Raw genomic sequence first — 72089 nt, 5'->3', positions numbered from 1 at the left:
ACTGAGCAGTTCCACCACTGTATTAATTAGGATTCTCCAGAGAAATAGAAGCAGCAGTAAATTACACACACGCACACGCACACACATGGGGAGGGGGAGGTGGGGGGGGGGAGAGGGAGACTATGAGAAATTGGCTCACACGATTATGGAATCTGAGAAGTCCCACAATCTGTTATCTGCAAGCTGGAGACCTAGGAAGGCCTGTGATGTAATTCTGCTCAGATCTGAAGGCCTGAAGGGTAGCCCCAGTCCAAGGGCTGGGGAAGGTAAGATGAGCTACCAAACTGAAGCAGGCAAGCAGGAAACAAAAAGGAACAAATAACTCCTTCCTCTGACTTCTGTTCTATTCAGGCCCTCAGTGCATTGGACAATGCCAGCCCAAATTGAAGAGGGCCATTTACTTTATTAAGTCCACCATTTCAAATGTTAATTCCATCTGAAAACACCTTCACAGACAAACCCAGAAATAACATTTAATCTGGGAATCCCATGGCCAGCCACACTGCCACACAAGGTTAACCATAAGAGCTATATTAAATATATATTCTCTTTTTAAAAACTCATTGTTGTTCAGTTACAGTTGTCCTGCCTTTTTTCCCCTTACTCACCCCAACTCTTTCCCCTCCCACTCCCACAATCAATCCCCCTGCATTGTCCATGCCCATGAGTCCTCTATTCATGTTCTTTTGCTTACCTGTTCCCCTTCTTTCCCCCATTATCCCCATACCGCCTCCCCTCTGGTCACTGTCAATTTGTTCTTTATTTCCAAGTCTCTGGTTCTATTTTGCTCATTCATTTGTTTTGTTGCTTAGGTTCTACTTATATGTGAGATCATATGGTATTTGTCTTTCACTGCCTGGCTTATTTCACTTAGCATTATGTTCTCCAGTTCCATCCATGCTGTCGCAAAGGGTAGGACTTCTTTCTCTCTTTCTACTGTGTAGTATTCCATTGTGTAAATGTGCCATAGTTTTCTGATCCACTCATTTACTGATGGGCACTTAAGGCTGCTTCCAGCACTTGGCATAAATAGTGCTGCTATTAACATTGGGGTGCTTAGGTTCTTTTGAATTGGTGACTCAAGATTCTCAGGGAATAATCCCAGCAGTGGGATCACTGGATTGAAAGGTAGTTTCATTTTTAGGGTTTTGAGGACATTCCATATTGTTTTCCATAGTGGCTGCACCAGGCTGCATTCCCACCAAGAGTGCACTAGGGTTCCCTTTTCTCCACTACGTTGTCAGCACTTGTTTATTGATTTATCAATGATGGCCATTCTTCTTCTTCTTTTTTAAATTCTGTAATGTCCAGCTGCTATGTTATGGTGTTGCTGAGGATGGTGGAACATGTTGGGTTCTGGAGCTAACAAGGGTCATTTTCTTCCTCCAACAGTATACGTATATTGAAACCCATCAACTATGTTAATAATGGCTTTTTTCCAAATAGATCATGAGCTCTCTGAAGAGACATAATAGTTAATAAAGCACTTCAGTAAACCAATTGAGAATGGATAGGGGTCTTATCTAAGGGTACTAACAGTGAGGGTAGAGGGTAGTTGACTGATAGAACACACATTATGGAGATAAAATCAATAAGACATAATTACAGACTGGATATGGGAGAAATAAAGATAATAGGATTCCTAAGTTTGGGCAGTCGGTTAAATGTTGGTGTCATTAATTGAACTAAAGAGGGGAAGCAGGAATAAGAACAAAAAAAAATACATATATGTATGTGTGTGGTAACTTACATAACCCCCTTAAATTTAAGGGACTCTGAAATATCTACACACAAAAGTCCACTGCCTGGATGAGTGAACTGCTCTGGGTGATGCTGTTTAGGATACTCCTTTGTTCTGAGAGATAAAAACCTTCTTCTGACAGGACTTAGCCTGAGACCCATGAGTCTTTAAAAACGTAGCCTAGCAGAAGTGCATGGGCTCCCTGACTTGCCAGCAGACAGATCAGTACTTCTAATTAAACAGTTTTCAAGGGAGCTGCGGCTAAGTCTCACTTGTTGAAGCTCCTTGGGTAATTAAGAGTCTACTTCTGTTAGCAACAGTTACTCCCTGGCTTCCCCGCAGCAGTCACTACAAAGAGCACCAGAGATGAGAGAGCATTTCCACCATGTGCGCTGACACCACAGGCACTGCCAGAGTCCACGAAGAGGAATTTCAGAAGCCAGCACAATGGCCCTAGTTGATGAGAAAATACCTTAATGCCAAAATAAATAAATAAATAGATAGATAGATAGATAGATAAATGTTCCTCTGGATTTTGGGGGATTTATTACAGGAATAAAAGGGTCCTGGGTAACAAAGCTTTCTTATGAGATCCAGGATCTCCCTTTTTTATTTTTTAACACCTTTAATGCATATTTTTAATGATGTGATACATTTAAAAGAACCTCCTTACTCTGCCACACTAAAAAGGTAAGTGTTGGTTTTATAGGAAACAAAGGTAATGAAGGGGATGTGCTCATTGAAGGACTGGTGTATTGGATGCCAAAGTGACAAATACAGCCCTGGATATAAGGAGGGAGCATTCTTATATTGCATGTATGAGGTCATAGAGTGTTTGTTTTTCTCTGACTTATCTCACTTGGCGTAAAGCCCTCAAGGTCCACCTTGTTGCCCAAAGCACAGAATTTTCACCTTTCTCTTGGGTATTAGCTCACTTATGATGGTAATCGTTTTGCAATATATTAGTATATCAGATCAACACATTGTTACACCTTAAATTTACACATTACACATTAATTATATCTCAACAGAGCTAATTTTTTTAAAAAAATTAGAAAAGGAAAGGGGGAAAACAATAAATAAGTTAATAACTTTTAAAAGAAAAAGAGCAGTTGACAGAGTGATGTCCATTAAAAATCTCCATTTAGATTTGAAAATTATCAATAACCTTATGAAAACCACATCTATAGTGAGATCATGAAGACTGAAACAGCTTACAGCATGAAATAAAAAATGGAGGAAGCTCATTTTTCCTCCTCTCTTCCTTTTCTCTCCCTGCATTAGTCTGCTAGTGCTGCCCAAATGAAATAGCACAACCTGTGTGGTTTAAACAACGAAAGTCTACTTCACACAGTTCAAGATGCTAGAAGTCCAAGGCCAAGGTGTTAGCAGGTTTGGTTTCTTGTGAGGCTTCTTTCCTTTGTAGGGGGCCAGCTTCTTACTGTGTCTGCACATGGCCCTTTTTCTATATATATGCATCCCATATGTCTATTCCTCTTATAATGTCACCAGCCCTATTGGACTAGGGCCCCACTCTATGACCTGATTTAACTTTATTTCCATACAAGCCCACAGTCCACATTCAATTGATGTGGAGGTTAGAGCTTCAACCTATGAATGCTGTGGGGGCACAATTAACTTTATAATACTTCTCTCTCTTTTCTTAACAAATTAATCTAAAAGTTTGTGTTGTGTCAGGGCTAAGCAAGGTAAGCATCGATCTACAGCTTTGGTGAGGGTAGACTGCAGTGGCCTGGAACAGCATGTCAGAGCCCATGTGGAATAAGGAAAGTGACAGAAAGGCAGCCATAGTGCAGGGTGTGGGGAACAGAGAGGGGCAGAGTATCAAAGCTCAACCGTGGAGAAAAGAACATCTATGCTAGTGGGTTAGAGAAGATGGCCATCATGGATTTTTGGTGCCCTGGCAAAGTAAAGCAGTACCCCACCCAGCAGAGAGGCCTGGCATAGGGTCAGAGCATAAGCAGAGTACAGAAAACATCCATGCAAAAGGGGTGACAGCATTCACTACAGAATAACAGAGCTCAAGTGGGGTCAGAAGAAGGACTATGCAGATGGAGGGGGTGCCTTGAGTGGGGGGTCAGAGCCCTAGTGGGGGAAGAGGGCATGGCAGTGGCAGTGAACACAGGTTGAGTGTGATTGGCATCAGGAGGATTTCCATGTGGGAAGAAGGATGAGTCATGAATGAGATTGGTTACATAGAGGAGAATTCATCAAATAAGCAAAACGGTTAAGAATAATGGAAGCTCATATCTCACTATCAGAGAAAGGAGTAACAAATAAGGAAAAGGAGAAAACGAGAATAGATCTTGTGGTGTCAGATAGGATTGAAAGTTAAGGTGTACAGTCCTGGTTTTCAATGTACAGAAATACAGAGAGATACAAGAGACACTGTGTGTGTGTGTACACCTGCATGTTCTTCCCCGTGCTGCCCTCTGAGGAAAACTGGAAGTTCTCAGACACTAATAGCTGTGAGCACAACCAGATCTTGCTTACTAAATTACATTTTCCTCCAAAAGGAATCAGGGTTCCTTGGAGATATGTTTGATTCCAGACCTGGGGCAGTAAAAGGCCAGTCTGGATCTTCTGTTATAGCAGAAAGTATTAAAGAATAATGAAGACGTCAAAAAGGCAAAGTCAGCCTAAAGGAGCTGTCACTGGACAAGCCTCTGCCAAATATAAGCATTAAAATAAATTATCATAGTAAAATATTTTAGTCCATTAACTAAATAGAAAACCCGAATTCATTCAGATATAAGGAAATATATAATATGAAAGTTTGATGAAGAATGGGATATTTACATTGACTCAAATTACCTCCTCACAAAATATTCATTAATTACAAAGGGAACCAGAATAATTTATAATGGAAGTTAGCACACTAATCCAGTGATCAATGTGAACATCATCAATAATGGGACATATTAATGCTGTGAGCCTCTGGTAGGATGCAATGAGAAGAACATAGAATCTCCTGTAATGACCCCAACATGCGTAACTTTCATCTCCTCATAAGGAAATGCCAGAATAAATTGAAAAACATGTTATAAAATAATTATCCTGTCCTTTTGAAAGATGGCAAAATATAGAAAGTCAAGGGAAGACTAAAGAACAGTTCCAGATTAACCGAGGCTAAAGAGACATATAACTAAATTCAAAGTATGATTCTGAACTGGATCCTTTTGCTATAATGAACATTTATGGGTAAAACTGTAATAGATCCAGAAAATTAGATGTTAGCAATGCTGTAATTCTAATATCCTAATTCTGATGGCTGCACTGCAATCCTGTTAGAAAATGCCTTTGTTAGAGGAAAAACACATTCAATTATTCATATTTGATGGGGCAAAAGGTTGGCAATTTAATTTCAAGTGGTTTTTCAGAAAGCAAAATAGTTTTTGTATTGTTCTAAAAATTGAAGGAAAAAGGACAGAAATGTATGATCTACCGTTAAAGAAAGCAGACTAGAGATTGTAGAGAAGGGCCGGGCAGAGATTTACTGAGGACGGGCATGAAGAAGCTTTCAGGGGTGGTGGAAATGTTCTACACCTTGAAAGGAGTGGTGGTTATTGGAGTGTATATATTAGGCAACACCTATCAAACTGTCTACTTAACATCTGTGCAGCTTGCTGCATCATACCTTAATGAAGTAATAGGTACAGGAAAAATAGGGACAATGAATTCAGACAATTCATTGAACTACTTGGTTGGGAAAAAGAGAAGAGAAAAGGGCTTAGCGAGAGGGGAATTTAGAATTAAAGAAATGAACTTTCCTTTTCTTTACTTATTTTTCCTCTCTGAATGTGGCTTGGGAACATGTGACTATACCATATGAATTATCTGAACATGGTAAAGAGGAAGACAATATAAAGAAAAAGGCTGGAACTGGAGCAGAGGTAGACCACAGGCCGAAAGGGGGCAGCTGCCCGAGCAGATTCCAGGAGGACAAGGGAGAAGAGGATATTGTCAGAAGTGCACCTCATTCCCGGGACCAAATGAAAGTGACTGCAGGGTGTGGGGATTAGGGAGCTGAGGTCCCTCTCACTGGATATCTGTTTTTTTTCCCCCTGTGAAATAATATCTGGAGTTTTCTTTTAAATATCAAGGCTTAAAATGGCTCAAAGGTTTTTAAAAGATGTCACCTTGAAATTAGAATATGGGGAGCAAGATAGGCATCTGAGTAGGCATTCTAATTATGTAATGAGTAAGTACTAGCTTTGTCCACTAATCCAGATTTCAGCTAGGAGAAAAGATAATGTCCTTAAACTTGTCCTAGTCTGATTATGCAGCCTCAGTCATCTTAATTCCTTAAATCTACTTTGCAGAATAGCAATCTTCTCAAATATAAAGGATCTGAAGTAAATAAAGCAATAGGCCTGAAAGAAATGCTTCGTATCCTGACCGGCAATCTGCTCGATGTTATGCAGTTAATCTCCCAGTGAACAGGATGATATTCATTTTTGTTCTCTTAGCCCAATAATGCGAGGAAGTGGGGGAATTTTGAAAAATTACTCCTGAAAGGGCTAAGGGAGAAATCTTTGATAACTGTTCATAGACTTTCTTGTATGTTTGTCTAGCTGGTGATAATTTCTGCTTTCAGAGGTTTGTTTGTTTGTCTGTTTGCTTTGAACAACTTTACCAGAAAGCTGTATATCACATACATTTTTATTGATAGCTTTACTGGCTTAATTAGGATTCATAGTTCAAAACTACTTCTTAAATAGCAAGTCAGAATGCCAACAGAGAAAATGAGATTTTTTTCCCCAAGACTATATAAGAAATGTAGCTAGGCAGCCCCAGGTTCAGCCCTTCTCTGAATGTTTCTCATCTCCTATGAGAAGAATGGTGCTGCTCGACTGGGACTCTGCTCTCCTCCCCAGGGTCTTCCATACAAGTAGTTTCCATCTTGTAAGAGCCTGAGTATCAGTTACATGGTGTAAGTACTCCCTTTCAACCAAAATTCAGACTATCATCAGCAGCTGGCATGGATTTATGGCAATTCTAAACAAAATTATCACTTCCTTTCTAAAACTAAGCTACTACATTATTTCCCTCATTCAAGCAATATTTTCCAATAGGAAAAAAAAATTGGTTAGTGCATTTAATTTTATTATTGTTACAGGAATTATGTAATCAGGATAATAAGAAAGGAGTGCTTTATTTCTGATACGTATTCAAGCAGACTACTCAATGATATCACTGGAAAAGATGTGTATTAAAGTTACATTAAGATCTAATTTAAGTAATGGGAATTGAGTCTTTTCCTTTAGGTACCAATTTCTTCATAGGTGCAATTTATGAAATTGTTTTATTTATGAGCTTTTTCATTTTTGTTTCATGATTTGGTTGAGTTGGAGAACATCAAGCAATCACTTTTATATAGCCATCTCAGAAACCAAACATTCTTGTTCTAATCTTTGAAAACACACAGAATTGAGAAAAACAGATTTTTTTTCAGTGTCATTGGATCCAGAATCTCACAGTGATATTCATCCTCCAGCCCTCGAACCATATGTGGCTCACAGAATATTGCATGCTGCTTTCTGCTAAATCACATTATGGAGCCAGACAACTTCCTTTTGATTGTGATATAACAGTTGACCTGGAAAATGGGAGATTTAAAACAGTCATCTCAACAGACACAGATGGACTCACACTGAGGTGAGTGGGAGGAATTCATGAAGCCAGCTGTCTAGAAATGAATGACAGACTCTCCTTGATTGATCTCTCCTTTAACCTAAAATACAACTCCATAACCTTTATTTAGCTGTTTCGGTAACCTTGCTTTTAAATTACACCATAAGAACTGTAAAGTGTACATTATAGTAATTAGGCTGAATTTTTCAATGACTTCTTAGGTTCCTTGGTAGTAGAACAGGGGAACGTGACCTTCAGATAGCTAGGAGAGCTGGAATGTTATAATAAGCAGAGCACAAGGTTCAGAGACGGACAAGGGTTCTTCTTTCAACTTGACATTTACAAACTCTATAATCTCAGTTTACTCATTTGTTCTCTAAGGCCAAATGTGCAGGATGCTGCTAAGAATCAGTCATGCAGTTCTGCAAAATAACAGGCATGGCAGCGGTACCCAATAACTGGAAGTTATTATTCATTTATAAGATGCCTGATTCATCCTGTTATAATTTGGCACCTATTGTTGTGCCTTATCTACTCAATAAATAAAAGAATAAATTGATTATTTTTAGTGAATACTTGTTAATCTACTATGAAAAGAGGATTTCATATAAAAATCATTTGAGAAGCAACTCCATCAGTTAAAGTCTTAATCTAGTTTACTCCCTCAAAAAACTGACAGAACTGAAACATTCTAAATAAAATGTTGTTGAACTGATACTTTGATCGCAATTCAAATCTTACTTAAATGAGTGGAAAGTTGTGGAAGGCAAACCTCTTTAAATCTTTCACTGGCTTTTATTTTGTTTAAGAAGAGGAATCATGGAATCATTGCATTGAGGAGCTGGAGATAGGCCATAGAGATCTCTAATCAACCCCTTCATTTTACAGATTACTAAACTAAGGCCCAGGGAGGCAAAGTCCTTGCACATGATTATTACAGCAGAGCCCAGATGAGAAATCAGGTTACAGAAATCTCAATGCAGTTTTTTTTATTCTATATTATACTACATTAATCAAACCTAAGATGTAATGCTATGCTTTGATGCTCTAAAAGAGAAAACTCTGTGGTGAGTTCTTACACAGCAAAAGACATTGAGGATGAATGTAACTCAAGGTGAGAGAGAAATGATCCCTCAGTCAACTTTTTTATGAGAAATACAAATTTGAGATATCCTGGTTTTAGCCCCTTGGCATAGCATCCATAAATTTTTCTAACATAAATACTAAGGACTTACAAAATTCTTGCTGTTAAAAGCATGTCAATCTTTCCAAAGTAATGGTAAATGGTTCTCTTGAAAAAGTTTGGAAAATCATCCTTCAAAATGAATTTTGCTCTTTGAGCATTGGTCATTTCTACAGAAATATTCAAGCACATTCTTCTTCAAAGGCAGGAAGGAGACTTACCTTCTGTACAGTTACTGGGTTTTCTTTGGAGGGTACCTAATGGAACTGTGCCTAAGCTTGTGCCTCTGTTTCTATTAGGATACTGATAATAGTTATATAGTTAGTGTAAGCATCAGTTAAGATAATACATGTAAAACATTTAGAATGATGGTGTAAAATTGAGGTCTCTCCGAACAAAAGTTCAGCCACTGTTAATATAATGAGAATGATTTCCATGGCATCAATATAACCTGGCAGCCAAGGAGAGTGTGAACTGGAATGTGCATATGTGAAAAATAATGACTTCACTGTACTAGTCAGTGACGGTAGTAGATGCCATCGAGTGAGCATGTGTACTGTGTAATTATTGCATTCAAAATCACTGAGCAAGTAGAGCAAAGAATCTGCATAAAATTTTACATTATACTTGAACATTCCTCCATTGAACATATTCACAGCTATGGGCAACTGGTGATTGGCAGCTTCATCACAACAATGAGCCCACTCTTGCATCACATCGCATGCAGAGCTTTTTGGTGAAACATCTGATCACCCAGGTGACTCAGCCCCCATATAGCCCAGATTTGGTGACCTGCGACTTCTGGCTTTTCCCAAAACTAAAATCACCATGAAAGGTAAGACATTTCAGACCATTGATGATATTCAGGAAAATATGAAGGAGCAGCTGATGGTGGTTGGGAGAACTGTCTGAGGTCTTAAGGACTACTTTGAAGGGGACTAAGGCATCATTGTCCTATGTACAATGTTTCTTGTATCTTGTATCTTCTTCAGTAAATGTCTCTTTTTCCTGTTACATGGCTGGATACCTTCTGAACAGACTTTGCATATTATATACTACTTTTAATTTTGTATACTCAGTTCATAGCCAACTCTACTTCTATGATAAAAGCTGAAAGCTGATTCTGTTGAAGAGGCATTGCCTAAATTAGATTGATAGACAAAAACATTTTTAAAAGACTAATGAAACTGGAAACTGTCAACACTAATACAATTAATCTGATATAAATTAGATTTAATTTGAGATAGATATAAATATATTTGATTCTGGGTAGAACAAAGCAAAATTTACAAATGTTTTGGGTGTAAAAACCAGAAAAAAAGCTATTTAAAAATAGACCTATAAAACAAGTTAAATAAAATTTACTTTAAAGAATAATATCTGTGAAACAATACTGAATTCCCTTATCCCCAATAAATAGGAGGAAAAAGTTTTCAGACTTCCCCTAAAAGAAAATTATAGAATTTTCACCAATTCAAAGTTACAAAATAAGTCTCTTGAATTATTGTTAAAAATGCTTAAAATGTACTGCTACCCAAAAAAATACTGTCTCTGATAAATTAAGATCATGTCTTCATTTTTCATTCACCTTAAGACATCTGCCTTCAGGCAATTTATTAATGAAGTTGAACTACAAAGAGAATTTATGTGGTTTTTCTCCTTGATCTCCAAACCCATGAGCCCAGGAAAGAGAAGAATCCAGGCTAATGGGTTGAAGGACACATTTCACACAAAACCAACCCATCTCCATGATTCTTTCCTTGTTTGGCCGCATCATTTACAGAGCAGTGTTGCAACTCCTTGTCATGACACTCGAGGCTTTCCCTGAGCAGAAGCCTCATCACATTCCTTCGTGTACATCAGGTAGTTCGCCATTCCAGAAACACACCACAGCACTTCATGCTTCTAAATCGTTGATCATCATATTCCTTCACCTTGAATGTTTTTTTAACCCTTTCTAGTTGATGCAGACACTGGCCTGCAGTGTCTGAGTCATTATGATGAAATGAGGCATTCACACAGACTACCGAGTCTGATGGAAGAAAAGGGACAGCATGGCTTTTCTCTCAAGGGGAGCAAAAAGCAGCAGCCTCCACCATCCCAAGCCTTTATTGTGTTTCTCCACCCATTATATGATTTCTTCTCATTTACTATGCACAGGTTCGCTGTAGCTGGTTACCTTATACAGAAAACAAAGGAGCCAAGGCTGCTAATCACAGCACAGAAGAGGGATATTTGCAAATGAAAAGGCCAAAGTGGTTGAACCAGTTACACTCATCCTTGGAAGGTTTAGCATGGATTTTAGGAAGTTACTTTGCAGTAAAGGTCCTCAATTCGGGGTGAGGGAGTTTGAACAAAAAGCAAGACTCATAGCAGCCTAGGTACATTGCAGGCCTGATTCCCCACAGGAGAACCTATCCATGGGTGTGGGTCCTGTGCATGTCTGAGTGGGAGCTAGGCCCACGCCACACAGAACAGTCTACTACACTAGTGCCCAAAAGTTTAGTAATACTTCAAACCCAGATAAAATGTTACTTTCTTATAAACTTTCTGGATATCACTGGACTGAATCTCTGTGATCTCACAGCACAATAGTTATGCTCTTCCTCATTAGGGTAGTCAAAAGTGAAATATGGTAGAGACTTGTACATCTGGATTGGAATCCTGCCTCTGACACTTCTTTAAAATCCTTAAAACTCTCAGAAAGTCTCTTGAGTCTCAGCAAAGGGGATATTTACTTTCACAGATCATTGTAAGGATTAGGGGTGGTGTATACGTCAAAGTTTCTAGGAGATAGTTGCATGTACACTAGAGAGTCAAAATATTTGTTTTCATATTACTGCATCCTTCAATCCCAAGGGTCGTTCTTAACTTTGAATTGTGCAAAGACACTCAGTTATAGCATATGTTCAAAATAGATATCTACTGAATTGAAATAATAAAGGGATACAGATGTAAGAAACTACTGTTGCTCTCATTCCTTGAAAAATTGCAAGGTTATTTTAGGATAGTCAGAAATTGCCTTCTAAGCAAAAATCAACATGCAAAGGAAGCCAACACCAGCCAAATGAAGGAGACATCTGTGATACATCATTCACTGTTACTATCAGGTTCCCGCTACCTGCATGGCCTCCTTGAGGTTTATTTTAATAACAACAATGGAATGATTTATAGTACTAACCCCGAATCCTCTGCAAACTCGGTGATTACATCTCTATAATACCCTGTGATCGCTGAGTAAATGAAAGAGAGTCGGTTTAGTATTAGAATATGAGAAGTCTCAAGGCCAAACATTGTTTGCCAATTAAATAACAAAAGAAAGTGGTCACCTTACTGTTACTATCAAACATCTCCCATAATAGGAAAGAGCATGTTTTTTAGGTAATTAAAAAATAAAAGGTAACATGATCAGAGTTGGATATTTAACCTCTAAATAAAACTATTCCTTGAACCTATAGCTATGTCTTGATTCTCAGAAAAATAACATGTTCTCTATCATGGAGCAGGGAGAGATATACTTAGTGTAAATAAGAGAGGGAAAAAGGTATGTTTGCTTTTTAAAGAGGCCAGTGTAAGGCACAGACTAAGTGAACACACAAAATAATCTTAACATTGACTCCTAAAAACGAACACATCACGGTCTTCAATAATTAAATTAAAATCAGATGAAATTTCTTATTTGGAAACTCATTAAGTAAGATGTAGATTTTTGGTCAGAGTGCCCTTGATGCACAAGCATTTACACATTTACACTGATTCTGGGAACACTGCTCTCTCTTCCCAAATACCCAGCCCAGAAGAACTGCTAGCCGGTGTTCACCTGTGAAATTGAGTGTGCACACAATTCAACCTCCTTTGACAGAATGAAACACTGTGAAAGATAAGAGAGTGATGTGAATTTGTAAGAAATACACGTAAGCTGTTGGAGTCTAATAGAATATTTAACCACTGGCCTGAATCCAATCTGCAGAGTAATTTAATAGACTATCACCCACAAATGCAATCCATAAGGCAAGTAAATGGGTACCAAACGCATTAGGTGATTTTCTTGGAATAGGATTGGTAGAATCAAACTAATCTATGTGAAAAAGGAAGCTGCCTAGCAGCATCATATAGTCAATATCTTAAAATAAGTAAGTGTAACCAATCATATCTTCATGACACATGGCTTTGAAAGAAATTTGATCAACACCATAGGACCTAAAAATTCTGAAAGACTGATTATTTTTGTCACCAAGAGTTCCTTTTTCCTAGCCTGTTTTATCTCCTTGAGTGTATAGCCATGTGCCACATAACAACCTTTGGTCAATGGTGAACTGCGTACACAATGGTGAACTCCATAACATCATAACAGAGCTAAAACATTTCCATTGCCTAGTGAAACTTTAGCCACTTGGTACCATTTTTATCTTTTATATGTATTTTCACTGTACATTTCCTATGTTTAATATGTTTAGATACACAAATACTTAATTAACATTGAATTACAACTGCGTAGAACATTTAGCATAGTAACGTGCTATACACGTTCATAGCCTAGGAGCAATAGGCTGCACCGCATGGCCTGTGTGTATCCCAGTCACCAAGTTACACGTGACTGTACAGGAATTCCATGGGAAAAGAATTTCAAACCAGTGTTTTCTAAGAATCAAGTGGGTATGCATATTTAAATGACAATTTTTCTTCTTTCAAAACAACTTAATGTAACTTGTATCATTAAGACACCATTTTAGAATTCTACTTTGGGGAATTATTTTCAGAGTCCCTTCAGGAGCCCTGAAAGGAAATGAATCCAATGACTTTATAATCATAATTCAGAGAAGATAAATTCAGAGGGTTGTGATTAGCTCCATTCCAGTTCTATTAAATACAAATATTTAGATTCGATATAAAAATATTTTATAAGAGAATACACAGAAAATAATTTCTAGAAGGAAACCACAATTTTTCTTTCAGGGAAGGACTTCAAAGGACTGCTTTGCCTAGACAGTCCAAAATTATCTAAAGCAACAAAAAGTTAACTAGATGGTCTGGATGTCCTTTGTAGCTGAAGATTGGGTTCTTTTGTATCGCATATGCATTATGTTATATACATTGCATATGACAAAAAGTATTGCCCACCAGATATACTAGTTTAATGCAGTCTCTGCCAAACATACGATGTTGTCCATATCAATGTTCATTATTAATATTCCCCTCTATGGATGGTCAGTTACAAATAAAAATAATAATACATATATAAAATATAAAATAAAATAACCAAGAGGTGTTGTTTATATAAGAAAGTTAATTCCTGTTAGCATAGGTAGCTAGTTCAGTATTAACAAAAGAGAAGGAAGCCAAACTAGCTGAACCTGGTTAACTAGGAAGCTATAGCTTCACAGACACCCCAGGGGATAACCACATCCTCCAAACCCCAGAAGATCTGGGAAAGGGGTTGGATAGTGAGTGGGAGGGCCCAGCACATCCCTGAGTTGGATAGTTTGAAAGACAGCCTGCTTGCTCCTGAAACCAAGAAAATATATGGAGGATTAGCAAGAACTATGAGGCAGTTGCCACTAGAGTCTTCCTCCTCTCCACATCCCCAAAAGCATATTATTTCTTTGCACCAATAAATCCTGCCACTACACTTAAAATTCTCCCATTTGTGTGTGCCCTTGAAATTCTTATATTGGAGCACTACAAGAGCCCATTTTTTTTCTAGCAACATTTCCATTAAAAATTAGATTGTTAAAAGGGCCAAAAAAATTGGAAGATAACTTGAAAAATCCAACACCATATTTTATTAATTTATGTAAGCAACAAACAGGTATTATAACTTAATATGTGGCATTCAGTGTTCTAAATATTGACATATGGAGGTTAATAAAAGAGACAATGGCCTCTAACCTCATAGAGTTTGCCTTCTTATATGGAAGAAAAACTTTAAACTGAGTTACACAAATAAATGTAAAATTAAATATTCTGATAAGGTGTATGATGAGAAAGTGAAGTTCTTTGACAGAGAAGAAGGGAAGATATAATTTAGATTAGAGAAGGAAACATTTAATCTAAGTTTTGCTAAAATCTTAGGATTTACCAGGTGGATATTTACTTCAGGCAGAGAAAGCAATGTGTAGAAAGGTCTGCAATGTAGGAAAGATCTTGACATTTTCAAGGGGTTGAAAGGTTGGCAGTGAGGCAAGAGCTTCATTAGTGATGGAGTAAGAGAGGTGGGGCTGAAGAAATGCGTGCAGCTCAACTTACGCAGGGCTTTGTAGGATATGTCAGTGATTTAGGCTCTTTTGTCCTAAATACAATGGGAAACCATGGAAGGGTTTTAAGAAAAGAAAGTTTATAGCCAAACTTTAACTCATAAAAGATTCTTCTCAGCACTAGAAGTGGTAAGGATGGATTAGAGAAACTACAATGGTTATGAGGCTATTGCACCTCTGACATACTGTGAGTAGGACACAGGCAGTGACAGTGGTGACTGAAGTAGCAGATAGCTCTGAAATATAACATGTGTGACATGAAAGTGCAAATTTAATGTCAGCAAATAAGCATCAATCACTTCTTCTTGACTCAAGAAAAAACTTTGGCAATTACTTTACAAAGAAAACTACTTTGAATGAAATAATTTATAGTTGTAGTGACAGTTTACAGAAAACGCAATAGGGAGGTTGAGTTTATAAAACTAATCACATGTTTACCTACCAGTGAGTTCTCTAATCCCTGGAATGCCATTTGATGAATACAGATTAGTGTCAAAGGTTTCCATTGTGATTAGGGCCCCACTAGGTGGAATTAACTTCGAACATACCAATTCTTTCTGAATTTACTTTTATGTGGTTATGGGAATCTGAAGGCTTAAGGGAATAGGAGAAAAGAGAATATGCTTAGTTGGATGAAAAGTATAACAAAAACTAATTATTTACTCATAAATAAATATACAAAAGTATAACCAAGAAAATCATTAAACAGGATTTCTAATGTGTTCTAAAGTACTTGTCCTTGAATGTGGCTAGGGATTTTGATACATCAAATTAAAAAGTTATGTGCAAATGCCCATATCAATAAAAGTTAAAAAGGTCTGAGCGATGTTAAACATTGTCCTTGGAGGTAAGCTAATTAGTAAACTAGAGAGTCTTAAAACTCTCAGTGCCATCTTTGAACTGAAGAAGACATCTACTAATGAAGTCCCTCGTGGGCTTAAAGTCTAGATCAGGCAGTATGTACAGTTCTGTAGCTGAATTTCAACTGTGTTAATGCTTAAAAGCAATGAGAGGTTACTCTATAAGGAAAAAAAGGAGGGTAAAACTTGTTATAGCACCATAAGCTGAAAGTATTTTATTTTAAATTTCTTGGTTATAGTTAAGTAATGCAAATTTTTAAAATATCAGATACAGTTGAAATTCCCAATAAACACATTGGAAAAGGGGGGAATTGTATAAATAGGACTTAGTTGATATTTGAGTAGAAATAAATGATCAATTAAACTCAACTCTGACTAATTTATGTATTACAAAAAAGAGAGGTAAATTTGACTCTCCTAATAAGTTTTGTAGAGTAAAATATCAGTCTTTGTGATCAAACATTCTATTATTTCAAAAAGAGTGTCTTACAGCCTCATAATCAGAGCACATTTAATTAGAAAATTTGTATAGATCGCTGAATTGTCTTAATTTTGACAAGAGAATGAGGACTGTTCTAGCAGCTGGCTAACTTCTTATTTACTTTATATTTACCAAAATATGATGTATTGTACTTCATAGGAAAGTAACTTGTTATAGGAGTTGTGTCTTCTAATAAGTATCCCAACTATGACATATTACTGAGTGCTTCCTCTCTTTCAGCAGGAGAGTCTAGAGAAACTGAGTAGGTTTCAGGGTACAGGAAACCATGCAAACATAATGGCCCAGCTTCTAGAACAGAGTCAAGGCACACAGGAGCCTGTCCGAGGGAGAAAGCTGAACACACAGACAGCATGCCTTCGTCATGCCCTGAGGACACAGGGAGATCCAATGCCTACACCTCAATAATGGGAAACACTACAAATAAACGAACAAGGGAGAGACATAATTTCTTTAAACAGTTTTCACGAACACCAAACAAACTTACACTAGAATGGCACTCACATCCTTGCTGACCCACACCCCATCCCAGTCAGGAGGACTTTCATGACCCTCTTTCAAACAGATTCAAACTGCATAATCAAAACCTGATTTTTTATATTTATCCATCCCCTCATTTTTTATATGTATCCTCCTAAAGGCAGGGTGGGGAAAGAAGGGAGGGAAGGGGTGAGGAAGGGAAGGTGAAAGGGAGTAAGCAACAACAAAACTCCTGTAGCCTGCTGGAGATCATCACAGTGCTTTGCTCATGAGGAAAACGACTCAGAGCTACGGAAGGAGAAAGCTGGGGGAGTGATGGCCAATCAGAGAGACATCTGAGAATACAGAGGTCATTAGATATGTTTGTCTCGTGCTCAATACACATGTATATTGCATACTTAGCTTACTTCTATCCTTACCTGTCTTTCTTTCGTTTATCCAAATGGCAATATCTTTGTAGATTTGTAAACTCTCTGAGGCATGACCATGAACATTGATTGGCATTCAACATTGTGTTGCTTTTTTGTTTGAGATTTCAGTATACATATTTTTCCTTATCAGTAGACAGGTGGTAAGTAGTATGACTCAGGAAAAATAAAAATTCCTTTCTATTTATTAATAACAAATATTTTCTTGTATAGTTATATCTTAAGCCTATCTGAACATCAGCAATTAGAGACTGGTATTGGTTCTGATTCCTTCTTTTAAGATGAAAATATTCCTAGGAACTTAAATTGAGCTATCCATCATTGACATGCCAATGTAGAGTTGCTAAACTCCTAACATTTTGCCTATGCCATTTAAACTCAAGGGGCTAGAGTTCATGGAAGGAGCCAGAGAGAGGGATGATTTGTAAGCAAGTGATGCAGACCAGACATGTATGGTGACTTCAGTAAACAAGAATCCTGAGGCATGAGGACTCTGGAGGCAGGAAATGGTAGAAGGGGAGAGAAATGATACACTTTACATGCTTTGCAGTTTTGCTTCCAACTGGTCCTGAGTCACTGTATTTATTATTAAAACTTTCTTTTAAATAGTCTTGTTCTCTGTCATGACAGATACTATTTAAAATCATAAGTTGGTTCTAACTGCACTTCTCTGATATTTTGTCAGTGCTTAGGGAGTTATTTAATCATGGGATAAAGTGCAAACATTGGTCAAAATAGTAGAATCATTATTTAAAAAGGAGTTTTCAAATAAAACTTTTTTGGGGGAAATGGTAGAATGAATAAAAATGTTGTCTAATGGTTCAAACACTGAGTGAAGATGAGGGGGAGAAAGTAAAATAATAGATGAGATTTAAAGGAAATAGCTGCTGAGGTTGTACTGATAAAAAATAAGATAGTAAAAATAGTACTGTTTTGTTCTTGGGTGATAAATGATACTTATTATAGTAAGGGTGTGGAGTTACAGTGGTTGGGGATACTAGTGTAGAGCCACAGAGCATGGAAACATACATATTAAAGAACAAAGATACTAGAGACAGAAAGAAAATTTCACGTATCTGTTTGCTTAAGTACAATAAGGCCTCGGGATGTTCTTGAGTAAAAATTACAGGTAGAAAAAGAAATAATATGACTATAAAGAGCATCTGCATCTTTTAAATGTGCCTTTAATTTCAAAAGTAATTAAAAATTATTAATTGAGCTTATTTTGAACTATTGCAGGTTTTACATTTGTTTGCACTTCCTTCGAACATTCCTCTGTGTCAGCTGCAACAATCAGATTCAGACACGGATGAAATCGTTATTGTTTGTAAAGGGCCAGCCCAATCTTTAATGAAAATTAAAAAAAAAAATCTCATTTTGCTCTAATGAGCAAAAAAAAAAGAGCCAGGCAATTTAAATATGTTTTGTTCTAGATAAAAGTATATTGCAGTTGACAAAATATGGAAAAAATATTTAAAAAGGCATAAGGAATGTAGTCAACAATTGTTACAGGCATACAGCGCAACATGAGAAAACTTTACTGCACCACCTTCACGCATTCACAAGGCAACATTCCTCGATCAGCCTCTGACACATTTTAAAAATTAAACAGTATCTTCTAAATGTATTCTGTTTCACTTATTATTTCTGGAGTCCAGCTCTCTTATATACTCTTTTTTTACTGGTTCATGATCTTTCCTTCTTTATCCTTCAAAATGTAGGCTGACTATTTTTTTTTCTCTATTCCTCTTTTCAGTTTTTTAGCTCTCTCTCAACATCTTTCTGGATGATTTTTTTCTTGAGAAGCATTCTATGCATGAGAGCCTGGTGCAGGAGTTGAGGGGAGGGCAGGCTGCATCTGTGGGGTTTTTTCCCCCACTTTTTCTCTTTTTTTGCTTGTTCTGAGTGGAGTAAATTGACTTCTTGTTTTGTTTTCAGCATTTAAATGTCAAGAATGCTTAATTTGATCCTCTTTACATATGTTAAGAAGGAAATTAGAAACTCTATTAAAGGCTGAATGCTAAGAGTTTTCATCAGTGATTTGAGTCTGTCTTGTTATCTTTTTTTGCGTGTTTACAAGTGGGTTTGACTTCAACCAGGAGGCTATCATTGTGCTGAGTGAGATATCACAAGTTTAAAGAGGTGATAAAGGCATTTAGAAAATGATTAAATGACTTGGAGTAAAAAAGTGCATGGAAACATGGAGCAAAATTTCTTAGTGGTAACTGAAGGAGGTAAGAAGGTAGAAACAGTATTGGAGGAGCTGAGCTAAAGGGAGGAGATGTGAGGGGAAGGACCAGTGAGTTTGAGATTTTTACTTGTAAGGATTAAGAAGGGCAAAGAAAGAAGGCAAGATTCGGACAGCTGCGTGATGTGCGGCATAAGGCCCTCTCCTGACGCCTCCTAAAATACAGCCTTCCTCTTCAACTGCTTTTAATGCTACAGCATGCTATGATTGTTCTTAAAATTGGGATAAAATGAAGACTTAATTTTATTCAAGTAACATTTCATGGAAGGACTCATGGAATTTTAGACATAAGGGGATTGCCCAGCTGCATCTCCAGTGAGCCAAGACTGCCCTTCCATTAGGAGAGTCATGTTGCCGAATCTGGGGGACAAACCAGAGCAGACACGGCCATGATTGCCTTGCTTCTATGCCACGGTTGGAGGCAAACTGTGAAATAACTCTGAAACTGGGAGAGTGCTGGAATTGTAACTTGATATATCAAATGCAATAGAGAGTCTTAGAACTGTGCGACATTCCCAGCGTGTAAAAATCTAAGAAACTCCCTCATGAGGTTACAGGATAAAAATTAGTAGTTAAGCCACATCTATAGACACAATTTATTGAAACATCTGAGTCTTTCATAGAAGAGGTCTGTGGCAGGTACAATTAAGTAGTTTTAGGGCCTTTTCTGGGCCTCACAGGCTAAGACCTGATTCACTGGCACTTGGAGACCTCAAAGGAATAAAAAATCCTCCCCTTAAGGAACTAGAGAAATGTTCAGAAATTGCATTCCAGGGCTGGGAAAGAGAATGTGCTACTGAAATACTACAGTAGTGGCAGGTCTTAGAGACTGGGAATCAAAAAAGATTAAGTGGAATATTATTAAGTCTTGCATTTAAAAATAGTTTGCAGGTTTAAAGTTGGAAACTTCCACTTCCACACCTGACTACCCAGTTGCCCCAAAAACAGTGCAGAGCAAGACAGGAAGTTGGTGGCACTGGTTTATAAAAGTACACCAGAGGAAAGGGAGATGTTTTCTGTATAGGGATGACATGCAAGTGACTCTGAGAGCAGACCACACTGCTGTGATAGAGCACAGTTTGGGAAGACACAACAGCTGCTCAAATCAGCACAAAAGTAACGTTAAGCCAAATGCTGTTGAACAGACTTTTCCCAGACTCCCAGGAAGTCACTTGCATTATCAATGTTAATGAATTTATTCAAGATGACAAAAAAGGAGGTACTGATGCAGTCCTCAGAGACAGGGCCAAATAGAGAATTTCAGGCTACAGGTTCCAGGATAATTATGGGGTGTCCAAAAACTTAATGTGTGAAGAGTGAAGTCTTAATTAAATACACAACATCTGTCCAGAAAAAGTCCAGCCATTGTTAATATAATGACAACGGTTTGCACAACATCGATATAACCTGGCAGATAAGGATTGTGGCCTGGAAAGTGCATAAATGAACAATGACAACTTCACCGTACAAGTCCGTGAAGGCAGTAGATGCCACTGAGTGAGCATGGGTACTGTGTAGCCATCATGTTCAAGATGACTGAGTAGGGCAACAAATCTTCATCAAATTTTGCTTTAAGCTTGAACGTTCCTGCGTGGAAACTATTCAGATGATTCAGCAGGCTGAAGCTATGGGTAACCAGTGACTGGCAGCTTCATCACGACAATGCACTCATTCATGTATCACATCTCAGGCAGAGTTTTTTGGCAAAATGTCAAATTACCCAGGTGACTCAGCCCCACTACAGCCCAGATTTGGTGCTCTGTGACTTTCAGCTTTTCCCAAAAACAAAATCACCTTTGAAAGGGAAGAGAATTCAGACCATTGGTGATATGACAGGGCAACTGATGGCAACTGGGAGAATTATGTGAGGTCCAAAGGTGCCTACATTGAAGGGGACTGAGACATTGTTGTCCTATGTTCAATGTTTCGTGTATCTTATATCTTCTCCAATAAATGTCTCTTTTATCATATTACATGGCTGGATACCTTCTGGACAGACCTTACATACCTCATGGGTATGGATAAAAACATATCTCTGCTCTCTATCAAGAGACCCTCAAAAATTGTCTTGGGGCAATTTTTGTATATTATGTCTCCAAATTTACCTTTTGTTGGTAAGAGTTGGTCAATTACAAACTATCTCTGGCCATGAAGCACTAATCTCCTAGAATGTATCAGAATCCCGATGTGCAGACAGATACTCTGACAGACTTATGTCAGCTAAGGATTTTGAGACACAGCAAGTCCCTGTATTTATTGCAGCTGTGGTAAAGTCAGGTCTTTGTTGTCAGATTATCTTCAGAAGAAAAGTAATCCATGAAAACACCAAACCTCCTTTCTGATTGATGGAAAACCCTTTGATGAGCACCATGAACTTGAATCAGAAATAACAAGAGCAAAAGCAAGAGACTAAGAAAGACATGACACTCAACTCAGTGAGGAGTGGAAGACAAAGGAGTGAGATTTGGATGGAAAGGGACATTGGATGCCAAACTACATATTATAGATTTTTGATAAAAGGTAAGTTACAGCACAGTAAAAAACTTTACTAAAATCAACATTACATCTTCTCCTTCACCCTGATATCTGAAGAGACCCCTTTAATTTTTCACTGAGCCATCCAGCTACAGACTCTTGACAAGACAGACTGAACTGTGGTAACAAAGACAGGACAGCAGTAGATAACACCAAGCTGAGCTACTAGAAAGGATGTGGCAATAACTAGAGAAACCATCTGGGAATACATGGAAAAGAGTAATTAGAGGTTTGAAGGGGAAGTAGAGTTATATGTTGAGGAGATTCATCATAGATTGATTCAAGGGGGATTACTTTGCATTTTATGTTATTTATTTTTTTAGGGAATCAGAGGAAATCATGATAGAATAAGAAAAAAAATTTCAGTTTCCATGAAGAACAGAAACTTGGGGATCCAGGTATGACTCCTTATCATCTTTCAAACCTCAGATGTCATCTATTTTCTGAGACCTTCCCTGTCCATTTTGTACAAAGGAGCTGTACACACCACACCTCCTTTCAGGTTCTCCAACTCTATCATTACCTATAAACTGCACAGCATTTGTTAGCACACTCTGTAATCAATCTTATTCCTCTATTTCCTTATTCCTTGTCTGTCTTTCCTACTAGAATTTAAGTTCACTGATGTCAGGATCATTTTCTGGCCTGTTTACACTGTTCATAGACCTACCACATCCTTGGTCTGCAGTAAATACCTAATAAATATTTTATGAATGAATGACAAGTTAAAAGATTGACAAAATAAAAGATTGAATGAATGAATAAATGAGTGAATATGAGTTTTCTTGAAAATCTTGCTCTGTTATGTACGGCATAAATTCCCAAGCCTTGTTTTGTTCTAATTACATTTGTGTAAACAAGACTTTTTAAAAAATATCATGCTTCTTCTACTTTGAAGACAAATCACCCACGTTTTAACAAAAGAATAGAGCAAAATAAAAAACCTCTTTATGTTGACAAGACTAAGAATAACATATAACTGCCATTTCACAGAACAAACAGATATGTACCCTTTGTTTGTATTTGACTTTTTCTGACTTTTTTCCTTGCTCATCTTAGCAGTCTGTGACTAGCAAACTTTCCCTTCTTCAGACACAGCACAAGAAGCATTCCTCAAAATCACGCTTAACCTATATCAGTAAAGCATGCAACTTTGTTCTCCATAAAGTCATGTAGTTAATTGATACTTTAATCATTTAAATTGAGTTATCACCCCTCAGTTCATGTAATGAATCAGAAAATTACACTCTAATCAACTCTTCCTTGTAAGCCACGTCTAAACTGTAAACCAAATGCACATTATTATTGTCCTTCTTTTACTTCTTATTTGTCAACTCGATTTCATAATCCAATTATGTAACCTGGTAACAAAGAACTTAAATGAGTCTTTAAAATAAATCCCCATTCCCTTGGATTTCCCAGGACAGGCGTCAGATGTATTTCCAGCCATCTCCAGGTCTCTGACTACTCTCTCCTTCAAGTCCTCAACAAGCAAAAACATCCAAAGGAATATTATGGCTCTCAAGCTTTGGATAATTTATTTTTTATTTTTTGCAAATTTAGCCCCTTTTTCAATTCCAGTGTTAGTAATCTAGGTCAAATATTTAAACTTATCAAGATGAATGGAACTTGAGACTAGCCAGCTTTCACCTTCAGTTCAGAAGTCCTCAAGCTCTGAACTAGATGCCCTGGAATGAAGGTCTCAAATATTTTGGATCAGTTACCTCTTAATAGAAAACATTTTTTTCTGAGCACTCACAAGATGTGTGTTTATTTATTTATAAATTATATGCTTGTTTTATAATTATTTTGCTAATGCACAATACGCATTATTAAACATACAAAAAGTATGTTTAGTAGATGAAGTAGAAATAAATAGAAGTTCTAATATTTCCTTCCAAAGCCTGGTGAATCATATCCTTCTGGCCAAGGGTGGTAATTAGATGACTTTCAAAAGCCTATAAATCCTTGTATGTTATATGTGTATATATAGCATCCAAGACACCTATGATCTCTTAGGTTAAGATCCAGTGCATGCATCACACAACTGCCCTCAGACTGATTTTACTTAAACACCGACCTTATCCTGACACTCTTCTTTCCAAAAAAGTCTGTGACAGTTTAAAAGATTACACCCTGTCTTCTTTGGTTAGAAAACAGTTCTACAATATCTGAGCCCAAACTTTGCAGCCAAGATCTCCTGACAGCCCTGCTGACTAACAGAAAACACCCTTTAGCACACTATACACTTGCCACACTTTTGTGGCATTTTCTATCTCTCTATGAATGAAACTACCACTCATATTTGAGCAGTATTTCTAGTAAGAGCTACCATTTATTAACCACTTACTTTGAGTTACACATGTTCATCATCTTATTCATTTTTCATAACACTACAGAATAGGTATTGTTATCCCAAGTTTATAGAAAGTAAACTGTGGATCAGAGAGTTATTTGTATTTTACCAAAGATCATATAGTTTAATTCAAAGCCAAGCCTGGGTAACTCAAAACTTGAACATGTTACTGCCACTCTGAACTGCTGCCACACCTCGAGTGTATTCTCAAATGTAAAGCTTGTCATGATGCCCCAGGCCCCACCCAATTCTTCTCCAGGCAGCCTGAGAAGCTCTCTGCCCAGTATTTTCTTAGCACTTTGTCCACACACCTAACACTTGCAGCCCTACATCTGAGTACTCCATGGACGTGTCTGTGTTCTTTCCCAACTCACTGTAAGCTACTAGAAAGTTAGAAACGTTCTAATTGTTATTTCTGCCTCATCCGCCATTTAACAAATGTCCACAGACACTATCAGAGTTATACAATAAAGAATTATTTGATTGTGAATTGTGATTGTATAAAGTGGTCAAATCATGTATATTACAAATATTACTTTGTTATATATATGCTTTGTAATCATGCAACTATTCTGCTAAAATTATCAGTTAAACCTCTTTTATTTCTAACAAAATTACTTTGTACTATGCCAGTAAAGAAAAGGCTTAAACTTGGGAACACTAGGAAATGAATTTTGCAAAATCTAGTTTTCTTAGAGATTAGCTAAAAGAAGAGGTTCAGAATACAATAATTTTGTTTTTATTGCTATACCTACCTGCAACAGTCCAGGAGAGAAAAATCTTTACACAAAGGTATATCTCAACAGTGTACATGGCAAGAGAATACACAGCTATCAATTTGCCTTTCAGAATTTTGGAAGATTAACTTTCTTAGAAAGATTGGATTACACCCCAAGGACATACCAATGGAAGTTTCATTTGAAAAACTAATTTCAATGATAATGTAGCAATACAGGGTAGTCATGAGAAACTGATGTTAATTTTGATGTACATGGCTGAAAGGCCAGGAACTTCACATCTTGATCCACCTCAGCTGACATCATGTGCCTGCTCTGACTAGCTCTGCAACTTGTAAGATTCTGGTTATCTTCTGCTTAAGCAGACTGTTTTTTCTCTTGGATCTAGATGTAATGGAGTGGGGGTCACAGCTCCCTGGTGAAATAAAGGAAGACATAGCTACAGCACACTCCTGCAGAACGCTAAGATGCAAAAAGATGGTTCAGCTTGATTTTGTTCATTTTGGGACAGGGACCTTTGCCTGTAAATATTTAAGTATAAAAATAACTTTTTCAAAAAATATTAAAGAACAAAGAAAGGTATGTTCAAGATATATTGTGAGGAGCCAGCAGAAAAGTTTTCTATTTCTCCTTCATTTTTAAATAAGCATGTGCAAGACTAACTTCTCCATAATAAGTTTCCAAAATTGTTAAATGTTCTCATTTTCTTATCAGTGCCCTTAGATATTCACAGCTCACTCATTACAACCTCCAGAGTAGTTAATAAACAAAGCTTGCCCTTATTACCTAATTAAAATGTATCTTATTTCAACATTTTATTACACGCCATTAAGATTCTTTTGCTACAGAGGTTACATAAAATTATTATTCTGCTTCCTTTTAATTGCAAGTTTCACAGGGTGGTTCTTTCATATCAAAACACATAGAAATTGTAGATGGAAAGTCATGTCACCTAATAAATACATTTAAGTAAGCTCTGAAGGAATATACTGAATGCAAGATTATTTAGGAAATCTACCTCAGAAATAATACCTTAATAGTTACTTCCATCATATGCTACTTACTCTTAAATAAAAGAAAAATTTTAAATTTAAAATCCACGTATAAGTGCATTTTCTATACCTTTCCTTTTCACTAACACATCTGAGCACAGCAGAAGGAGCAACAAAAAGAGACCTAAGTGTGACCTTCAGCTTCTGCTGTCTTGTGCAACTCAGAGTAAACTATTTGTTCTCTTTGTGCCATTTTCTTTCCTTTACAACAACCACCTCCCTGAACATCTCATGTGATACTTACAATGATAAAATGGAATTAGCTCATAAAAATTTAACAAACATCTTTTACTTTAAAGGCTTTTCTTATGGCTAAGAGGTGGCAAAATGAGCCCTATAGAACTGATCAGTATTACCCCACCTCACCCAAAAGGAGAGGTCCAGAAAAAAATGGAAGTCCTAGTGTGTAGGACTAGAGGGTACATGATTCAGAAGGTTAAATAAGTGAAGACTGAAAGTGTACATTGGATTTAGTAAGTCATGACCTGCAGAAATTCAATGGCAAGAATTGAGGCGGAGGGAGAGAGACTATAAGCTGGATGTCAGCATTCACTGTGAATATATGAAAGTGGCCATGACAACCCAAGGTATAGGATGGACACTCCGATGGCCTGACTGCCAAAATAGAAGGAACTCTTGCAGTAGAATGTAGAAGGGAAAAGCAATGGGGAGTAAGGAGAATAGTGCTCTTACCTCTAAGACCCATGCACGTAGGTTTAAGGGAGACTACATGAGCAGCCTTAACATGGGATTCCTAAGGGGAGTATGTTATCAGGCTCCATCTGAGAGAGGGACATACAAGAATTCTCTGAACAGCCTGAGAATATTGTAGAGATTATTTGTAATGGAAGGAAGAGATGAATAGGCACAATTGTGGGAAATAAAAGAGTAAGTATGGGGAAAAAATAGATAACCTGAATTTTGAGAGGCAATAATGAACAGTGGGATCAAATGGACTCAAAGTTCTAAAATGGTTGCAGTAGCTTTGAGGATGCTTTCTGAAGCCTCAGGTGCTTTCAGAGGCTTGATGTCGTAAGTGGCCCGTAGCCTTGGTGAAGTTGCCGTAGCCCCCATGGGCTGAAGACCCTGTACTGCCAAGAGATGGGTGATACATGTCTACAGTCTAGGCTCAGAATACTTCATTAGATGTTAGTAACAAGTTATAGCAGTACCCTTGAGGAACCCCAGTCCAAGGCATAGGAAACGTGGGATTAAGTGTTCTTAAGACCTTCACTTAGTAGTAGATGTAGCAGCATCACTTGGTAGTTTAGAGAACTCTGGCCTCTCTGTTGGACATGCATGCAGACTTTGAACCCCACTTGGCTACATAACAATGGGTCTTGGGCCTGGAACACTTTCTTATCAAGAGATAAAGAATCGTTACAGTCTGTGGTGGGTTTATTTCCTCGTGTGATATTATCACTTTGTGGTTCACACTCCATGTGTATTCCTTTGTTTTGCTAAAGCACTTTAGTCAGTAGTTCGCAGGCAAATTCCCAGTTTTACATAAAATGAAAAATTCATAAAATTTTGACATACCTTCAGAGTGGGGAAAGAATGTAATTTTGAACTTTAAAAATTACCTAGGTCATTCTTATGTAAACTCCCTGTGTAGGATGGAGAACACTGCTTTAAACAATTTTTCAGACTCCAGTGGTTGGGGTAGAAGGATAGGATCCTTCCACTATAGCATATAGTGGGGGTATGTAGCTACATAGCCTTAGATGGCTGCAGAGTGGATGCACTGGCCATGGGGGACTGACACATTCAAGGGTCTAGATCTTGTTCACTCTATATTTTCTCCTACTGTAAATAAATGCTCTACCACTTGAGCCTTGTGTGAATATTATCTGTTCCCAGTGACCTCAAATCTTGTACTGATCTCTTCTCTCTGTGGCACTTACCTGCCATTAACCTGGGTCATTTAGCCTAGCCACACAGTCCATGATGAAACAGTGGATTAATCAAATTTTTGTTTAGCAGATCACATTAACTGGAGAGGAGCATGGTGATTTATTTTAAATAGTGACATTCGATAATCATTTAGAGATTTTCTAACTTTATACATCTAAGAGCATTTTTACATAAACAGATAAAAGTGACAAAATATAAAAAAGTATGAATACACAATTATAAAATTTCTATACTAATCATACCTTTCCATAAGTTAAAACTCATTTTTAAAACCAACGTTTTATGTTTGTTTGTTTGTTTGTTTTTTCCCCAAGTCCACAACAATACATTTGCTTAGAGCAATGTTCTCAATACTGGACAGGGAGTTCATCATATCAGAATTGCCTAGGGAACTTTATACATTTAAACTTTTTAAAACTACATCCTTTTCCCCACCCTGAGACCATATCAAATTTTTGCATGTCTAGTGGAGGGTGGGAGAAAGAGTTGTTAATGAGGAACTTAGGTTACGGCACTGGGCCTTTGAAATTTATATTGAAGAAATTCTTTAACCATCTGCACCACTAGAAATAGTGGGTCTAGATGAAGTCAAAGTTTCAAATGTTGAGTTTGGGTCAACATAAGGGGAATTTACAGAGTGAAAAAATGGATAGAGCACTAAGATCACAGAAAGGAAATATATCCATGTCATAGTTCCAGTTTCACTAATCTCCAATGAGACTTGCATGTATCTTTAGCTTCATTTTCCTTTAAATCAGTTCTTTTGAATTAAAGAATCTCTAAGATCCTAAAATGATATAAGATGTCTCCCTTTAGCATTTTTTCACCAATCACAGTAATTTCAATTATTTCATGAGATAATCTCTGTGAAACTTGGTGGATCTTCAGAACAACAACAATGAAGAAATAGTAGAAAGGGCCTTCCTACCAAAGAATTCAGAACTTTCTTAAATGATAAGTAATTATGAGTGAACTTTTGTTTAGGCAAGAAGCAAAACTTAATGACACTGAAATATTTCCTGAAGCAAAATAAACATGTGGGATTCACATGATTCTGTTCATTAAGCTGTAGAGAATCTACCTGAAATTTGAGACCATGATTACAACAGGACTGCGTTGATTCATGTGATGTTCTCCTTATTTATTTTTTCGGTCTTTAACTAGCTTTCAATATTTTGTGCATAAGAGGAATAGAAATTTCATCAATAATATAGCATATTTATAGCTCTAACCTCCTCCACTCAAAAAGTATTGCCTGACCTGCTGAACAGAAGACTGAATGCTTCCTTATTCTTCTGTGTTCAAAATACTAATAAGAGAGGGCAGTGCAGTACACATAAAAGAGACAAGAGCAAAGGACAAAAATTCCAGTTACAAAGAACATGAAGTTGGAAGTGATTTCTGACTCCCTATGATGCTAACAGTCCTATCTATGTAATTTTACTGGTTCATTTCAGGGTGGTCTTTTTACACAATATCTAATTATGTGCCTTAAATATCTATTTTCCAAACTATAATTTAATGAGCATGTGTGATAAGAATATTTTTATTTGAAATGAGTTGCACAAGAAGTGTATGTTAACTTTGATATATATAGGAAACAGAGTATATAATTTTAAGAGAAACAGTAATTATAAATCCCACCTCTGGTGCCTTACCATGCTGCCATATGGTCAGAAATTGTAGATTTTTAGTTAATAAAAATGGTAGTATGGAGTATCAAGAGAAATAATGAGTTTTCTACCACAAGGGCTTTACAATAATAAGCTGAATGACTACTGAATTCTGGCTTATCTATAGGGTAACTGATGATCTTGGTCACTCTACCACTGTTCTGATTTTAGATCTGAAAGGCTTGCTTCCCTGGAAACTCTGTACTAGTGGGGAAACTGAAATCGTTGGTCACCTTACTTAAATGTACGATAGGGCAGATAGCTAGAAGACTTTGCTCACATACAAATGACCAAAATCTAGACATGAAACTGTGTTGCACGTGGGGCACCGGCCAGCAGTGACCACGGAACACTGTGGATGGCTCGCCGAAAAACACGCGAAAAAACATGCAGAGACAAACTAGTTTCTGTGGGGAAGTAGGGACGGAATGGCTACCCCCCTAGTGGGGAGCGTGCTGATTTACAATCCATACCTGCTTTTTTGGGCTCATTTTGCATAATAATTCAGATAAAGTACAGTACTCATTAGGGGGAAGTAAGGAACCACAGAAAACAAGGAAGTCTGAGGGTCTATTGAGTCGGGGTCAAAGAGCTGTAAGACTTTGAGGAACAAACTAACTTCCTCCTTGGACCCCTCTCATTCAACTGAGAGCATTCTAAACAAAGAAGGTTTCACAGTAATTTACATATTCTTTCTTAGGCCTGATCACCCGGGGAATCCGCCCTTTTCAGCACAGAGCTGCACCACCCTGTCATTGTTTCAGGCTTAGGCGGAGCACAGGAACTAAGGCAACCAAGAGATAAGGAGTTTTTCTCCCAGACATGAGAACTCAGGCTGTGTCAAAGCCAAGGAGTGAGGGTCCATCACCCCCTTTTGCTGCAGCCCCCCAAGTCCTTCTTTTGGGGGGCCTCCCAAAGTGATCGTGCCTGTCTTAGATCGTTCCCCCCTTGGGGAATCTTACCCGTCTTTGGCTAACTGACCAAGCTTTTTGGGGTTCAGTTATGAATAAAGCAGCAGAAGCAGCATTCCTGCCAGGGAGATAAGCTTTTGTCTCCTTGCTGGCTTACGGTTCCAAGGGCGTTCCCTTAGCCTTAGCCTAGGCGGGGATTTCAGCTTCTGATACCAGTCAGGGCGGTTCCCAACAAAACTAGACATGACAGTACATAAGAGCTGTCAACGGCAGAAGAGCTGTCAACCAAAGTAGCTGCTAGAAGTCACTACTGCCAGAAATCTGTGAGGCATGCCTTAGGGTGAAGGAATCAGTGAGTACTCTCCCACTGACAATAACCACCTCTAGAGCCACTGCTGCTTTTTTCCAAACAAGTCAGTTATTTAATCCAGGTAAGCGTTTATCGGCAGTGAATAAAAATTTAATCAAGATGCCCCTCTGTTAAATCTCTCCAATGACCTCCCATTACACTTAGCCCAAAGTCCAGGATCATTATTAAGGCATTTAAGAAGGCCCTACATCACCTAGCCCTTGATTTCCTTTTTAATATTACACATTGTCACATTGTTAATTTGTTGTAATCTAGTAATCTAGGCCATCTCTCAACTCTTATATATCATCTCTGATATATTCATACTTCTTCTTCAAAGTCTTCAACAATTTTACTTCCTCAAATTTATTGACCTACTATTCCTGTGAATTCTACTTTTTCATGGACACATCTCCTGATCACTCCAGATTATGACAATATTCAGTTCTTTCTTACATGCTGACCTTCCCTCTTGTCTTTTCCCTTTGTAATGCTCATTTTAATGGTAATAATTTTTGTATCATATGTTAATTGTGTCTCCCACATTATACAAAAAGTTCCATGAGGGCAGGGCTAGTGTTTTTATTGTTCTTTGCTATATTCTGTGAATCAAGCTGAGATGTTGAGTGACCACAGTAACTGTGGTCCTAAGGAGCTCACACTAAAGAGTGGTTGCCCCTTAACATCATATGCTAGCAGAACCAGCTCAGAAAATACAATACATATGGTCACTGTAGCTATAAGAATCCTGTGATTTATGGTTGGTAATTCTCATGCCCACTGCAACAAAACAAGATGTGGTCCTTAAATCCCAGCCAAAATATTTAATGTACATTCTCAATGGAATGGTATCTTAATATTTAGTACTTTACTTCTTAAAAAAGTAAATTCCATTTGTTGATCTGAAAACCTAACTACCACTTTAATCAATGTGTTCTCAAAGTTCTACTTGATGAATACAGAGAGGAACTTTAGTTCTAATTCTATAAATTAACAATTGTCTACATATTGCCTTCTGAATTCATCATGCTTTATTTTAATTTAATGTGATAATATCAGCACAGATTATTCCAATTAAAAATAGATGTAATTTTAAATATTTATTTTCTATGATTATTAAGTCAGCACCATATACCCCTATTCTAACAAGTGTAAGAAGTCATTTAACTTCCTTGAAAGCCCTACTTATAAGCATTGAATGTTTACAATTTTATGGCTTCAAATGTTTGTGGAGTTCTTTTAAAAATTTTTTTGCCTTAAACCATCTTTTCAATTTACTGATGATGTGCTTTATTAAAAAACTCAATAACTGAATTCCAGTAGCAGAGAATGTGAAATACTGTATTATATTTATGGTAAGAGCATAAAGTTGTCTATGTCTTTTTTGGATAATACTGCCATGTAAAAATATTTTTATTATTGTAGAATTGTTAAGCTTTTCAAATAATGTGATTATTAGGTCAAATAAGGCCATGGGAAATTCTGCTTCTAATAAAGGTTTTAAAACCACATTTACTTAATAGAGATAAAGTCTTATACCTACTGAATAATGCAGTCTCAAGCACTTTGCATTTTTATAAATAAACTATGTATTATGAGAAAATTTTGTAGAAAGAAGAAATATTAAATTATCTAAATAACCTTCACACAAGTATGAATTTAAGGCTTCTTTTCATAGAAATTCTATTCAGACTTTCAGCCATGTTTTCCTTCATTACCACTATATTATTTCATGCAGCTATCATTTCATATGTGAATGTGTATTAAGCCATCCCATTTGCTGTGAAGAATAAAAGAGAAAGAGAATGTATGACACTGAGAAGTTTATAGAAAGAAATAAGATCACTGAAATATCAACACATCAGATATTTGAGATTTGTTCTAAAAAGATTCCTTTGTACAAATAAGTAACCCAACTATTTTCCAGTCTGGAGGAAGGACAGTTTCAGGACATTAATACTTTCTACAACTTAACCCAAATATAAATTTATGCCAGCAATATCTAAGAATCCCAAAACCTTCCTATCGCATACTTCCTAAGATATTATTAAAAAAAGCCCTGACACTTCCAAGATCCACTTTACCTTCCTGACAATGCAAAGTGGAACCCAAGTGTGGGAGAGGAAGTCTTTGGTTCTTCCTCTGCATGTCACTGTGCCTTTCTTCACACTCATATCTTAGTTTTTATTCATTTCCTCTGTCAAGTACTTCTTCAACATGCATGAAGTATCCCCTATTTCCTAAATGGCTTATAAGCATTGAGGGTATATGATAATACATGCTGTTTGTTTTTGGAGAGCTTTTAATTTAAAAGCATCAGCAGACAGAAAAGGGATAATTAGAGCACCACATGACAAGTACCGGGATGGATGTGTTTAAAAGGGGCTTAGGAGGCAGTGATCTCCTCTTCATCAAACTCAGAGAACTGGAGAGTTTCTTGGGGGCTGTGGTGCTTTTGCTGCATTTTAAAGAATGAGTAGAAATTAAAGAGAGGGAACATAGGGACAAAAATTGCCCATGAATAGAAATATACACAACATTGAGAATGCACAGACTAGCGTGCTTTGTTTATGCTAAGAGCAGTGGAAGTATGGGAAAGACTGGCAGGAGATAAAACTGGCGAGACAGCACCAGATTAGAATGGGCCTGCATGTCAGTGTGTCAGGCTGAGGAATCTAAGCATCATGAGGAAAGCTATGAAGATCAATTGGAGGTGTTAAGAGGAAGAGTGATGTAATCACTGTTCACTTTCAGAAAGATAGCTCTTATAACAGTGTGGAGAATAGACTGCAAAAGCTCCCAAAAAGATTATGAGACCAGTTAAGACGATTTTGTTCTAATCCAGGAAAAAGTGATAACAAAAATAGCAGCTACCATTTATGGATCATATATTATGTGTTGACTTCCATTCTTAGTGCTTCAGATGCATTAGCTCATTCAGTCCCACTATCACTCTACAAGGCATGTACTGTTATTTTTATTATAAAGGTGATTCAAGTTAGGAAAAGACAGGATGCTAAAAACATGCAAAGGCCCACATAATTATGAATCAGCAGAGCAGAGGTTTGAACTCAGGTTTGGCTAGCTTGGGATTTCATCATCAAGCTTTAGAAATTGGTGTCTAACCCTGAGGAATAATACTGGAGAAGTAATAAGAGAAATATGTATATGTAAACTACTAATACATTGAGAATCTGGGATGACTGGAAATATCAAGAAATCAAATGAAGTAGACTCCTCAGAGGTCTATTTACATGAAAACTTGAACATCCTAAAAATTAGAGCTCATCCTAACAGAATAGAAAGTCAAGGTACAATTTTGGTTTGAGATTAGCAGGATTAATCAATGTAGTAAGCAGTTATTTGTTGGGGAAACCCCTAAGTATCTACTACTTAAATTGCCCTCTGGCCTAGCTTGTAAGAACACACAGGAAAGCAACACATTCTCCTTGTCTTCATAGGACATGCAGATTCCAGGTGTCCTGCCCTCTGGGCCCAGTGCAGCAGTGTAGGCAGCAGAGCAGGTGACCAAAGCAATGACACAGATCACAGGAGCACTGTTGGCTGTGATGGTCTGGCTGTGGGAGTAGCAGAAGGATTGTCAGTGACTAATGGACAGCTATTCCTCAGACAGAGAAAGACCATCTGGGCTCTTCCTGAGTACTAAATGTAGATAGGAAAGTGAACCCACTGAAATTGTCACCAATGACTAAAATGATCTCACTCCTGGACCGGATGATGAGTAAAAAATGAAGAGAAGGATTTAATCATTCTGGTTTTGGAGAACATCATGTTCAATCTCTAAGGAAACTCTAGCACTAATAGTTCATAAAAGGATTGGAGAAGTATGACTGCTACCCTTGCCTGGGCAATGTGGTCGTCCCGTATACAGAGGATGGAAGACATGTGTGTTGTCTTTTACACATGTTGCTCCTCCAAGTAAGATTCCACAGGTGAGTGAAGGATCTCAGAGGGTCATGGAGGTCTCACTGCCAGATGTGAGAGGGATAGGTGATGAGAGTGAGGACTGTCACCTCCAGGAGCAACCTATCACCTCCGGGAGCAACCTATCACTGCCAAAGTGCAAGAGGTATATGAGGTATACCTTTTTATGACTGCCAGGGCATTGCTTTTCTTCTATTGCCTTTTCTTCTAAGTGCCATGAGAAAGTGTCACATCCACAGCCTATCCTTGCATCTGAGAGTCGCTTCCCAGAAGGGATGATGGAGGGGCCCAGACAAATAACTTTTTCTTTTCAATCCTATCATTCTATTTTGGAAATCTTAGGTAAGACAATTAGAGAAATTTCAAATATTTTACTAGAAACTGGATGTAGCAGATTCCAACCTTAAGCCTAAATTCCATTTGCCTTAGTTTTCAGTTGTATCTGGGCTTGTCTGGAAGACAAGTTCCCAAAGCTGGCCAAGAGTCTAATCAAACAGATGATCAGGGAATATCATGAAGAAGAAAAATAATTTAAGAAACTGTTGGTATAACCATCAATAGGTATGCAGTGGCATTAACAGATGCAATAGTAGTAGCGACAGCAACTAGGGGTCATAACATCAGTATCCTGGACACCAGGGATCAACAACTTTAGTACATTAAGTGTTAACTTTTCACAGCCTTAATGCAAATCACAGGAACATGAGAAGTAGCATCAACATTTTTGTAAGGCAGCAGCAGTGGCCCTGGGGACTGCTGTGATATGATACTGGTGACATAATTTACTGTTGATTTCAGAAGCAATAGCAGATATAGGGTAAAGAGGCTAATACAGATCTGAAAGGAATGACAAGTTATTGAAGTAAATATGAGATACCCACTGGAATTACCAGGAAAAGTTTAGAAAGATCTTGAGGGAGACTAAAATTTCCAAATATTAGACAGATTCATAGTCTAAGAAATATTGGTTTTTTATGACTTACTGTGTAGTCTTGGAAACAGATTTTATTTAGGAAGTAAAAAAAGACTGATGGTATATGGAAAAGAAGTAATAGAGAATTGTCTGAAATGACTCCATCTTTTTCCCCCTTTAGGCTATAGTCAGATGATAATGCTAGTCATCAAGGCAAAACACAGAGCAGAAGGAGCAAAACTGGAACAGGATTGCGAGAGTGGTTCGTTTGAAAGACGATGACCTTAGCTTTTAACATGACCATTATGCATTGTACAAGTGGAAGTGTTCATTGTATGGTAGATATCAGTCTTGATATTAACAGAACAATTAGTAAGTTCAAATAGAATAAAAACAAAAAGTACTGATTGCATTTGCCAGTATGTACTTGGTCGATACGAGAACAGTCTTAGTGAAATTATGAAGTTGGAAACCAGATGTTAATGTGTTGAAGTGTAACTGCTTGGTGAGGGAGTATAAAGTACTGTATTTTTTCAAAATTCTTAACTAAGAAGGAATAAAGAAAGATGGAACACAGGAAAAGTAAAAATGTTTCTTTCTTGATTTATTACAAGTAGAATGAGAGAGAACTGGGAAATGCAAGAAATGCTATGTAAAGAAATAGATACTGACATCAGACAACTTAAATTTGGGGTGGAAATAAAGAAAATTTTCAAAGGCATAAGCCAAAACTCTAAATCAATTAGGCCATCCTCAGAGTGAGGTTGGCTATGGCAGCACAGTCCCATATTTCAAGCTGGATTCTGCTCCAATATGTCTTCTCTGCATGGAGAAAAGAACATCACTGTTGACCTTCAATGCAGAACAGTCTCCGTGCCTTGGTTGTTTAAGAGGACTACAGCTGAGATAGGGAAAAGCTCGAGACACAGTTTATCCCAGGCACCTAGCAAACTTGTGATTCCCAGATGTCACAAAGCAAAGGAATGGCAATTCTAAATAGCTGGTACCTAATCACAAGAACAGGGGACTGAAATGGAGAGAGATGTGGTAAAACCCAGTGCAGAAGATCTGTCAATGCCCATTCCTTACCCCTCGGCCCACTGAAGTGAGCTGGCAGTGCCAATAGAGAATTTTCATCCTGTTGACAATTTTTACACCTCAGATACGCACATCGCTCTTCTTATGATCCTGTTCAGTTATAAGGAGACATTTCCTGGAGGCAAGAGGGAGATAATGTGCCTGGAGTAACCCTCAAAGAAACAGGATATATACTAGTCAACAGCAATGCACCAATCCCTCAGCCTGCTCACTGGTCCCTGTGTGCTGGTTTCTCAGAGGGCCCACACTCTGAGTCCTAGTTTCCTGCACAGATCAATCACTCATTACAGCACACTGTCTTGGCTTCTTTTCTCAACTCATTTTCCCCAGTTTCTCACTTGGGCATCCTGGGATGTTTCGAATAAACTCCTTGCATGCAATTACTTGTATCAGGGTTTGTTCGGGGGCGAGCTCAAACTGAAAAGCTTTCATCTGATAATCTATCTTTAAGAAAGAATTAGAAATATTGGAAAGGCAGACCCTTACAAACAAAGATTAATTAATGTGGGTTTAGTCATGTGACCCAAATCTCCCTTAATCTATCAGTAAATTTCCATTAACATCAGTACCTGAATCCCAATACTTCAACTTTCCTGGCCCTTAGCTCTTCTCAAATACTTGTTGAAAGTCCATGAATGTACCTTATGTTTGCCTCCACCTTATTCAGGGCTGTCACCCTCTGAGGCCTCTGCCTTCCCCGATTCACTGGCCTCCACTGACTTCAGCTGAAGTCCTTGTACTTGATCCATATCCATTGCCCACAAGAATACTGCTGTTTCTTCTCAGTAGCCTCTTGAAACTAGAAAATCAATGCTCTCTTCCATGGCTATGCTCAATGTGGAGTTACACAGCACCTTTTCATGGGTACTAGATGGCTATCAAACAATTACCAACAGATGTCTTCAGTTTAAACCCATTGCTCTTCCTCTCCTCTCCTTCAAAGCACCCAGATAGTAGAGCAGCTAGACTGAACAAAGTATCCACAATATAATCATTTTGCAATAAATGCATGCATCAAATCACAATATCGTGCATCTAAAACTTATACAATGTCATATGTCAATTTGAAAATAAAGCAGGAGACAAAAAAAATGTCTGCGCTGTCACATTACACCAAAACCATGAAGCCATGTTGTGGAGTCTGCTTGATCCCAAATGCATTTCAGAAATTCTGTTTGGCAGAACTACTCATCTCTCCCCAAAGCCTAGCCTATTACCTGACTGACATCCAACACCTCCAGCTATTACACAAGTGCATGGACACATACATACATACACACTGGCACACATACACACATGCACAGAAAGCACATGTGTATGGGTGCATCCACTTATATCTGCATACACAGACTCACATTCACACATGTACACACTTATGTGCAAACATGATTCAAGGTTTTCTTTTGAAGGAATGTCGTTGCCTTCATGTGTTTTTTTTTTCTCCTGCAATGAGGTTCATCAACATCCAAAACCAATGGATATAGATATTTCCCTGAAGCAAACCTTCTAACCAATTTTAAACCTCCACCCATATCTCAAAGTTTTGGCACAGAATCCTCATTAAAAGAAAAAGCAAAAAAAAAATGAGGAAAAAAAGGGGGAAATGAAAAAAAGAAAGCTAAAAAGAGAGAAAAGTCCCAAATATGGGAAATGGTTAAATAAGGTATCAAATTATCTACTGTGTGACCTCTTATAATACGTTTAAGATGATGTTTATAAAGAGTTTATAGAAGCACATGAAATGTTCATTATCATTTTATATATAAAAACTACAATACAAAATGCAGGATAATCACAACTACATTTTTAAAAAAGCCTGGGGAAAAACCAGAAGAGATATTAGCAGTAATTCCTTAACTATCATTGAGTTATAGAAATATTCATTTTTCTAGCTTTCTGTTTTTTCTACAGTTATCAATTTTTAAGTAAACTATATTTTTGTGCATGTCTGTACATACAATGTGTATACATGCATACACATATGTGCATATGTACAATGAAAAAATGTTTATGTAAAACTTGGTTTTACAAAAATAAAAGGACTAGAAACTGATGCACCTTGACATCCAAGTCCTGAGTTAACACCTTGACACAGGATGCTCTCAGGCACTGGTCTTTATTTCCTCTCTTACTACTGCTGTTCTTAGAACTGGGTTCTCATTTCACTTAGAAATCCACTAAGAGAAATATGCAATCAATCACAGTATACCTGTGATGTAAATGGGCCCCTTTTAGTTTCACATCTCTTTAATTCCTTTAATTCTCCATCATCACTGCCCTAGCAAAGTAAGACAGGCAGGTCGAGATTTTCAATGAGTTTCTCCCATTTCCATACTAAACACAGTAAGTCAGGATTGACCAACAATGATGTGCTCTCTTACCAAGCAGTACTAAACTAGGATTCTAGACACATATTTAACCTATTTATTTCTTTTGAACTGGAATGCAGATGTATGAAGTATCTGCACAGGTTAGAGAAGACAGGGTTTTCTCTGAAATCAGGAATAATTGGCTATCTCTCTGGGTATTATCCTACAATCAGTGTCTGGAAGACTTAGTGATACACATTATTCTTTTTGAAAACTTGTACCAAACACAGTAGTAGATCCAAGTGGCACTTACCACAAAAAACAAGAGGAAGCTCTGACTATAGTTCTAAATATACAATCTTCATCTCCAATCACAGAAGAAGCTACATGTACCATCTGTAAATTAGGTACATCATCTGAACAAAAAAAAAAATAGGGACAATCCCTTACTCTTCTTATGATTCACATGGGCTATAACATTTCAATTCATCAAAACAATTTAATAGGTCACTTTTAACAAATAGTATCAATTGAAGCAGAAAAGAGGGAGAAAAAAAGAGAAAGAAGAGAGAAAAGAAGAAAGCATTTCTCTAGATGTAAATTTACTCTTTTCCATAGCATAACAATTAAAATATATTTCTTGTGTTTGTAGTTGTAAGTTCTCCCACATCACCCTTCAGACATCCTAGAAATGGCATTGGATTTTGTAAAGAACATGGAATATTTTAATTCTTAATTATGAGAACATTTTTCCTAAGGGGATGAAAGAACTAGGAACAGAGGCATCAGTAAAGGCACTTCAGTCTTCCTTGAGTGCTAATAACTAGATTGCTCTCATTTCCATCTCTTTTTTAAACTATTTCTGCATACCACTGAGGATGATGGCATTTGTTTTTTAAAGCATCTCTCCATTTTTGCTTTGTGCAGTTGCTTCTTTATAAAGCTTAAATGATACAACTTCACAGTATTTTAAAAGAAGACAGCTGTTCCACAATAAAAAGAATACTGTCCCCCTGGTTTACATTTCTGTGGGACTGCTCATATATTTTATTACATTTCCCTGTATACATAACTCAAAGCCAAGCCTGTTTAAGGTTTACATTAAGGCAACTTGATGGCTAGGAAACACCGAATGCTATGACACAACATTTAAAATGAGTTACCAATAGCCATGCCTTATTTATGCCTTTTATGAGAACACTGAGAAATTCTGGGTATAGAAATGCATTACAGAGCACCTGGAAGTAGGATATCCCCACAGATGAAAGCAAGGTAAATTTGTGAGGAAAAGGTTGCTTCCAGTGCTTGTGAAATGATTGTTAGCTCAAGGCTGAGACATAAATTTTAAAAGCTGGTATATTTAAGTGGACAGGAATCCACAGATGATCCATAGATCGTATTGACACAAAGAAACACAGGATTTACAGTTCAAATGAGAGGAATAAAAGCTATAAGGAGGAAAAGGACTAAAGAGGGAAAAAGAACACATGCGATCCTCAGAAATGTTCAGAGTCATCGAAGCTACAATTGCAAACTGTAAACCTAGGCTGTGCCCCTGAGCACACCCTTCAGTCAGTGCTCAAGTGGGTCTTATAACTGTTGTCCTCAGTCCTCTTCTTCTGAATATCACTAAATTGCTTATAATTATAGAGCTTATCAACATGGTAAATAATTGACATGGCTCTCTCTTTAGGGTTAACATTCCCTGTGTGATTGTAAATACTCACTCCCCCTTAGTTGTCCCTTACTAAGCTATTTAATTCTTTTAATCATCTCTCCTACAAGTAATCCTGGCAGTTCCCTAACCACTATTATTACTCTTCCCTGTACTTCTTCCATGTTGGCTATAATTTTCTGGTAATGGGAAACCCCAAACAGAAATATTACTTATTATTCAGATTGCAGTGGTGTCTCGGCCCTGTGAAGAGGCACAGCTCCCTCCTGCCTGTAATGGGATGCTTCCGCAGGCGGCTCTAAAACCATCAACGCATTCCTGTACACCGTCACATTTCAGCCTCATTTCTAATTTGTTCTTCTCTATTATCATAGGTCTTTTTGACAATTTTGTTTCCAGGTTACTCTTTCCCTCTGAACATCTTGTTTTTAATTATTTTTCAAGACATGAGAGACTATTCATTTTCACACAGAATTCATCTTCTTGTTTTTTGTCCATATTTCTTCCACCACAAGAATACCATGTCCAGATTTTATTTTTGTACTTGTAGGTATTTACATTAATTTTACTTACAGAAATACTTGTGAAATACTTCTATTTGTTTAGTTAGCAAGCAGGCAAGCATGTTGTTTCTCAATTTCTTTTCTCCCCAGTTATATTGAGACATAATTGATATACATCACTGTATAAGTTTAAGGAATACAGCATGCTTGGTTGATTTACATATATTGTAATGATTACTACAATAGGTTCACATAACACTTATTTTCTCATATACATTCCATTCATTTTTAATTTTCTTATTTCATCACATCACTAAAGTAAACACCAATCCTATGGCTTTTATTTACAGGAATATATCTGATAATATAATACCATATCACCGTTTCTGTTTAATACTGAATATAATTATGAAGTCTTTAAGTAATTCTGAAAGCCTCCTAATTTCCATTTGAGTATTTCTTTTCAACTAAGGAAACTATTCAGATGAATAATATATCAATTGTTAAGCAATAAATCAAGATGTTACAGAATGCAAGGTTCAGGAATGAACATTTATGCTTCATACCTGAAATGTAAATATGTATTATTTAGTAAGGAAGAATAATCTATTCTCTCTCTTTTATTTGGAAAGAGCTTCAGGAAGGAAGTGTATTGTAAATAACCTAAAATAAGCAAGACTGGATATATTTATATGGCATTGAATAACTAATTTTAAAACAACAACAAAACAATATAGAAGAATGTTAATGTTTCTTTATGGTAGAGGTGTCTAACACACGGCCCACAGGCTGCATGCAGCCCAGGATGGCTATGAATGCAGCCCAACACAAAATCATGGATTTACTTAAAACATTACTTAATTTTAAGTTTATCATAAGTTTGATACTAAGTGTTATTACTTAAATATATACATTTTTTATATTCGTGATCACAAATTTGGGACTTCCTCGACAATTTTAAAAGATTATCAAAAGGGCCACTGCATAATTAGGGTTATTATGTGAGGATATTTTTGCTTATCTGTGGTAGTAGGCATCACAAAAATTGTGCATGGACTTTTTTTTGCTCATCAGTTTTTACCAGTGTATGTGTATTTAATGTGTGGCCCAAGACAACTCTTCTTCCTCCAGTGTGGCCCAGCGATGCCAAAAGGCTGGACACCCCTGCTTTATAGTCTTGGTGAAGCAAAGCATCAAAAAAGTCACAGAAACCCAAGTTCTATCCAACTCTGCAGATAATTCAGTGTAAGTCTCTGATGAGTGGACTTCTGAGTCTTGGTTTCTTCACTGAAAAAATTGATACATTGTACCTACCTTTTTTTATAAGGTTGTTTTGAGGTATATGAAATAAGGTAGATAAAGTAATTTATACAGTGCCTACTGTGTATCAGTAAGGTATTATTTGTTCAATTAATATAGAAAAATGTCTGCTGTGTTTGGCACTTGTATCATCATTTGCTTTTCTCGCTGTGGTATGCACAGTGTACTAAGACAAGTCTCAGATAAATCATCCTGCATTTGTCATTTCCTCAACACTTTGTTTTCAAAAGTTTGACTAATATCAGCAGCCATAGCTTTTAGAAGTAAAAATTGGAGGTTAAATATCTTTCAGTTATATTTGTAGTCTCTATTTTATATCAATTTATATTACATCATATCTATTTATATATCATACAATGATATATTATCTATCATATTTTTACCAGTAAATTTCTTCTTAATGCACAAGTGTAAAGTTTAAATTACTTAATTTAATTCCCATTCTAGAAGATGTTGATGTTATAAGCAGATTTCACAGTAAACATTTCTAATTACTCATACTCTTTTAATTTATATCTGTAGCCCAGAAAATATAAAATATATCACCACTTGGATGTTATAACAATTTTAGCCACATGATCTTAGATACTGTATTTTGCCATGCATAATGGCACTTTTTACCCAAATTTTTGAGGGAAAAATAAGGATGTACATTTTACATGGGTAGTATTATGTATCTATATAAATATTTTTAATTCTTTTATTTATGCTTATGCATTGAAAGTATAATTCTAGAAACAATAATGATATCTCTATTCAAGATAATACCCTGGAATACCATAGTCAGTTTTGTTGAACTTATGACAAACTTGCAACAAAAGCAGTTTTGGCCAATGATTCAATGAAATAAAACAAAGAGTGTGGGCTGTTATCCACAGAGTAAGAGAGATGATGCCGATTGTTATCCACTTGATAAGATAGGTGATGCCAACTTCATTGCCATGGGGTGAAAAGCACATTTCTCTTTTCACACTTTAGTGGGAGAAATTATTGGAAAATCCCTTGGAAAATGTTGAAATGATTCTCATACACTGCAAGCTTTAAGCTAAAAGTTATTAAATATGCTAAAAAGCATGGCAGCAGAGGTGCCAAGAGACACTCTGGACTCTGGACCTCCTCCCACAGAGAGTGCCATCAGATTGTGGGGAAACAGGAAGAAACGCTTTTTCAGATGTCAAGAAGTCAATGTGAGGGGAAACCTCCAAAGTGGCCAGAGGTGGTACATTATGTGCAGACCTGGATTCTGGAGCAGCATCCAACTGGGATCTCTGGACCAAGATGATGCAAGAAGAAGGTAAAAGGATTGCACAAGAAAAAAAAATGACGATTTCTCAGTGACACCAAAATGGTGCTTCAGCTTTATGAAGAGAGAAGGTTTGAACACAGGGACATGAGCAAAACTTGCCCCCAAACTTCCAGCAGCCTGTGAGACCAAGTTTTGAAATTCCATTCCTATGTTATCAGTCTTCTGAAGACTTATGACTTTGAGCTGTCCCAAATCACCAGTGTGGATGAGATCCCACTCACATTTGATGTGCCGTCCAACAGAACTGCGGACATCAAAGGAGCAAAGATGGTGGCGGTTAAAACTAGTGAAGAAAACACATTTTACTCTGTGCAGATGGGACAAAGCTACCACCTACGATCATCTTTAAAAGAACACTTTTCCAAAGGAAAGATTCCAAGTGGTGTTATGGTCCACTGGCATGAAGAAAGATGGGTGAATGAAGAAGGCACACAAATCTGATTTAACAAAGTTTGGTCACAAAGGCCTGGAAGAATACTTAAAAATAAAAGTTGTTCTTGTTTTTTGATCCCTCCAAAGCCCACATTGTACAAAATGCAAAAGCAATGGCAGCGGACTTGAAAACCCAACTTGCTATGATAGCTGATGGGTTAACCAGTTAACTGCAACCTCTTGTGTCAGTAAACAAGCACTTTAAGGCTTGAAGGAAGCCACTGAAGGAAGAGTGGACGTCGTGGATGCAGTCAGCTGGTAATGATGTAACACCTACAGGCAGGATCAAGAAACCATCCATCACCCAGGTTTGTGATTGAATCCAAAGATCGTGGAACGGTGTCAGGAAGGAAGTGCTTGTGAAATCATTTCAAAAATATGGCATCAGCAATGCTATGGATGGAACAGAGGATGATGAAATCTACCGGAATGAGGAAAGTGACTCTTCAGAAGATATGCGAAATGTAGAAATTGAGGAAAACAATACTCCTGATACTGACAGTGAAGGAGAGTTCTTGGCATTCTTTGATGTGTAAACATTGTAAATTTGTTACCGATACATAAAATTTCTTGTACCTTATATCTGTTTTTGTGTTTTGTAATTGTTTGTTACATAAAATTTCTTGTAGAAATTTAAATGAAAGAGTATTTCACCTTCCATTTGAACCAGTTCACTATATGGTATTTCCTACCCTAGCATAGTAAATCTACTTAAAACTCCCAAAATGTCACACATATTGCCATCTTCTCATCTCTGTTCACTGAAAATCAACTCTTAGTTAGTTGTAGGGTGATCTGTGTTTTTAAAGAGCCAGCTCAAATGTCACCTTCCATGATGACTAGTCATTTGAGTTGTCACTTTGTACTTCAGTGCCTAACTCACTTACTAGCCTCTGGGATAATGACAGATACTCCAAACAGAGTAGCAGGGCCTCTCTCCTGCCTTCTCTGCCCATGACAGACATCATTAGTCATTCCTGGTACTCCTCCTGGCAAAACTGTCAGGTAAAGTCTTTTAACACAGCTCTGCAGGTAACTATTATCAACCAATCATTGGTTAAGCATGGTATAAACCCTAATTAACTTCCTTGAATTTTTAATAGACCTTCTAGAGATATATCCCATCGAAATAAATTAGAAGAGGATGAAAGGTGCATATCAATTTTTTTTAATTCCAAGTTCTGAAGACAAGTTAGGCCTCAGTAATGGCCGATGCATTTTGCTGCAATGGCTTTTAGCAGTAGATTGAATTTTTGTGTTTGTTTGGTCAATTAGGCTTTTGTAGCAAACACAAGATCCTAATATATTTTTAATACTTTAATTTTTAAGTTTGAAGCTGATAATTATATCATTTTAAACATTTTGGATATTTGAAATATTTCATTATTTTAAAAAACCATGTGATAAAAAACAAAATTCTAATGAGTAAAAATTACTTCTTTCACTGTATTGAGTACATGAGGACATGTGGAAGATCTGCAGGCACATGTGAGACACACACATTTAAATGAAACAAATGGAAACCCAGGTGTGCTTTGCTTAACAGCAGAATAGAAGAAGCACATGTCTACATACAGAATGATATCCACAGGGACAGAATTAAGCTTCTGATCCTTTCTTAGTCCAATTTTACTGTGATATAAGTTAAAAGCTTCTCTTGTTAAGTTATCCAAAATTTAGTTGACTGCCCCTGTTGAGGGTACTAATGTTGGTGAAAAATATTAACCCAACAAAAATTCAATGAAAATAAACATAAAATACCACTGTCTTCTTGTTTAGGAATTAGAATATAACCTATTGATGGTAGGTTTGTTTGTTTGTTTTTTGGAAGAGGGGAAAGGAGGGAGAAAGAGAGAAACATCAATGTGTGGTTGCCTCTTGTGTGCCCCCTACTGGGGACATGGCCCACAACTCAGGCATGTGCCCGGCCTAGGAATCGAACTGGTGACCCTTTCATTCACAGCACTCAATCCATTGAGCCACATTAGCCATGGTGGTTTCTTGTTTATTTTATTCATATTTCAGCACCTAACATGGAGCCTTTTTATATACACATTATTTATTAATGAATATTTATTGATTCGTATTAAAAAATAAGAATCTTTCCCTGTTAAGGTTAATTTATCAATAAAAGATTTTTCCATTAAGAATGTACTTAAGGTTGGAGCTTGTTATGCACATTTTTATGTATCCCTCATCACTAGCATTAAAAGTTCTTTATTTGTAATGAAAAGGTTCAATGAAAAAATCTGATTTTACTGAACCTGTAATATTCATGAGTCTATAAGAAATATTCCTTCAGTTGAACCAATCAGAAGCCTTAGAGTCCTAAGAGAATTAAGTGAATCTGCATTCAGTTGTCCTGAATGATAGGCATGCTTTTGTACGCATATGGGAAGAATTATTTAATTTATTCAGCCATTCATTTAAAAAAGATTTACTGAGTGCCTACTAAGTAAGCCACTGGTTCCGGGTGTTTTGTGGTAGCCATACCATATATATATTATTCACTATATTTTCCTAAAATTCACTAAAAATTAGCTTTAGAAAGAAATATAAAAATCTGAGGTTGTCCTAGACAATCCCTCCTTGGCCTTCTAACAGTTGTGAATCTTCCTTCACACTGCCATCCTCCTTCAAATCCTGATCTTTTAGTTGTTTACATACACTTTGAACTTAACTGCCTTGCCTTTTTCTCGTGTGTGTACATGCGCACATGTGTGTTATTTTTGTTTGTCTTTTCAGTCTTACCTCCACATTTTATGTATATTCACTTCTAATCTTGGTCCCCAACTGGTTCTTTAGCCTGCTGCTTTTCAAGACCCAGATCAACAACTGATGATTAATCCAGATGGCACATTCTATGACACCAGAGAAAAAGAGAGGGGAATCGATCTGGGGAGGGGAGAAGTATATGGAGCTACAGGGAGTTTCCCTGGGGAAGATACAGTGGTGGACGTTCGCAGAGTAAACAGAAATTTAAAAGGCGAAATTAAAAACTAAAGATATCTCAGACATATAAGAATGCTGAGCTCAGACAGGCAAACAGTCTGATCAGCAAGGTAAGTTAAATGATTTGGAGGAACCAGTCTACTGGAGGGATATATTTGAGTATCCAAGAGAAGAGTGATAAAGGCCTAAAGCAGCTCACTCCCACCCTACTTAATACAGCCAAAGGTAGACACAGAATGGAAACTGTACAGGAAGGCAAAATTACCTCAAAATCCTTCCATTTTTCTGCATTGGCCTCTCTTCAAATGGTGAAAATAATAGATGATCTGTTACTTTTCCACTCTGTTTCTTCCAAAGCTCCAAGACCAGGAAAGAAAGGAAAAAAAAAATACCTCTTGTGGAAAAACAGCCCACAAATCCAATACAAGAATAATTAAACTCAATACAAGAATATCTTGGTAGGACTTACTTTTTTTTTCCTTACAGAGCTTATTCAAACTGTTTTCTCCTTTTGCATATTTCAAAAGAACTCTTGATAGCTTTGTAAATGTTTTTGGCACAAATTGCCACCTTCTTTTCTTTTGTTCTCTCCCACACAGACTGCACCTATTAATTTTGACGTTCATTATAAGAATCATCCTACTACATTTCAATTATGTGCATTAAAGTACAATGTATTTTCTCCATTACTCTCCTTTGCTTATGTTCTTAACTTTCTTTTTATTTGTATATAAAACCTTGTTCAAGATAGATCATTTTCCTGCCTTAATAAATTATTCTAATTTTAGGTCAAAATCATCAACCAGAATTGGTGAATTATGTTTTATAAATAAATTATGTGTATTACATATATGTAATCATACACATATGTAATTATTATACTTAAGGTAGTATATTTCATTACATAGTACAATATTTCTTAGTATTACTTAATGCTTCTTTTAAATCTTTTTTTAATATTAAAAAATTCCTTATAGCAGGCTCTATTTCACTTTTATAATATTAACATTGGCAGCAAATGTTTGTATGAACTAACAAATAACTTTCGAGGTTTGGGGAAAAGTATTTTCTTTATGTGTTTGAAAAATCATCAGTTTATTTGCTTTCTAGATCAATTTGTTATGCAGGGGGCTCATCGAAACACTAATCACACTTCTATCTGTAAGAATTCAGAAACTACTGAAAATGTACAGGCCAATGAATCTTACTTTCACACTAGGAAAGCTGGTTGGATTCATAATAAATACAAATTCAGTGTATGCTGAAGCAGGCATAATCGGCTAAGGAAAAGAAACATGGCAAGAAATCAGGTCTGACTACTTTGAGACGTAAAATGTTGAAAATGTGTAGTATGATTTATTTAGTTCCAAAAATCTTTTAACACTAGATTTTGATCTTGTCACATGCTTCTCTTTATCTTTGTATACTCATGGTTACCTCAGTAATTAACATTTGCTGAGTGCTTAAAAGATGGCTTTAAAGTCAAAGGTCCTGACCATGTAAGTCAGTTGGTTAGAGTGTCGTCCCTATATGCTAAGGTTGTAGGTTCGATCTCTGGTCATGGCACACACAAGAAGCAACCAATGAATAGATAAATAAATAGAACAATAAACTGATGTATTTCTCTTTCTGAAAATCAATCAATAAATTTAAACAATTAAAGTTGAATGGACCACACCAATAAAAATATAATAGAAACACACCAGAAATTTGGAGATGGTTGTTTTTGTCAAAAAACAAAGAACTGAGTTTTAAAGAGACAGAAATGTAGAGGAAAACAGTGGCTCTTTTGGAGAGTGAGAAACCACTGGGTCCACAAGGAATCAGAATTTCATAAGAAACTAGGATGAAACAACACATAGTATTGAAGAGTAAAATGCCAGGGCACTAGGGAAAACTTACAAAAGTATTTTGCTTTGTGTGTGTAAAATAAATAAAGTAGCAGATGAGTTTCAAAATAAGCAAAAATCATGTAAACCTGAAACACTGAAAGTTTCTGAGTTATCCATTATGGTCTAACATTCATTAGATGCATGATTTGTTGTGTTGTACCTGCACCAGGATTCTTATGGGCTTTATTGTTCTTTAAAATACTGCAAGGTTGGCCATTGAGGATAATTAGTCTGAAAGAAAAAGATAAGCACAAACTCTTGAGCACAGCTTAGACAATGTAATCAATCAGGCTTCTAGAAAGCTACCAAAAATTTCCTATAGACTTTTCCTCAAAGAGGATGATCCAAAGTAGTGTTACCACCAGTCCAAAAATGTAAGTTATCCTCAAAAATGTTATTGAAAACTGACAAAGAAAACATTTGCCCTGACAGAAATCTGAAACAAAAGCCCAAGCCAATACAGGTGAGGGTGGGAGCCACACAAAGTTAGGATAGCAGTTGTACAAAGAAACAGAGCCAGTAAGATACACACACACACATTTAATTTAAGGAAACAGCTCACACGATTGTAGAGACTAGCAAGTCTGAAAGGCTGAAAACTCAGAAAGATTTCTTTTTTATTGAATTTATTGGGTGACAATGGTTAATAAAACTATATAGGGTTCAAATATACAAGTCTATAGTACACCATCTGGATATTGCATTTTGTGTTCACCACCCGAAGTCAAATCTTACCTTTTGCGATAGCATGAAGGGACCTGGAAAGTATTATGCTAAGTGAAATAAGCTAGTCAGAGAAAGGCAAATACCATATGATTCCACTTAAATGTGGAATCTAATGAACAAAATAAACTAGCAAACAAAACAGAAACAGACTCATAGATACAGAGAACAGAGTGACAGATGTCAGAGAGGAGGTGGTTGGGAGGATGAGTCAAAATCGTAAAGAGATTGAGCAAAAAAACTCATAGACACAGATAACAGTTTGTTAATTAACAGGAGGAGAGGGGCAGGAGAGGTAGAAAAGGGTAAAGGCGGGTGATAAATGGTGACAGAAGGAGACTTGACTTTGGGCAGGATTTCTATGTCACAGTCTTAAGACAGAACTCTTTCTTCTCTTAGAAACCTCAGTTTTTGCTCATAAGGCCTTAGACTGATGGGATGAGCCAATCCACATTTTGGAAAGCAATCTTTACTTAAAGTCAACTGAGTGTAAATGTTAATCACCTCTCCAAAATACCTGCACAGCAACATCTAGACTAGTGTTTGACTAAATAACTGGGCAACTCAGCCTCACCAAATCGACACATAAAAGTGACCATCACAGGCAGCAAAAATAGTAAAACACCTACTTTATGAAGACAAATAAGAGGGAAAGAGAAACTTTGGAAAGATAAAGTGATATGATATGTAGTTTTGTGTCAGTTTCACAGTGATTTTGCAGGACTTCACACCTGTAATTTTAGGAAATTGCTAAAGTCTATCTGATAGCAAGACCATCTAAAACACTGCTTGCTAATAAGCCTAGAATCAATGACTCCTAATCAGTTTTGTTTTTACTACACAAAGCCAAATCCTAAAAACAACAGAATACATGAGATACATTCTTCAGAAAACTTGCTATCAAGATGCTATTCATTTAAAGGAAGAATAAGTATATTAAGATTTAAAAGACTATTGTGCTCTGTTTTCATTTAATTGCTATGAGTGAAATGAATAATTTTGTGTTCTTGTTATAATCTATCAGATCTCTTGATGTCTGGGGCTCTATCTACCTTTTAATGCAAACCAGGGTTCTCGAAACCAGCATGGTTTTATTTCCCATTGCTAATTTTATTATATTCTCTTAATTTACATTGCTTCAGTTGTTATTGAAATTATTTAATTCATTTAATTCTTGAAATCAGCTATCACAGGAGAGTTCCTTTCTTCAGAGCTTCAAACAAGCTTGATTCCAAACTGATTTACTGCTTGTATCTACAAGTTTCTGAATTGTTCCTTCTTATAATAACTAATTTTCTGTTCATGAGTACCTGCCAGGTCCTCTTAAATTCACTTTACTGGCCCCAAATGGCCTTGTCTTTCCTATTTCTATACACACAACCTCATGCCATACCCAATTGTCACTTACTTTAATGCAGTTATCTAGCTGTCCCCCATCAATTCCTCCATTGATTATTCCTTACAGAGCTTGTCACTGCTGGAAGATATTCTGCCTGAAATAGACCCACTCTTTTGTCAGTATCATGCATAATCTTTCATGCTTCATCAACAGGATGTATTACATTTTTCTTTATGATGTCATGTATCCAATTGAACAATTTTTCTGATCTTTGCCCTAAATATCTTCCTGTGCAAAACAAATAGTGAATGGTTCTCCACGATCTAACTGACTTCACCAAACTATTCTGGAAATTGTATCATGCACTGTAGCCCAACAGAAATAGCCTTTGACTTTCAGAAATCTGCGTCAATCATGGCTGAGTTATACAGAGTCCAGCACAAATAATGCCCCTTTTTACTACATAATCTTTTATTACAAAATCATAAGCATGTAATTCTGTAATATAACAATATCACACTCAAGCACACCATGTTACATTTTAGGTGAAATGTTCAAATAAAAACTATAAATTATTACACCCATATTATTACCCTACCAACCACACTCATGCAGGTGTTACTTCTGCTGGGCCCTGTATATCCTCAGGCAGGTGACCTAACTTCACTAAACCTAAATCTTAAAATCAATACAATAATACTTTGTACTGTCTCACTGTGTCATTTATTTCCTCAATACATTCTTAATGCAATAAACATTTGATGAACAGCTGTCCTAGATGTTTCTAGGAGTTAAGAATTAGAAGGTGAATAAGATAATATCCCTATCCTTACAGATCTTACACAGCAATGAAAGATATATACACAAACAAACAAATATCTTTATTGTTCACATTACCCAGAGAGTAGAATAAATGCTGTGAAGGGCGCTGTCACTGTTCTGTAGCAGAGAAGTCTGTGGAGAGCAGACGGTGTGTGCAGGAAGTAGCCCTCAGAGGAAGGATGTGTGGGCTGACACCTGAAGAGGGAGAGGTCTCCAGGCATGTTGACTGCAGCAAATACATTAGACGAAGAGGAGAGAGGGCTGAAAGTAGGGAGGAATTTGGAAATAAATCAGTCAAAGAACAGTGGGCAAGATGTGTCTAAAATATAGATGGGGCCAGATAATATGGGAGTTTATACAATATTTTTAAGTCAAATAAAACATTTCATCAAGGAAACAACATGATGCAATTTGTATTTTTAAAAGATGATGCTGACAATTGCATGTATTTGTTGGCCAGAAAATCTGTTTTTTTTCTGTACCATGGCTCTAGTAGTGCTTAGTTGTCTTTAATTTCACTCAAAACAATTTTGTTAGATTGTATTGTGACAGCTATGATATCAATGTGCACTTAAAAAAACATCAAAATTGTTAAATTTTTGTGCAGCCATTTTAATAGTGAAGATGGGAGAATATATACAACCTTTTGATGTATTGTGATTTATTATTTCAAAAAAGGTAAAAATGCAACTGAAATGCAGATAAAGATTTGTGTGGTGAATGGAGAAGGTGCTGTGACTGATAGAGCATGTCAAAAGTGATTTGTGAAGTTTCTTGGTACTATTAACATTTTGGCCAAATAATTCTTTGCTGTGGGGCTGTCTTATGCATTGGAAGATGTTTAGCAGCACTCTTGGCCTCTACCCACTAGAAGCCAATAGCAGGAGATAGTCAACCTACTCAAATATCCAAATCAATAAAGTTATTGATGAAAATGAAAAATGTGTCTTTTATTTTATGGAAGAAAACTAAGTTGACTTTTTGGCCAACCCTTTAAAATGAAATGAAGGAAAACATAGCAAGATAAAATAGGACACTACAGTAGTGATCTAAATGGAAAACTATGATGCCAGTAAAAGTAAGAGAGAAATCTATTTTGAGATATATGTTGGTGCATAAAACACAGATCTTCAAACATGATTGCACAAGTTGTATACCGCACAAGGATACCACGTTTAAGAGGACAGCAATTACACCGTAGACACAAAAGTGTTACGTGTTTCTGCCAGTAAGACTTGCTGATGGATTGAATGATGTAGATGGAGTGTGGGATCAAGGAAGAGTCACATGTTTCAGCTTGAAATACTGTGTAAATGGCATTAGCTTTAATTTCTACTGTGAATATCATATAGAAATAGTTTAGAGGTGGGAGAGATGTATGAACTATCAGTTTTGGGTAAGTTCGGGATGACAATTAAGCATCCAAGGAAGAAAATCAAGTTGATAGTTGAATACCTGAGTCTGAAGGTAAGAAGAGAAATCAGAAATTGCAAATGTGACAGTTATCTGTTTATAAATTGTATTCAAACTCAAAACCGGTTTGTGTCACTCTAAAGAGAGCACAGGATCAAAGCAGGACTGTGACTGAGCCCTGAGGTGCTCAGTGTCTAGAGGTGGGGAAAAGTGGGAGAGGACACAACTAAAGAGAGAGGGAAATGTTGCCAGTTAGGTAGCAGGAGAGGAGAAAATTGTTTCAGGAAGAAGTCTTTTCATAGAAGCCCCCAAAAGAGAGATTTCCCAAAGTAAGAGAGTAGTTGGCTGAATTAAATACCCCTAAAAACTCAAGTGAGATGAAGACGAAAAAAAAAACTGTCGTGTAAGTTCCAATTATACAGCTATTGATAATTGCCACACTATTGCAGTGGATCCATAAAGAAAGAAGCCAAATTGGAGTGGGTTGAAGAGTAACTAAGAGTAGGACTCACAGATACAGTTTTGCCTGGAAAAACAGCAGGGAAATAGAATATCAGCTACACAGAGGATGTGAGTGTCAGAATAGGTGGCTTTGGAATTTAAATAGGAAACACTAGAGCATGAGAGTACATGTGAAGGCCCTGGACCTTGATAGGAGCAAGGACATTTCTTCCGTCATAAAAGGAGAATATGAGCAGGATGAAAGAAGACGAAGATAAGTTTGTTGATTTGGTGATAAGAGGACAAAGTGTTTGCTGTCTGCTTTTATTTGATTAATGAGGTATGAGAACGGTTGTCAGTTCAGACTGTGGGGAGTGCCTAAGGTGTGGGGAGTTTAAGGGGGAAGAAACTGTTTTAAAGTTGTTCCTTCAAAGACTGGTAAGCCAAATTTACTATGGAAACCTGAAAGTATTGCTGGGCATCATTAAGGGTTGTTCAGGGTTGTGGCAATTAAAGTAAAACTAGTTATTTCAGGTGTTTTTTTTTTTCCCCCAGAAGTTTAAGTTATGTTGTTGTGGGCATAAAGAAATTAAGTGATTGGAACAAAGTTAGAACTTTTACAAATGCATACAATGGGAAGAGAGAAGGGAAAAGTTGTTGAGACTATCCATAAGGAGGTAATTTTAAAAGTGAAATCTCAAAACTGTATTGAATATGAATCAGGTGAGAGCAGGAGAGAGGTGGTGGTTTTGTGTAACTAGAATTTGCATGTGACATCATTCTGAGAGACAACAGATTGGAAAAGGAATTACATAGAGTCCAGATGGAAGGAGAAAAGAGTAAAAGAAAATCAGAAGCAGCAGAGCAGAAGCTCCTGGTCCTGAAGTAGGAAGCAATTCTCTGAGAGTGGGGGTAGCGAGGTAGCATGCGCACAGAGAGAAACGGGGGGCAGAACTGATTGTGGAAGGTAGCAAGGCAGCTGGGTAGCACACAGAGCCCAGCCAAGGTTAGAGGTCATCAGTGTAAGATGGCACAAGATACTCCAAAGAGTGATATCTTTCTGGAAGTGTTCAACACTCAAGTTATTGGAACGTAAGTGAATCTGATGAAATGTCCAGAATTTCTAGGACAGGTATGGTGAAAGAACAAACACTAAGTAAATATAAATTATGATTATTATTCTTACTTCTACTACTGCATTCACCCACTCAGGAATACCCCGACAGAGTACAAGGAAGGAGGCTCTTGCTTCCAACTGTATGTGCTAGTCATCTCTTCTAACCTCCTCTCCCTTTGACCCTGCTTGTCTCAGGCACTGATTGATTCAGTAAATGCATTTCACAGGTGAAATGGCTCTGCTTCTTCTAAAGCTATCCGCCTGATTTGCTTTGGTTAGCAAAAGTGGGTGTTTTCTCACTGAACATAAAGATTTCAAAGTAGTCCTACCTTTTTTGATCATTTAAATATAGACCTAAATGCAATATATTTTTTGAACAGTTATATGGCAGTTTCCTCACACAGAGTCTAAAAATCCATGTTCATCCACTACAATCTCATACATCGAATTCTGTAATAGCCAAACTAAAGGGCACCCTAGGCAGCCTAAAAGCTGTGGTTATAAAACAACAAAAGTAAAGTGCTAATTTACACAGCAGGCAGTAAGCTCATGAAGCTTATTCCCCCAAGTGAACAAGCCCAAAATATAGCTTTCAATAAATTTTTAGATGATAAATTCATAACAGGTTATTAAAGAAACTCGAATGTTCGGTATGTAATCTGAACTTTTCTGAAGTTAAAATTATGAGGAACAAAATTAATTTCCACCCCCACAAAAAGTGTTATCCCTCTCAACAAAAAAACGAAGAGTTTTGGGCTAAATAAAATACAGGCCCACAAAATTCGTTTGGTTCCCTCTTTTCTGATGATAGTTTACATTACAAATATCTGCTAAGAAAAATATACAACACAAATATTAGCCAGAGTATTCAAAATGCCACCACTTTATATATTTGACACTGCCTTTTGTCAGTTAGCTTGAATTGCATGCATAGCTTGCATATAAAGAGATGCATATCTTTAATTTTAATAAAATTAAATGTTGATGAATGCAGTTGAATGAACTTGGTATAGATCAGGAACAATAGCTTATAATCTTTAAGATTCTTTTTTTCATTCCTGAGAAAATCATGTTGTGAAGACTTTTAAAAGGAGAAAAAAAAAAACAGCAGAAAGAGCACATGTAGAAAATAGAATTACCAAAGACTGCTGACAACAAGGCAGGGTGAGTGGATGCAATTCCTTACCCTGCTTCGAAACAAAAAGGTTGAGAGATACAACATAACAAATAAAAGTCAATACATAGCCAAGACCAAGAAATAAAAAAGAACACAAAAGTACCATAAATTAAGAGGGAATTTAAACCAAAACCCTAATGGCATGAACAGGCCCCACACTTCCCTATTGGTTCCCTGGAACCTTATACATACATAACTCACAGATCTGAGTTCTATTGCCCATGTAGGGACAGAATATATTTAGACTCTGGAAAGCAAGAAACAATAACAGATGTCACTGTAAAATAAGTGAGTAAATAAATAAATTTCAAAACATAAGAAAAAGGCTCGGCAAAGGCTGTTTTCTTTAACAACTTACACTCAAATTAATATACAAAATAACCAGCGTTCCTTCAAAAATCTTTAGTAATTGGACCCAAGAGCTATAAAATACAGTTTTTACTACTGCATATGACACATTTATGTCTATTTTCCACATAAAGCAGCAAACAAAAATTAAATTTGTCTTAAAAAGTACATTTCATTGCATAAAACAATAGTTGTTGAGCAGTCAATTTTTTACAAAGATGTACATAATCTCTACCCACAAAATATAAATTTATCAATAGAATGAAAGGCCAAGCCCCGGATGAGTAGCTCAGTTAGAGCATCATTTCAATACACCAAGACTGTAGGTTCAATGCCCAGTCAAGGCAGACACAAGAAGTAATCAATGAATGCATAAACAAGTACAACAAATGGATGTCTCTTTCTCTTTCTCTCTCTCAAAATCAATAAATAAAAAATAATAATTATAAAAATGAAAGGCCTAAATAAACTAACAAAATACAGGTTCATTTATTAGATAACTCAAATGTCACACACATGTCCAATTTTCCCAAATGGATCTATAGATTTAACATAATCTCACTGAAAATATCAAGATATTTCTTATGAGAAATTAATATTCTGATTTTAAAATGTATATGGAAATGCAAAGGGCAATATAATAACCAAGACATTATTAGGGAAGAATAAAATTAATTTATCCTGTTAATTATCAAAACAATTAAAAATCTTTAGCAATTCAGATCTTTGGTGTCAGAGTTAAAAAAGACAAAAATCTAATTAAATAGGACAGAAGGCATAGACAGCTCCCAGTTTGGAGCCTCACCAGTGTGGGTGTGAACCCCCATTTACAACAGAGAGGCCTCACAAATGCAGTCTGTTAAGAGTGATCTTTCAGTAAATAGTGTTTGGTGGATTTATACACCATGCATAAAAATTAATTGTTGGTATTTTGTAATGTAAGTGTGACAGGTAATATGGAGAGGTTTCTAAATGATAAAGTTGAAGAAAATTTTTATTACTTTGCTATAGAAAACTTTTCTTATACAGCATATAATCTGTATTAATTATAAGGGAAAGAGTAATACATTGATCTATATTAAAAATAAAATTAAGAACCATTGGCCAAACAGTAGCATTAAGAGAGTGCAAAGGCAATCATCAAGGTAGGACGAGATATTGCAACACATACAAGTGAGGCAAAGCAGGCTGATGGTTGTGAGCATGTGAAGCAGAGTTTATTTTTGTATTATTATTTATTAATTATTGGACTACTTTTATAGGAACAACTGTAAGCCTACTCTTGCCCCACACTGAATAATCAATACTTTATATTTGAAATATAATAAATAACTTATACAAATAAATAAAAAATAAAGATAATACAAAATTTAAAAATAGGCCAGACACTCAAACAGGCATATCATAAAAAGAACATTCAAATTGTGAATAGACATGCTTGAGTTGTTGCAACCAATGAGAGGCCAGGGAAACACAAATTAAAACCACAATGGAATAACACTACACAGACCAAATTGGCCAACATTGTACAGACTGAGAGTACCAAATGTTAACAGTTTGAAATAGTGGAAATTCAAATGATCAATAGTGAAAGTTTAAATAAGAAAAAACACTTTGAAAAACACATTTTTTAGAACCATTTTAAGTTTATTTAAAAAAAGAACAGAAAATATAGAATGGTACTTCAGTAACTAAGCTTTTTAGTTTATTTGGTTGCCATATACCTATAAATAAACTTAATGCATGTTGAATACTAGTTATGATAAATGACATCTTTGTCTTGTTTTTTAATTTAGTGGAAATGTTTCCAGTCTCTCATCATCATCTTTTTTTTCAGGGTCTCTTCTAGGTATACTTTTTTTTAAGGCCATTTTTTTATTGAACTAAAGGCATAGTAGGTATAGTTCTACTTTGCTAGGCATTCACATTAAGAATTGGTATTTTCTTTGCTGCTTTTTTCAAAGAAGGAATAATTAATAAAAATTAAGTTATTTTTACATTTATAAGATGTATATGTCATGATATATTATTAGCCATAATAGTATGTTAGTACATTGGTGGATACTATTTGCTAATATTTGGGGTTTGTTTTTTTTGTTTTGTTTTCTTTTTTTAGAAATTTGCGTCATTTTAATGGAATTTGTTTATAGTTTTCTTTTTTATTTTAAGAAACTTTCTTCATTATAAAATAAGAGCCAGTGATCTTTCTTTGTAGGAAATTTGTTTTTTCTTCATAAACATCATTGGATTTTATTTTTATCCTTAATATTTTGATATTTTAGCATATTTTGTCAGGATCTGTTTTCTTCCATTTGTTTTATGGTATGTTCAGCAAGATCTTTTACCAAAAATGTGTATATTTTCTCAGCCCCTTGAAATAATCTTTCATGATTCATTCATTTATTTATTCTCTTTCTTTGCCTTTGCTCTCTACATGTTAAGTAGATGTTTGAGCATCTCAGTTTTCTTTTTATGTCTCAGTTTTACTCTGTTTTTAAACTTTATGTTCTTTTGTATTACATTCTATGAAAACCTTTTATCTTTTAGTTCATCTTTACCTTTATACATTTCAGGTTCTGAAAGCTTTCAAATTTCAACTATCATTTTAATTTCCAAGAATTTTGTGGATGCAAATTCCTCCCCTATTGATCTGAAATTATTTACTACACTTAGTTGAACATATTCTCCTTCTTGCCAAACTAAAATCCCATTTCTCAGAAATTAATTCTTTTATAATTGATTTCAGCACCAGCATTTCATGGTTTGCATTTCAATCTAACCTCAGTGATTGAGTGCTTGCTCATCTTTGCATTTAACATGCCCAAGAGGCCTTATGCAGCTATGGTTCTGTTTGTTACAGGCTGTCTATGATGATTGGAGGAAGGAAACATGATTTCCTGCATTGGAGTTGTTTGTATTTTTCCTTCAGTCCCAAGAAAGGGAATTCTTTTCATTTTTGTATGTCAAAATATTCACTGGCTTGCTCTAACTCAACTGTATCTAGTGCAAATATGTATTAATTTAGTCTCAGTGCAAACACCCTTGATACCTGTGGTGTAGCACAGTCAGAAGAAAAGGAAGAATCAGTGCTAGTTACAAATATAGTTCCATAGTTCTTCAGCCTAAGGATTCTCCTGGCATCTACTTCCTCACCTCACATTCACTCTGAGAATTGCCATTCTCCAAAAAGCAATTCTTCCCTTGGAGCAGTTCTCCCACAAATACCAATTATTTCTCTTTTGCTCTAATTCAAGATAATTTCTGCCTGTCAGGAATTCCTGACACTATGTGATACAATGATGGAATCTATCTTTAAAATCTGCATATTGATCCCTGACCAGTGTGGCTCAGTTAGGCATCATCCTGCAAAGTGAAAGGTATCCAGTTCAATTCAGGTCAGGGCACATGCCTGGGTTGTGGTTTTCCACCAGTAAGGGCATGCATGAGAGGGAACCAATGGATGTTTCTCTTTCACATTGATGTTTCCTCCCTCACTTCCTCTCTCCCTTCCCTGCTCTATAAAAGTAAAGAAATGTAATATTTTTTAAATTTGCATATTGAAGTATTTGTACTGGTTTTAGGTCTTTCTTTTTAGCTTACCTACTTCACCCTTTTGGTCTGATTCTTATTATATTTCTGTTTATTTCACTGGGAGAACCCAGTAGGTTTTTATTTCTTAGTAACACCTTGAAAAGTAACTATACTCTGTAAACAGCATTTATTTATAACCATTATTCCTTTTATTTCTTGATTTCACATTCTGTCATTTGACCACTATAAATTATTGTGTGCTCTTATAATCATGTGGAACCTAACAATCACAAGATGCTGGTAAACTCTGAAAAACTCTAATTGCTAAATATAAAAAAGCTTTCAAACATTAAAGGAAACATAACTCTTTTTCCAAGAAGAGTAATTTGAAAAGAATGAGTAAGTCTTAGACACTCTTGTTGGAATCTTGAGACACTGAAAATTCTTAAATGTGCATCTTTGTTGAGAGTATACGTACAAAGTATGCAGCCATACATATCTCTCAATATGTTTGAGAAAAGAACTGTTGCTCTTTTCCAAAGATTAACTTCAATAAGCAAATCATATTTCCAGAAAATGTATATCTTATTAAAATATTATGCCACTTACTAAACCAATCACTTTAATTCTTTTTACCACAGAATACTGGTACACTGATGAGTTATGCAAAATGAGTGTACTATTCTAAAACTCCAAGCTGACTTTCTGGGTCTCTAGTCTATCAAGAATATTTAGCAATATGTAAACAATACATTAAACATGATATTCTAGATTAGAAGTGTTTTTCTAAAACAAGAGTATTTGTTTATATATAGATTTCTAAATCAGATTACTACATTACAATTAGTAAGTTTACAACATAAAGTTTTTCATATAGTACAGAAAATATTGAATTATTAATGCATTAAAATTAAGAATTATTTTAAATTTAGGTTAAAAGTAGAGGTAATTTAGGGGTATCAAGTCAAAGATATTTTAATTAAATGTGAATCTCATTAAAAAAATGAAGGGTTTTCTTTTTATTTGTAAAATCTTATATATATGCTTAGGCAATGCCTCACTGCAATCCTACAAAACTACAACCTACATTGTAGTTTTACTATCTTAAACAGTATACGCTTCATATGTCGTATCTTGATAATCAAATCAGATAAAACATCTTTGGCACTTAGAACCATACCTGACACATGTTAAGCTCTCAATAAATATTAGCTATGATTATCTGTATTTTTTATTATCTCCCATTATTCTATCAAAGAATCACAGATTATAAAAAAGCCATTTCTTCTGAGATAAATATTGTGAGTTCAGATTTGTTTTCTGGTGTCACTTAAGAAAATAAAAACATGTAGTACTTTTGCTGAAGTGCATTTTATGGTAATGGCATTAAAATACACCAAATAGTCATTCCTTCTGAGTTAACAGTCATATGAAAGTGATTTGCAAGGACTAACTTGAGCATCTGCAAAGTTTTACCATGAGCAACTTTACAATAAAGATACTCCTTCTGTCAGACACACAGCATCAAGCTCTACCAGCACTAACTTGTGAGACATGAAACTAGGGTCAGTAGGGGATGAAATGTGGAAACTGGAATAAGGAAAAGGTAAAGCACAATGTGTAACTCAGACCACAAGCAAAACACTGGAGACACTGGATCTGCAGGGTGGGGGTGGGCAGGGAAGAAGTATCAAGAGAAATGCAAATGTACACAATCACTAAAGACCAAAATAAAATTCATAGATGATCATAACTCATAGAAGATGCGTCACACTCCCAGACTCACATAAAGATTTAGGGAGAGTGCTTCTTCATATATGTGCCACCTGACACATTAACAATGCTCATCCTAGGCCTTTGACAATTAAAACATAATAGATAATTGATTATGGGTAGAAAATCAAAATAATAAGGAACCTGAATGTTAAATCAATATATTGTTTCTATTAAAAAAAAGTAGAAGGGACATTCCAATGCCTTGAATAAGGACTAACCATAGTCTATAAATCTGCCATATGGTAGGCACTGAAAATGAAGGAATGAAGGGATGAAGGAATGAAAAGAATGAGTAAACAAATGATCAAAACAACCATTGGTGAAAGTACTGTAATCATTTCTAAATATATTATTTAACTACAGAACTCTAAGCATTTCTGCCACTTGAAATATAAATGCCAAATTCCACTTGTTTGCTGAGTCTGCACTATTTGACTTACTGCTCTTTAACTCTGAATTTAAGCTGCCTCTTTTCTAGTCCAGGTTGGATCACACCATCATTAACTATTACCCACTAGTATCTACAATATTTTGAAAGTGACTTCAATATTTTTCTTGAAGCATGTTTGGATAATTAGCTTACAGGCCCATCAGGATCCTTCTATAATTTTAGCTCTAACAGCTAGGAACTGACACCCCAATTTCACTTATGTGTTTGTATCTAAATAAAATAATAGTAATAATAATAATAAATAAATAATAATAATAATACTTATTAGAGCATTATTATCTACTACTAGTAGTACATTTTCTGAGCATTTTACTGTTTATTCTGAGTTTCTTTGCTTGTACAGTTTGGTGATCCAATTGTTTGTCTTCTCTCAGTCATGATGGCCCTTCTTGGTTCCTACTCAACCTCCTGCTTTCTCCAGTTTAGGACGCTTACTCTGAATACCCCACTTCTCTAGCTGAATAGGATGCCTTTCATACTCTTTTCCCAGGGTGACCAGTTGAACATCACCCATATCACAAACTCTGGTTCTCTTTCTAACTCAAATCTCTGAGGGCTGAGACCTAAATATTTTTTTGCCTTATTCTCAATGTATCTTCCTACCAATTTCCCATTTATCATGGATATCAAAGAAATGTATACTACACACAAAAAAGACCATAATGATAGCCAACTCTACCAACTCTAAAATTGCAATTTAAAATTCATCTAGATCAAATATGTACAGGGGCTTCTATGAACCTTGGGCAGAAAAGCATCTGAAAAGCACCTGTCATAGACCTTAGTTCAGACTAGCAGCTCATATTCTTGGCTGGTTTTTAGAACCACCTGGGAAGTTTTTGAAAGATTACAATGCCCAGATCCCATCCATACCTATTATATAAAATTCTCTAATGTGGGGACCAAGCCTCAGTAATTTATTAAAAGAACCAAACATAACTGTAATATACACTCAAGGTTAAAAACTGCCCCTTTAGACAACCTTTCTGGGATTTGCTCCCTCCCCTATCATATCCTCACATGACTTGCCCCAAAATCTGTCCTATACTGCCCTCAAATACTTGACTTAACTCAACAGTTCTCTTGCGTGCATCTAATATCCAATGCATTGAGCAACTATGAATTCTTCTAGAACTCCCCAAAGCAAGACCAATGAACCCCAATTTGATATTCCCAAACAACAGAGTATCAAAGAGGAGAAAATTTAAGGAAATAGCTCAAGTGGATATGGATTGGAAATCACACTGCACCTGACTTCACCACTCTCTGTACTATTTTTATCTTCTATTCTCTTCATTTCCCAATTTTCCGGCCAGATACTGGGTTTTTTAAGTAGCATAGTGCCAGGTACTGTTTTATACATACTGAAATCACTTTGGGATATCTTCTGCAATGCTGGAGAATTTTGTTTTTTAAAAAAAATATTTACACAGAATTATATATATATTTTTTAAAATCCTTTGGTTGAGATGATCTTTAGGTCTGCACCTCCATCCTAGATCCTGCTAGAGATCCTGCTTTGCTGTTAGCTGGGTTCAAAGTTAAACCTGCTAGAGTTTGGAAATAAAAGCACCTCCCCCAATATTTGTCTTCTTAAATCACTTCACTCTCTGGTTCTGACAGAAAATTATTTTTCTCCTTAGTTTCAGCTAAGAAATTATCCCATTTTAACTGTAATCTCGTTAGAAGAGTGGTAGCAATAGAAAAGAGAGCCAAAACACTAAAATGTAAAATATTAAAACATAAAAAGTTTAAAGATCGAGCTTGCAATGATAAGCTCTAGATTATATAAGATTTCATTCCTTCACTTGAGGGTTATAGCCACCATTTAGTGAGCATATTCTGTGTGCCTAGAACTGTATTAGAAGCCATAATCCTTATGGCCTGACTGTGTAGCCATCATGCTAGTTTCATAATTGGTCATGGTCACATAGCTAAAAAGTGGCTGAGTCATGATACACACTTAGGTTTTCAATGCCAAGGCATATTCTCTTTTACACTAAAAAAAGACTGAGCAAGCTGGCCTTGAACATGAGATGAATTAGATTTGGATCTATTCCCAGGATTATGAAACCCACTTTTGTAGAAACTCCACCTATACTCTGCCCTCCCCATTTCCACCTTTGTCTTTCCTGGTGCTCTTCTGCTCTACAGCCATTCTAGTCCCTGGGGCCAGTTCTAGTAACCAAGCTTTCTCTGACTCTGAATTCGTAGTTATCTCCCCTTCTCCTCCCACAGGCCAACTGGAATTTATAATCATAGCTTTATAAGCTTAGGATAGCTGAACTATAATCTCACTTATCACAATATTATTAGGGTTTAGCTACTCTTACATACTATATTTGGTTTATATGAGGTCTCTCTTGTATCATAACTCTTTTAAAGTAAGTTTCATTGATATCATAAGTTTTTTTCAAACTCCTAGTATTTTTTTTAACAACTAGCTTGCCAGATCCCTTTTAGGCAAGAATTTGAGTCACATGCTTTGTTTCCTTAATACTACTTGTATATAATTAAAAGCACAATAAAATATGCTAAGGGAACTTAATCTATTCTAGGAGATATTACCACAAAGGGTAACCTAACCCAAATTAATAGACCTGAATTTACTTGCAAAAGTACAGTTTTTGAGGTCTCTTACTAAAGACAAAACTAGATAACTAGATGGTATGATGAAATTAGAAAGCAACTTTTCTGCCATTCAGAATGCAATTGCCAAGTATAACCAAGTAAAATGCATGTTGTGACCGCTGTCAAGAGAGAATAAAAGAAAATAAGTGAGGCCACCTCTCCTTATGAGGCTGAGAATTCAATCTCAGAAATAAAACAAAGCTTAACAAAAGAAGATGAAATACAAGAAGAGCCAGTGCATCAAGAAAATACAGAAGGAAAATGCATTGAGACTCCTTAATGTAGGACAACAATAGACACAAATATGGGTGCTTTAAACAGAGCAAGGAAGGAAATTTAGAGGAAGATTTTGGATTCAACAGCATTGTTATGCTTGAATTCATCATTTTGTTTTCAAAGACAATGTCAGAACTGAACGGAGGGTTGGATGTAGCTATGGAAATTCACGGAAGCCTTTCTCATTCATTTGCTTATTGATGATCAAAGAAAAAAAATGGAGACCAAGAAATGTATAATTTGGCAGTATAATATACAGAGTGATATATTGTGATGACAAGAAAATGGTGCACTTACATGCCCAGAGAATGTATGCCTTATATCTCCCCATCCTGTATTCCCACTTGGGGATTTCAATTCCTTGAGAGTGAAAGGCAGTGCAATATCTCATCATTTTCTCCAGGAACTCTTACAAAGATCAAGAGAGTAGAACCTAAGTCAGCTGGTGGACCTCACAGACCCTCTGCTCTGATTATAAGGCTTTAAATTCACTTTAACTTCCCTTTAGCTAAAACTCTATATAAAAATGCAGAGATACCAATGCGCACGCATGTGCACGCACGCGCGCACACACATACGCGCGCACACACACACACACACACACACATACTGGGGCTGTCCTATAAAGACCAAGAGCTGCCATACAGAAACACAGGAGGAAATATTGGGAGACATCATGGCAAAACTATAGGAAAAAGGGGAAAACAAATGAATAATTAATAAAGCATAAAAATGAATCTCAAATTCATCCTAATGTTAAATGTGAGGTTAGCAGAGGTATCTCCCTGGTTAACCTGAGACACTGTATAATAAATCAGGGTACTGTAAAGACATTATGTTCTTATTTCATTGTTGTTGTTTTGTATTTGGTGAGAAAACAAGAGCCTCAAAACAAAATTCAGGGTAGAAAATAATGGAGGGGAAAAGAAAAGAAAAAAGCTTATCTCTATACATAGCAGCCAATACATATATTATTAAAAGTGGCAAAATAATAGTGTTTTGGTTGTTATCAGGAATTTGTATTATAAACAAATCAAGACTCTCATTTTAATAATGGTCATATGTGTTTATTGATTACCAGCATAGGAAACACTATTAAAGGGAAAATATTGTCCACGTTCCTCTAAACTGTACAAATTTATAGGCTTGAGCGTTTGTAAGTGATCTTCAACAAAAATATCTACTTACAGAATCTTTTCCTTATCTATAAGACATTAACCTATTGTAAGGATGTTGTTTATTTCCTAGAGGTGACAAATTACTTTGATTCATGGCATGAGCCTATAAACCTAAGCCTGGCCAAGATTTGAGGCAAAACCTATACACTTATTAAACTCACAATATTTATTTTATTTGCATTTGTCAACTATCCAACTAAGTTAACTCACTACAGAAATAAGTGCAAATGTATTATCCCATGAACTACAGTTGTGTAGTTGTAAAACTGTTTAATGTGAAATAAAAAAGCATTACAGTTTATCAAAATAGCAAAAGTAAAACATAATTGTCAATGCTATGCATAAAATCATAGAGAGTACATACTCATACTATGTTTAACACAAATAATCAGGAATATCTGTATTTTATTTTATAACATGTATATTCAAATGGTAAGATAATACATAAAAAATTAATAGGCTTCCACTGAGAGGTTACCATGGTGAGCAAAGGCAAAACCAGAACTAATACATTTAAATAATAAATCAATAATTCAAATGTTTTTTGTTCATAATACAAACATATTATTTAGAGTAATAGGGAGAGTTAGAAATAATCAAATCAGCCCTGGCTGGCAAAGCTCAGTGGATTGAGTGTGGGCTGCGAACCAAAGTGTCACAGGTTTGATTCCCAGTCAGGGTACATGCCTGGGTTGCAGGCCACAGCCCCCAGCAACTGCACGTTGATGTTTCTCTCTCTTTCTTTCTCCCTCCCTCCCCTCTCTAAAAATAAATAAATAAAATCTTAAAAAAAAGAAATAATCAAATCAAATCAAAATTCATCATTATGATACTAAAATGCAAATATATAAAATGGTAGGAAAAAAGAACATTAGGTAATATGACAATATTTATTTCAATTTAAACTATAAATAACCTAGACCTCAAAATATTTAATAACTACTTCTGTCACATTATTACCCATAAGATTAAATTTTATATATTATAACTATATTTATGGTGGAAAAGTTTATGATGAATTCACAATATCTAATACATAACTCCTAAACACTTTTCTTAGAAGTCATGAAAAGAAATCAAAGTAACAATTATTTTATTTATGTTATCTTATTGACTTTTTGAATATAATTAAAGGAATTTAGATTCAAATAAAATAATAAGATGAATGATGTATGGAGATATAAGAAAATATAATAATTTTCTATTAATCATTATATTATTTGTCTAGAAAAAATCACCACATTTTTAAAAGTGAGAGGATATACATACAGTTCTTTTTCTAATTTAGGGCTCTTATTTCTATAAGAAAATAGAAATAAGACCTTAAAAAAGGTAACCGTAAAAAAGGTTAAGACCTTTTAAAGGTAACCTTAAAAAAGTAAAATAAGTATATTTAAATCATATGGATTCTGCTGGCAGGTAATCTGAGCACTTCTTTATTGCCTGTGTTTACAATTCAAATGGCACCAAGAAGCACTACATGGGTTGAAGTCTATGAGAAAAGTGTGTGCTTAACAACAGCAAGAAAACAGAAGGAGGAGGAAGAGGAGGAAGAGGAGGAAGAGTAGGAAGAGAAGGAGAAGAAAAACAGGAAAAAAAAGAAGCATCTGAATCATTGATGTCACAGCACAAAATGGGAGAACCTAGTGACCCTGAATTTGACAAAACCAACAAAATGCCAGTCACTTCAACAAAAACAAAAATGGTTTCAACAAGCGGTAATTTCAGCCTGCAGTCACATTAAAATTATATTTTCAGTTTTGATTTTTGTTTGGTATTGCTATTACTATTATTTGCATCTGATTTCCAAATGTGTTTTGTTTTATATTAAGGTTTAAGCACATGAAGCTTATTAGGTTTGTATGTCTGTAAAAACTTAAGTAATATTACAATATCATTTAAGAAAAATATTCACCATTTGTAATTAATGAGAAATCTCTTTAAATGGGGTTGCTCTACGTCCTCTCATGCTTCATCCCAAATCATCGAACATTTTTAATCTCAGTGGGAGCTTAATATTTACTGCAACGTTTCTGTGCCCACACATGTGTTTGTGTAGTTTTTACAACACCAAAATATAGCATGAGAATTAAAATATTTGTTCAACCTGTTACTGGTATCGTGAACATTAAAAGCATCTAATATCTAAAAGTAAAGACAACATTTTATGTTTTATTTATTTCTGGAAGCTTTCTTTTTCATAAGAAGGGCTAGATGAAAAATCCCTGGCAACCACTGATCTTTTCACTGTATCCATAATTTTGTCTTTTTTAGAATGCCATACAGTTGGAATGATACACTATGTAGCCTTTTCAGAAGGGTACTTTCACTTTGTAATTCATATGCATTCACCTATTGAAGAACATATTGCTTGCATCTAAATTTTGGCTATTCTGAATAAAAGCTACTATAAACATCCAACTTCAGAATTTTGTGTGGGCATAAGTTTTCAATCCCTTTGCATAAATACCAAGGATCACAACCAATGGTTGTATGGTAAGGGTGTGTTTAGTTTTGTAAGAACCCATCAGGCTGCCTTGCAAAGACTCGGGTATCATTTTGTCTTCCTACCAGCAATGAATGAGAGTTCCTACTGCTCCCCATCCTCAGCAGCATTCAATGTTGTCAGTGTTTCAGGTTTTTGGCCTTTCTAATAAGTTTGTAGTCATATCTCCTTGATATTTAATTTATATTTCCCTGATGACATATAATATAGAGCACCATTTCAAATGCTTATTTACCATCTGTATATCTTCTTTGGTGAGGTGTCTGTTAAGGTCTTTGGCCAACTTTTAATTCAGGTTGCTTTTTTTCTTATTGTTGAATTTTGAGTTCTTTATATATTATGGATAACAGTCCTTCAGCAAATGTGTCTTTTGGCAATATTGTTTCCCAATCCATGGCTTGTCTTCCAATTCTCTTCTCATTGTATTCACAGAGCAGATTTTCATTTTAATGAAGTCAAGCTTATCAGTTACTTCTTTCACATAGACCTTTCTTTTTGTATCGAAAAAAGTCATTTCCATACCCAGGTTCATCTAGGTTTTCTCCTATGTTATCTTCTAGGAGTTTTACAGTTTTGCATTTCACAGTTAGCATTGTGATCCATTTTGAGTTAATGTTTGTGAAGATTAAGTATATGTGTCGATTCTCTTTTTTTTACATGTGGATGTCCAGTTGTTCTAACACCATTTTCTAGAAAGAGTATTTTTGCTCTATTAGATTGCTTTGCTCTTTTGTTGAAGTTCAGTTGACTATATTTATGTGGGTCTATTTTTGGGCTCTCTATTCTGTCTCATTTATCTATTATTTTACTAGTACCACAATCTTTATTGCAACAAAATAAATTATGAAAAGTTACCAAAAATTATATGAGTTACTACAGATATTGATTTCAAAACATAACAGAGGGAGGACATGAATAGGATTTAGAGGTGTAGTTTTAATAATTTATATTTATATTTCTAGTGTAAACAATGATAAAAGATCAAATTGAATTATTGATAGTCAAGCTTGATCATAGGAATATAAAAATAGATTACATGGTCAAGAAAAATAAAACTTTACCCAAGTGTAAGTATTACAGAATTCTGAATGCAATCTTGAAAGAGAAATTTGCTTTTGTTTTGAAAGATGCTATTGATATTAATCATCATGTAATATAAAGGTAGCATGGTATAATAATGCCTGAGAAAACATTTATTGGATGAATATTTTGTGGTCAGGTGCTTTACTCTGACTACTCACACAACACTGCAATATGGGTATTATTATCCCCAGAATACAAATGAGGAAACGTAGTTGAGCAAGAAACATAAGAGCATAATTCTAGTTCAGGCTCATCCAGTTATGAGCTCTGTGGCTCTGGGGAAATCACAGCCTCTCTGAGCTTTACCTTGGTCACCTGTTGTATAAAGATGATACTTGCTCTGCTGACTCTCCACAGTAGTTTTGTGATGGCATTTAGATAACACATAGGGCCTCCATGTTGTAGAACACACCCTCGGAAATGCAAGGGTTTATTACAGCCACAAAAGTCATGATAGAATCAACACAAGCAACAGCAAAGTGCTTAAGAGCTCAGGCTCTGATAGCACACTAAGTGTGCCTCTTGACTGTGTTATTTTTACCTCTGTAACTTCAGGGGAGCTGTGTAATCTCTTTGTACCTCAGTTTCAGTATTGGGATAATTAGAATAATGATAGTGCCTCTCTCATGGAATTATTGTTAGTATTAAATAATACAACACTATTTCAACTTCTTAGAAGACTAACATCTAATTTCTATATGTAGAACCAGTCTCTGGGCATCTTTGTCAATTTTCTTCAATGACTAAATAATCTGGACATTTAGTTCTGTTCGTATCAAGAAATACTCATTAAAATTCAACACTGAAAAATACTATGCTAGATATTTCAGGGGATGTAAAGATGAATAGGATAGAATCTCTGCACTCTGAGAACTCAACCTTCTGAGATAAATAATCATAGTAAAAAACAAAGTGTGATATGTGATAGTATCAAAGAAAAATTCCTACTATACTTTAGATAGAAAAAAATATTTAATCAATTTTATTCATTTGAATCAGTCTAGCTCCTCAGTCCATGTTAACTGTGGGATGATATATAGGTAAGTATTTTTAAAACTGATAAGTGCAATAAAAGTATATACTCATAACCTTGGTCTTGTGTTCTAATGTGAAATGAAAAAGTAACTTTTATACTGACACTACTAGTTGTTGAGTTGTCCTCTGGAAATTAACATAACATAACTGATCCACAGACTTGGAATTATTTTTCCCAGAGTGCAGGTGGATATGCAACACATTCATGTCGCATTTAATGTGGGTTTTATTGCAACCCACATTAAAGACAGGTGCCTATGCTTGGGACTCAGTCTTTAAGCATGGAACCAATCAAAGATAAAAGACATGTTAGAGATTGAAGCTGAAACCTCATTTCTCTGGGTTACTACTCTGTAATCAATCTGTTGAATTCAGATGCCCCTGACACCACACTGCAAAGTTGCTCTTTTTCTTTTTCCTGTGCAAGGTCAGCAAGTATTTAGTCTAGATCTATGAAGCTCAGATTGTGTACTTCAGCTCTTCATCAAAAATTCAATTAAACCGTCAATAACACCACTTCAATACCATCCCATTTATATTGCAGAAATAACCTTTTCCTGGTCCTTTGTTGAAATTTTTCATTGATAGGTAGGTACTACTTGAAACAAAATTGAAGAATCTCATCTAGATTTGCACAAAAAATAGCCTCTTAATTGGGCCTAGTCCTATAGTTTCTCTTCTTTTTAAATCCATACTGAATAAATTTTTATAGTGCTCATCAGTTTTCAAAGCACTTCCCTTAGATTCAATTAGATTTTCATTCAGTTACCAAGAGGCTAGGCAACAGAAATGAGTGAAAGCAAGAAATGATTCACTGACAACTGAAATGTAGTAGGAATTTCTGATACTGCCATATATAGCACTCTGGCTTTAATTATCATTACTTATTTTACTATTCCCCTTTTGAGACTATAAGTCTTCAGAGCGCAGAAATTCCATCGTAGTCATCTTCCACCCCCTAATTTATCACAATCCAGATCACAGACTTTCACTGGTTACTCAATGAGCTTGAAAAAAATTCA

Source organism: Phyllostomus discolor, chromosome 4 (genome assembly GCF_004126475.2).
Source record: "Phyllostomus discolor isolate MPI-MPIP mPhyDis1 chromosome 4, mPhyDis1.pri.v3, whole genome shotgun sequence".
Taxonomy (NCBI): domain Eukaryota; kingdom Metazoa; phylum Chordata; class Mammalia; order Chiroptera; family Phyllostomidae; genus Phyllostomus; species Phyllostomus discolor.
The sequence above is the reverse complement of the archived record's forward strand: the minus strand, read 5'-3'. Positions refer to the sequence as shown.